This window comes from Triticum urartu, chromosome 1A (genome assembly GCF_056163025.1).
Source record: "Triticum urartu cultivar PI428250 chromosome 1A, HENAU_Tu73, whole genome shotgun sequence".
NCBI lineage: Eukaryota > Viridiplantae > Streptophyta > Magnoliopsida > Poales > Poaceae > Triticum > Triticum urartu.
In genome coordinates, this window is record NC_141873.1 from 465428159 (window position 1) to 465500247 (window position 72089).

The 72089-nt window shown below is 47.7% G+C and overlaps 2 protein-coding genes across 4 annotated transcripts; both read right to left on the reverse strand.

Moving 5' to 3' along the window:
* Nucleotides 1–34120: 34120 nt before the first annotated feature.
* Nucleotides 34121–42591, reverse strand: LOC125519135 (beta-galactosidase 7-like). Of its 2 annotated transcripts, none has more exons than XM_087525653.1 (19): nt 40515–40786; nt 39298–39393; nt 39074–39186; nt 38514–38580; nt 38253–38345; nt 38037–38180; nt 37856–37950; nt 37658–37766; nt 37495–37579; nt 37293–37411; nt 37051–37212; nt 36761–36945; nt 36567–36664; nt 36277–36389; nt 35888–35995; nt 35691–35798; nt 35453–35598; nt 35034–35343; nt 34121–34948 (listed from the first exon to the last, which is right to left on the reverse strand). In XM_087525653.1, the coding sequence occupies exons 1-19, from the start codon at nt 40692–40694 to the stop codon at nt 34838–34840; spliced, it is 2442 nt and encodes an 813-aa protein (XP_087381779.1). In that variant the 5' UTR covers nt 40695–40786; the 3' UTR covers nt 34121–34837. The 2 variants fall into 2 exon arrangements, with proteins under 2 accessions (XP_087381779.1, XP_048539974.2); XM_048684017.2 differs by lacking the exon at nt 40515–40786 and adding an exon at nt 42197–42591 and having other exon boundaries at nt 34122–34948.
* A 22324-nt stretch (nt 42592–64915) lies between these two features.
* On the reverse strand, nt 64916–67786 carry LOC125519144 (uncharacterized). Of its 2 annotated transcripts, XM_048684039.2 has the most exons (3): nt 67228–67776; nt 66100–66218; nt 64916–65335 (listed from the first exon to the last, which is right to left on the reverse strand). In XM_048684039.2, exons 1-3 carry the CDS (start codon nt 67645–67647, stop codon nt 65188–65190), a joined length of 687 nt encoding a protein of 228 aa, XP_048539996.1. In that variant the 5' UTR covers nt 67648–67776; the 3' UTR covers nt 64916–65187. The 2 variants fall into 2 exon arrangements, with proteins under 2 accessions (XP_048539996.1, XP_048539990.1); XM_048684033.2 differs by lacking the exon at nt 66100–66218 and having other exon boundaries at nt 67228–67786.
* Between the last annotated feature and the right edge of the window lie 4303 nt (nt 67787–72089).

Consider the following 72089-nt stretch of genomic DNA (forward strand, 5'->3'; position numbering starts at 1 on the left):
TGCGCCCCCGTAAAGGCAGGCGGCTTCAGATGCGCAGCAAAACCACTCGGAGTAAATTTCCTATAATCAGGTTTTTGGATTGTTGGAAAAATGAGAAAATTACTACGAGATTTAATCCGAATAAATAGGAAATAGATCATGATAGCAATAGCAGAGATTAAACTAATCATGCAAACTAGCATAGTAGATGAATGGATCACATCTAGGGCACATACTAGAAACATGAATTCTACCACGATCTCGAACAAGAAGGATAGAATAACATACGGTGTAGCGGGTGCAGCACCGCCGACGTTGACGTTGTCGCCCATGTCGTCGAGGATGAGGTTGCCGAGGTCGGGGAAGAAGTCGTCGCTGCCAGAAGTCGCGCGAGTGCGCTCCCCAAAAACCTGATCGCCCCTCTCCCGTACAGGATCACGAGAGGCGGGGTTCCGGAGGCCTGCTGTCCCTTCTCCCGGTGCACGCTGAAAGGAGGGATGGAGAAGACTTGCTTGGCGGCGCAATGATCTGGAACGGTGGTGAGAAACCATACGAGGCGGTGGCTAGGGTAGACGTCTGCCTGACTATATAGTGCGGGCCGGGTAGGTCGTGGGAGTAAACCCCACATCCGAGTCGCCACGATCCAAAAGAATCGAAAACGGTTCAGTAATTAACGCGTCCATTAATTATTAATTAATGACTCATTATTTTTTCCCGAGCAGCAAAAATATAGACAACGTGCATAGCTCTGTCCTCGGCTCGGCTCAAACCCCGCGGCGCGTCGTGGCGAGCGAGGAGGAGGAGCGCGTGTAGGTCTCCTCTTCTCATGCTCATACAAGTGGTAGAAGAGCTCACCTTATAAAAAGGTGCAATTCTCTCTCAACTTCCAGGGTGGGACTAAACTTTCACTCACTCCACTCACATGTGTGCATGAATGGGCCAAGAGAATTTCAGAATTTTAGTTGGGCTTTGGGCCAAAGGCCTACTAGCAAAATTCCAACAGATTATGTAATATTTTCTCTATTTGCATTTATGAACAAAATCATAGATAAGGGTTTGGTAGGCGAAGGAATTGGGAAGGGTGTTTGGTGTTTTTTTTTCTCCCGTCACGCACCTTTTGCATAAAAGTCCCTAGCTTTTAGCGCATCTAACCCGCAGTACACCGAGCAAAAAACGATTCTCTAATTTTCCCCTCTGCGCCGCCACGCGCCAGAGATGACCGCGCCCGACCACCCAATTCCGCGCCTCTTGCCGGGGACCGCCGCTGACGAGGCCCACGCAGGCGATCTCCCCTCAGCCCGCCTGCCTCCTCTTTCCTCTCTGTTCTCCTCTCTCCGCCCCCTGTTCAGCAGCGACCGCCCAAACTCGCCCCGATCCATGGCCATCTCCTTCCGCCCAGCTCTGGTCCGTCATCGGTCATCCGTGGCACGAGCGCTGCGCTTCCTCCTCAACCTCCTCATCCCGCTCCACTCCTCCTGGACTGCCCATGTGCGCCTCCCGAGCCCCCATGGACGCCTTCTGCGGAGCTGCGGTATCGATGGTTGACCGCCGCCATGATCGGCCTCGTGCGCAGCTCCTTGTTGCCATCCCCTACGCCTCCTCCCGCGTCTCCCCCCATCTCGCCTATGCAGCACCATGGCTGCATGCCGCCAGCGCCATCTGCTGCAGACCCGCTCTCAACCCCCTGCGGTATGGAATTTCTCTTGCTGGAGCATTTCAGTGAAAAGGAATTTGGTTCTGAAGCTTACGATCTGAAAAACATAGGAGAATTATTTTGCTCTATGCTGTGTTGTGGTTCCTGCTCAATAGGTGTTTATTTTTGTGCCTAAAAAGAAGTATGTGCTTTTCAGAATAAGGTCCATATATGTATATATACATTGCCTGTGCTTGCCACTAACTGAAACGAGCTTAGTCAGTTTCAACATTATTTATTCCGTGAAGAGTGTATAGTGTATTTCTTTCTTTCCTGCTCCGTCTTAGAGGAAGAAGAAAATATTTGAATTATGTGTTTGAGCTATGAGGAACGCATGTTATATCATTTATTCTCCTACATGACATCTTAGTAGATTTTCTTCTTGAAGTTATATTAGAAATAGGTAACTAGCTTCATTTCACGTAGGACATTCAAGAGTGAGTTGTTTTCTAAGGATGGAAGGGAAGGAAGCAATGAAAGTGAGACGCTTATATAATTCATTTGACCGCTCTTCTTTTCTTCAGGTTCTTATTGGTCTCTTCTTTGTATGAGCTTTCTGAACACAATCTGAAGCTTCCAAGAAACAAATTCCATACTCTACTACTGACATGCTTTCTGGTGTTCTAGTGAGAGAAAATTTAGAAGCCAAGTTGTGCTATAGGACATAGGTAAACCTGCTTATCTCATTTAACTTGTGTTCTTGGAAACTATCCTAATATCCTCCTGATGCTTCCTCTTATGTTTACATGTACCACTCTATGGCAACGTGAAGATATACTATGCCAAGGAGCTAAAAAAGGCGCTTGTTTTATGAGTGCTATTCCCATAGCCATGACAATGAATTCTAGAAGCTATGTATTTTAGGCAAGATCCGTCAACGGCGAGGTACCTGAGTCTGATGCAATTCAGGAGAAGCTGATGCCTGACAAGTACACCACAGCAAATGTCCAAGTGATTCTCCTGACCACGGCGGGGTACCCAGGTCCAATGTGATTAAGAGGTAGACACGGCAGTAGCAGAGTTGATCAGCTCCAAGCAGCTTTGCAATCATATACATATATTCTCACCACAATTAACTACACGTAGGCTCTGTCTCCCTCCTCTCCTGAGAATTTGACAAATGTTGTTATCAAGGCATTTTGTTCTTCTAATCGATTCTAGAATAGATAAACATGTACTATGTGTTTCATATATGAACTGTTAAGAACCCTAAACCCTAAACCTGACCACCATTTTCTTTTGGCATATCCTAGGTTTATGAAATACTGAATAATGTTGTTGATGAAGCTCAAGCAAGCTATGCTACTGATATTAATGCAGTCCTTCATGATGACAATTCCGTTAGTGTAACTGACAACTGTCGTGGGGTATGCAGTTCCTAAAACCTATGAAAGACTTGCTGAATGTTCAATGGTTCTATAAATATTGTGGAAAGAGTAACTGTTATGTGTTTAGTTTTGTGCTGTTGCACGGTGTTGAACACCCTGAACATGGCGATTTCGGGGCTTATAGGATGGTAGATGTCTGGGCCCATGGCTGTGAGCTCGGCCATATAGGCCCTTGAAAACTGACGGCGACACCTCTCTTCGGGCAGAATGTTATGCACGAGCACAATGCCGCGACAATTTTCAGAGTCATAGACCCGCTGGGATTAGTGTTTGCGTTTTTTGTTTTTATGACGTCTGAACTTTAGCGGACAATGTTCACTCACACATGGCACATGTGCTAAACCAGCCGGCTGTTCGTTGGAAAGTTATACGAAATCCGAAGGAATCCAGCCTTCAAGTGTATCACCCATTATATCTCTACTCTGTTCTTCTTTGGTCTGCTTTTCAGGAAGAAGGTGGATTGGTGACCATTTCCTATATGCAGAGGGGATGGCAACGACTGTTCCTTGGTTGAAGGATGCAATGCATCTCGCTGCATTTCAAGCTGTACGATTTTGGGTCTGCCTAGATACCTATGCAGGGGAGAAGAAATCTGCAAGTTGGGTAGAAAGCTAGGCATGATTCTCAGTAATACTCTTTACTTGGTACTTGATGATTACTCTTTACTTGGTACAAGGTACTTGATGATTCTAATATAGTCTGACCCTGCCGCAGATAGTAGTTTACATACATGCCTAAATGTGTTGGAGATGCATTGAACTGTGTTTCATAGGTGGCCGGTACCATGAAGGGTGACTAAAAGTAATCCATCATCACATCAAGTTTATGGAATTCATTGGATCAAAAACAGATCAAGATGCATCTGGTTAAATTTCAGGGATCGAAATCGATACAGATAAAAAATGGCTCAATGAAAGTTGTAGTATCTGCATACTCTTTGTTGGTATATAAATCCTGGCTCCCCTAATACTTTATTCCCATGTAAAATAGCTAATTCCTACATTACTTTGGAGTGCACACGTCAGTTAAGAAAGGAGACTGCAAGTTATATATAGTGATCTGTATTGCTTACATCTAATATACAATCTATACATGATGGTTTCGAATTATGTGCTCATGGTTGTACAATCGTATTTCAACTGAATTACAGCCAAAGTGTTCATCTTGCCTACTTCTGAACTTCTGCACAAATTAAATGGTGAAGTATGGCCACTACCAGCTACATGGTAAAATGCGGTAGCCTTAAATTGTCTTCGGTTTAGTCTCTTCTGTTTTCTTGTGTTCTACATAAGTCTATGAGCCTTGTGTCTCAATAAAATAAAATGTGCGAGAATAGGACTGAAAATCAAAGCTATTCATCATTTCGTGTGGGATGTGAGTCTGGTTGAAACTTGAGTATACCAACTGGAATTTTGTTGTTCGACAATTGGAAAAATAGCCTACTCGAGGGTGTTTGGCCTTTTGCGCATCACCAGCCAGCCGCGGCGCTAACACAAGCATCATATTTTGGTCTGGCATCAAAAGTCCAAGCATACAAGTGTTACAATTATTTATAGAAATATGAAATATACTTACCATTATATGCATAGATAATCACTCTTTTTTTATGTTACGCCCTCCGTTCCAAATTACTCGTCGTGGTTTTAGTTCAAATTTGAACTAAAACCACGACGAGTAATTTGGAATTTGAACTAAAACCACGACGAGTAATTTGGAAAGTATTAAACAAGAAATTCAGGCATTTGCCATTAAGCACAAATTAAGAAAAATGAATAAAGGTCTAATTTGCCTCCATTCACAGTTTTATCTGGTCCAGTTTGGCAATGTATTAGATATTGTTCTACTGGTCATGAAACAAACCATGTATAGAGGTAGGTCCAGACGAGGTGGAGGATTCATTAGTATAAGTCAGGAAATGCCCATCAAAGAAATGGAAGATGCTTGGCCAAAGAAGTTTCAGGGTGGTGCCTTGGAGCATCAAGCGGTGATAATGTCGTCACGTCTTAGAATTTCCAAATGGTCTTCTAAAAATTCTTATCTCATCCTGGACTATTTTCACAAATGAATCTCAAGCACGACCTCATCATCAATGCGGCAGGTATGTGGTTAAAAGAAAAAAACAGTAAAAGTGCCTTCCTTCAAGCCATGACCCCTGCATGTTGCATGTCCCTTATGTCTTTACCAATGGCCATGAGGGCCATTCAGTGCAGTACATAACATACAATAATCTTCCACATTAAGGGCGTGTTCGGGAGCCCTCCGGCTCCTCAACTCCACGACTCCAGGTTTGGAGCTGAGTCGAACGCTCCAAATCGTGGTTATGGAGTTGAGAAGCTGGCTATCACGGTAGTGTATTTTAGGTGGAGTTGAGGAGCGAGCAATTCCCAGCTCCCAGGATCTGAAGAAGCGAGAGTTGGCCTAAATTTACACCTTGTTGCCACCCCGAAGTGAGTGAGCGTACCGGTTCGAATAGGCATACAATCCCACTATCGAAAAACTCTGACCATTCCACGAGAGAACCACCAGGCCTATAGCCCATCCACAACTTTCCCATCGAATTGGGCTGTGAGCCTGCTACAACTTTCCAGCTGAATGGGCTACATTGGGCAATTTCACGGGCTTGAGGCTGGCTCCTCGTACGAGTGAGAAGTTGCGTCGCCGAACGCTTCGCTCGCTCCCGGATCGCTCGGAAGAAGCCGGCGAAAGGATCCTGGCAATGGAGTTGAGGAGTTGGAGGCCGTGGAGGGCTCCCGAACACGCCCTAAGTCTTACACATAAAAAAATCCGGGCAGCAGTTCATTATTTATATTGTGCTAGATTTTTTTTGTCGTTCTGATTCAATTTTGTGTTGAAAAAAGAAATAGTACTCATGGCAACATACTACATTTTGGCCGAAGAATATTTCAGAGTGTCCCTTAGGAAATCAAGAGGCGATAACGCCGTTAAATTTAGGTTTTCCAAATGGCTTTTTAAAAGTCCTTATCTCATTCTCACGTATGTTTGCATGATGGATCTCAAGCACAACTCATCGACGATTTTGCACATAAGCTTGGAACCAATTAAGAATTGCATCGCCTGGACGCACGAGGGATTCTGATGTTATGAGAGCACATGAAGACAAGGCAGCTAATGTTCCTGCTCAAGATGTCAATCACATCTTCATAGCCTGATTCTGGTGCCTTTCGTGTTGTGTTCTCCCGTTGCAACGCACGGGCCCTTTTGCTAGTTTTTCTTAAATCCCAAACATTTTTTAAGGCTTTGGATCAACATCCCACCTCATAAGCTATAAATCACTTGCGCTTCACCAAAGTTACACACCGTTCAGATATGCAATTTAATATTCAATAGGGTGCAATTTATGGTGACAGATACTAAAAACTTCATGTAACTTAGTGTTAGCAAAAGCAAGAAATACAAGTCATGCTAACAAGATCAAAGAGCGCAAATCTCCTCATGAGGTCACCCTTGGACGGCGAGGCAATCAACCTTGAGGGATTTCCTATGGAGAGCAGGAAGCCAAAACAAAAACTTACACTTCAGACCCACCCTAGCCTCCCAAACCTCCTTAGCAAAGAAGGGCAGCGTCAACCGCTCAAATTGTAGCCTATACATTGAGCCAGGCGAATAATGTCCATCACCAAAGGACGTCCAGCAGATGGAGTCCGTCGTGATTTGGGTCCAAATGCACGATAGGAGAGCACTCCAAATGGTGATAAAGTCATGAATCCGAGCAATGGAAGTGAAGTTACGAAAATATCCACCAAGTAGTTATTTGAAGCACATGAAGGAAGAAATACACTTGTGTATCATAAGTAAAAAACAATGAAGGGGCAATATCCTTTGGGGAGGAACCATCTAGACAACAGTTGTACCAGAAGCTGCCCAAACACCATAGCTAACCTCCACTTTGGTAGCCGTATGAAAAAACTCCATTGACCCTATCAGATGGGACCTACGAGCCATCAAATATCACCCCGGACCAGTCCATTGCAATCAAGGTTAAAGAAAGCAAAACACTCTCCAAAGCATTCTGAATCTAGCACGTTGAGACCTTCGAGCCCCCTTGGACGACATGTAGACAAGAGACAAACAATTTACAAGGGGACAACCGGCGGGTGCATTCTCGCCACAGTCACTACTCCATATGAGTGTGTGTTGCAACTTGTCAATCTTATTCCTCACGCGCTTAGGAAACTGGAAGATCGCCATGATCAACAAAAGAGTGTAGGTGTCCCTTTGCACAACTGTGTTGATGTCAAGAGAGAGAGAGAGAGAGACACACACACAGAGAGAGAGAGAGAGAAATCGGTGTTATTTTCATGCCATGGAGCGACAAACTATAAGTGTCTTGAGCATGACTATAGTATTTTTTTTCTAACAATCTTAGGGTTCATTGGTGGAAAGTTTTTATATACATGCCTATGTCAAATGAGTGCAAAACTCCAAAATTACTTTTTGGTCACTTTTTTATATATTTTCTTGTTGATAAGATATTTTTTCTTGATTGTATCGCCAACTGTAAGAACTAATCAGATTACCCCATGATTATTGAAAATCATTCCAACATTCATGTTATATCTGTCCATGGCTCTGCGCGGCTTTTTTTTAGAACATATGTAACTTCATTGATACTCATAATCATTACAGGTACAATGTTTTTGATCTGAAATCGGATAAACTACAGAGTAACTCTTACGATAAAGAATTACAATTAAATAACTTGGAGATATATTCTCCGTGGTACACATCTTTGTAATGTGAAATCATTTTACGACATCAACAAAGATACTGCAGTTGTACTTGAGAAACGAAACTGTCACTCGTTCACCCACATGAACTTCATTACCAATAATGGTTTCTAAAAGTCCGTTGAGTTACCCAAAAGATGGCAAGCTATGAAATATGAACGGACTAGGACCAGTGTTATTCCTTAGAAGTGCATGTCCTAGAACCACATACAATAGTGTAGATGAAAGATTCCAACTCCACAAAAAATCAAACCAACAAAGGCAACACGATGCGATATCAAAAAGTCATTAGATCTGAAAAAATAGATCTACAAGGACACAAAACTCTCTCGCCACATGGCATCGCCACGATAGAAAGAACAATTTTATTCATAAGAATACTACTGGAAAGACGACAATGGAGACCACAAAGGTCAAATATTCAAAATTCCGACTAAACCAGCCTAATCAGCCACTCAAACCCCTTAAACACACCCCAACCCCCCTCTAACCGCTGCCATGTCACAACCTCCACTCAGCAGCAACTGCAGGAAAAAAAGAAAGGAGCGTGAAGCAAGTTATTTGGTCTTCCACTTCAGAATGATGTCGGCTTTAACAGACAAACCATCATAAATTTTTTGCATGCTATCATTAGGGTGTCTACTTGGATCTGTATGTGGTCATTACTCAGCCATGCGAACCACATGGGGCTTATGGATATTGGGTGCAACCGCTCAAAGACAGTTGCACGGGATACTTAAAACTTGTTTGGATGGCGGTCCAACAATAGGAAATGTATCTAGTCATCTTACCCTATTTTTGTCGGTTTTGGCCAAAAAAAAGGTGTTTCATCGGATTGTTTGAGACCTTGTTTTCAACCCGGTACTTTATTCAATAAAATGGTTGTGTGCATCATACGATGCAGAGGCCAGGCCACGGGTCTTCCTGCTTTTCGAAAAAAAATTGGTTCTTCCTCCTTTGCCCGAGTGAGGGAGTCCTGGATTAGGGGGTGTTCGGATAGCCAGACTATACCTTCAGCCGGACTCTAGGACTATGAAGACACAAGATTGAAGACTGCGTCCCGTGTCCGGAGGGGACTTTCCTTGGCGTGGAAGGCAAGCTTGGCGATACGGATATTCAGATCTCCTACCATTGTAACCGACTCTATGTAACCCTAACCCTATCCGGTGTCTATATAAACCGGAGGGTTTTAGTCCGTAGGACAACATACACATCAACAATCATACCATAGGCTAGCTTCTAGGGTTTAGCCTCCTCGATCTCGTGGTAGATCTACTCTTGTACTACCCATATCATCAATATTAATCAAGCAGGACGTAGGGTTTTACCTCCATTGAGAGGGCCCAAACCTGGGTAAAACTTCGTGTCCCTTGCCTCCTATTACCATCCAGCCTAGACGCACAGTTCGGGACCCCCTACCCGAGATCCGCCGGTTTTGACACCGACATTGGTGCTTTCATTGAGAGTTCCTCTGTGTCGTCGCCATCAGGCTCGATGGCTCCGACGATCTTCAACAGCGATGCAGTCCAGGGTGAGACCTTCCTTCCCGGACAGATCTTCGTCTTCGGCGGCTTCGCACTGCGGGCCAATTCACTTGGCCGTCTGGAGCAGATCGAAAGCTACGCCCCTGGCCGTCAGGTCAGATTTGGAAATTTAAACTACACGGCTGACATCCGCGGAGACTTAATCTTCGACGGATTCGAACCACTGCCGAGCGCGCCGCACTGCCCCGACGAGCATGATTTAGCTCTGCCGCCGAACAGTGCCCTGGAGGCCGCACTCACGACGGCTCTGATCCCTAATTCGGAGCCAACGGCGCCGATCGAGGATGTGCGGTTGGACGCCGCCTCAGGGGCTGCGATCCCAACGGCGATTGAGCCGAACACCAGCCCCGCACTCCGCGAGACTCGTGACTCCAAGGAGCCGGACTCCTTTCCGAACTCCGAACCCTCCGCGCCCCGGCCAATCAAATCCGATTGGGCGCCGATCATGGAGTTTACTGCCGCGGACATCTTTCAGCACTCGCCTTTTGGCGATATTCTGAAGTCACTGAAGTCTCTCTCTTTATCAGGAGAGCCCTAGCCGGACCGCGGCCAGCAGGGTTGGGATTCAGACGATGAAGAAATTCAAAGCCCACCCACCACCCACTTGTAGCCACTGTCGACGACTTAATCGACATGCTCGACTTCGACTCCGAAGACATCGACGATACGGACGCCGATGAAGGAGATGATGAAGAACCAGCGCCTATTAGGCCCTGGAAAGCCACCTCGTCGTATGACATATACATGGTGGACACCCCAAAAGAGGGAGATGGCGACGAAACTGCGGAGGATGACCCCTCCAAGAAACAGCCTAAGCGCCGGCGGTAGCGGCGCCGCTCAAAATCCCGCCAAAACAAACACGGCGATTCCAGCACGGGAGATAATAATACTCCGGAAAGCGTCGAAGAAAACCCCCTCCAGCAAGATTTAGCACAGGAGGATGGAGAAACCAGCCCTCATGAGAGAGCGGCAGACAGAGAGGTCGAGGACGATAATTATATGCCTCCCTCCGAAGACGAGACAAGCCTCGACGACGACGAATTCGTCGTGCCAGAGGATCCTGTCGAGCAAAAACGTTTTCAACGCAAGCTTATGGCCACGGCAAGAAGCCTCAAGAAAAAATAGCAACAACTTAGAACTGATCAAGATTTGCTAGTCGACAGATGGACTGAAGTCCTTGCAGCCGAAAAGCATAAACTCGAATGCCCCTCCAAGACCTACCCAAAGCGCAGGTTGCTACCCCAATTAGAGGAGGAAGCACTTGATGCGGCCGACCGGCCACCTCGTGGCCGCGACAGAGAGGCCTCTCGGCCCTCCACTCAAGCCGCACCCCGTACCAAGGCACGGGAATATGCGCCGGACTTACGAGATATGTTGGAGGACAAGGCTAGACAAACAAGATCGATCTACGAATTGCGTGGGCGCCCCACGGCTCGAGACGGCATCCGTCACGCCGGCCACAAATTCGGCAGGGCCGAACATAGTAGACAAGGCTCACTGGAGCTACGTCATGATATAGCCCAGTACAGAGGCGCCGCACGCCCACTCTGCTTCACAGACGAAATAATGGATCATCAAATCCCCGAGGGTTTCAAACCCGTAAACATCGAATCATATGATAGCACAATAGATCCTGCGGTATGGATTGAGGATTATCTCCTTCATATCCACATGGCCCGCGGCGATGATTTCCACGCCATCAAATACCTCCCACTCAAGCTTAAAGGACCAGCTCGGCATTGGCTTAACAGCTTGCCAACAGGATCAATCAGTTGTTGGGAGGACCTGGAAGCCGCATTCCTCGACAATTTCCAGGGCACTTATGTGCGACCCCCAGACGCCGATGACCTAAGTCACGTAATTCAGCAGCCAGATGAATCGGCCAGGCAATTCTGGACACGGTTCCTAACAAGGAAAAATCAAATAGTCGACTGTCCGGACGCTGAGGCCCTAGCATCCTTCAAGCACAATATCCGTGACGAGTGGCTGGCCCGGCACCTTGGACAGGAAAAGCCGAAATCTATGACAGCACTCACGACACTCATGACCCGCTTTTGCGCGGGAGAAGACAGCTGGCTTGCTCGTAGCAACAATATAACCAAGAACCCTGGTAATTCGGACACCAGGGACAGTAGTGGCAGGTCGCGTCACAACAAACAGAAGCACCGCATTAACGGCGACAATGCAGATGATACGGCAGTTAATGCTGGATTCAGAGGCTCTAAATCCGGTCAGCGGAAAAATCCATTCAAAAGGAATCCTAGGGGCCCGTCCAATTTGGACCGAATACTCGACCGCTTATGCCAGATACATGGCACCCCCGAAAAGCCGGCCAATCACACCAATAGGGATTGTTGGGTGTTCAAGCAGGCAGGCAAGTTAAACGCCGAAAACGAAGACAAGGGGCTGCATAGCGATGACGACGAGGAGCCCCGGCCGCCGAACAACAGGGGACAGAAGGGTTTTCCCCACAAGTGTGGACAGTGAACATGATATACGCAACCCACATCCCCAAGAGGGAGCGGAAGCGCGCGTTAAGGGGCGTATACGCGATAGAGCCAGTCGCCCCAAAGTTCAACCCATGGTCCTCCTGCCCGATCACCTTTGATCGAAGGGACCACCCCACTAGCACCCATCACGGCGGCTTCGCCGCATTGGTTCTAGACCCAATTATTGACGGATTTCATCTCACTGGAGTCCTTATGGACGGCGGCAGCAGCCTGAACCTTCTTTACCAGGATACAGTGCGGAAAATGGGCATAGATCCCTCGAGGATTAAGCCCACCAAAACGACCGTTAAAGGTGTAATACCAGGTGTAGAGACCAACTGTACAGGCTCAGTCACACTTGAAGTGGTCTTCGGATCTCCGGATAATTTCCGAAGCGAGGAGTTAATCTTCGACATAGTCCCGTTTCGCAGTGGTTATCACGCACTGCTCGGGCGAACCGCATTCGCTAAGTTCAATGCAGTACTGCATTACGCATACCTTAAGCTCAAGATGTCAGGCCCTCGAGGAGTAATTATGGTCAATGGAAACACCGAACGCTCCCTTCGAACGGAGGAGCACACGGCGGCCCTTGCAGCGGAAGTACGAAGCAGCCTCTCCAGGCATTTCTCCAGTCCGGCCACTAAACGACCGGACACCGTCAAGCGCGCCCGGAGTAACCTACAACAAGACCGCCTGGCACGATCCGAGCAGGCGTAGCAATGCGGCCCCAACCCCAACCCTCGCAAAAAGGCGACGTCAGTACTTCGCGTACATAACTACGCTCTAGAGATACCATGGGCACAGGGGGAGGGGCACCATCACAGCACGCCCAAAACACGGCTTCAACCCTACCAGGGGCTGCCGATTTTTTAATTTCCTCTTACTTTCAGGAATCCACTCTTCGGAAGGCCTGTTCGGCAGTTCAATTGCCGCACAAACGATGCAAGAACCAGGGAAGCAGATAAGCCACGCCGCATTATGAAACTCCCAGGTGGTCTCTATCACGAGCAGTATACCTGTTTCGCATATTATTCCATAGCTTGCCTCTAGAGCGGACATGTTACATAGTCCAACCTTTTGCTTATCGCATTATTTGTATCGTTCTGCTTTGATCGCAGCTCTTTTTAATAAACAATGCATAGCTTTTGTCTATTTTTGCATTACTCTTTTTTTTATATATGTTCCTTAACGACATGTTGCACCCGTACACTTTGGTACAGCCAAAATACGCTAGGGGCTTCAGTACCCCTCAACATGGTGTGAGAAGTTCGAACACTTTAACAAGTGCGGCACCCCGAACTTATAACATTATATGCATCGGCTCCGAATCATGTCTTGGGTCAATCGTTGGGTTTGCCCGGCTTCTATGTTTTGGTGCCTTACATTCCGCTATATCGGCTAAGGTAGCACTAGGAGAACCACTGCGATTGTGTCCCGGTTGAGCTGGGTTGAGCACCTCAGTGGAGAAAGCTAAAACTGACCGTCATGATGAGGCGAGAGCTGGTCGCTGTTCGAGAGGTCTTTTCGAGTCCTCAAAGACTTATGCCGCTTAGGGCGAGGAGCCGGCTCTGTCCGGCCAAGGCGTGGATAGCGCCCCGAACTCGGTCTTCCGAATACCAGGGGCTTCGCCGAAATTTAAAATTATAGAATTCTATGGCTAAGTGAGAGTGTTCACGCATTATAGTCTGATTGCCTTGTTCATTGGGCTGAGCGCCTCCCTCGAAGGACCCAAACATGGGAAAAAGAGCCCTCAAGTTTATCCCCGAACACCCCAGCACTAGCGGCACGGGGGCAGAAGCCGACGACTCGCCATCTCTCAGAATTGATAAACAGCCGCACAGAAGGTAATATTTTAAATTCAAACAGCATTGCTTAAGCGCATATGAACAAGTTTTCAGCGCATAGGACAAAACAAGCGAGTTTTATTCAAAAATTACATCCATAGAACATTCATCCGCCACAAGGCGGGCACCCTTCAGAACATCCTTATAATAATTTTCAGGCTTGCGATGCTCTTTCCCCGGCGGTGGCCCGTCCTTCACAAGCTTCTCAGCATCCAGCTTGCCCCAGTGCACCTTCGCATGGGCAAGGGCCCTACGGGCACCTTCAATGCAAACGGAGCGCTTGATGACTTCGAGCCTTGGACAGGCCTCCACCAGCCGCCGCACCAGCCCGAAATAGCTCCCAGGCTGAGCCTCTCCAGGCCACAACCGAACTATGAGGCCCTTCATGGCCTGTTCGGCCGCCTTGTGGAGCTTGACCAATTGCTTCAACTGGTCGCTCAGGGGCACGGGGTGTCCAGCCTCAGCGTACTGAGACCAGAACACCTTCTCCATCGAGCTGCCCTCCTCAGCTCGATAGAATGCGGCGGCATCAGATATACTCCGGGGAAGATCTGCGAACGCGCTAGGAGAACTCCGGATTCAGGTAAGTAACAAGTAACTCACGCTTATGTGTTTACTTTGCATAAAGAATGCCTTACCCGCCGCTATCTTATTCACCTCATCCAACTCCTGGAGGGTCTTCGAGGATTCGGCCTTGGCAGACTTGGCACTTTCAGTAGCCGCTGCGAGCTCGGACGCTCGCGTCCTTGAGTCACGCTCCAAACTCTCATGTTTTTCCATGAGAGTCTGGAGCTCTTGCCGCACCTTGCCAACCTCGGCCTCATACTTTTCTCGCTCAGTGCGCTCCGCGACCGACCTCTTCTCGGCCTCGAGCAGCACTTGCTTCAGGGTCACCACCTCAGACATGGCCCCTACAATAGCCATGATACTCCTGTCATTTTTCGCAATTGCACCTTTTTATACACATTTATACAAGGTATTTCTTACCTTTACTGTCCTCGAGCTGCTTCTTGGCACGTCCGAGCTCTTGCTCGGACCGCTCAAGGTCCTGCTTTAGCACGTCCACTTCCGCAGTCAGTGCGGCGGACGCCAGCAGGGAAGCCTGCACACGCATATTGACTTCTTTTTGTTAGACTCCTGCGAATTTTATTTGATCCTCTATTCGGCTTTTCTTCCTGAATGCCAAACAGAGCATCAGGGGCTACTGTCTGTGCGGTAATGTTATTTACACATTCTTTACTTACCTCAAAGCCTGTTAAAAGGCTTGTACAAGCTTCAGTCAGTCCGCTCTTGGCGGACTGAACCTTCTGGACCACCGCACTCATAATAGTGCGGTGCCCCTCGTCGATGGAGGTGCCTTGGAGCGCCTCCAACAGATTGTCCGGCGCCTCCGGTTAGACGGAGGTCACCGGCACGGCGGGCTTGCTCCTCTTGGAAGGAGGTCCCTCGTCGGACTCTGGAACCTTTGAAGTTTCCAGAGCGGTGTCCGGCCTAGGGCCGGACTTGGAGCCCTGGGGGGTTTCATCCCCTTTACTCCTGGAGTCCGGGAGGTCGCCTTGCGGCGCCTCCAGGACCACCTCCTCCCGGATTGGAACTTGCTGGGACAACACTTCGGTGTCGTCCGTAGGGCGAGGGGAGGAAGCCGTCGGAAGCGAGTTCACGTCCGACGAGTCCAGTGAGCCGCTCGACGATGCGTCGAGCTGGTTTTTGGGGGGGCTGCATAAACACATTCAACATAAGGGAAAGCTGTACAATAAACGAATACTATGCGTTACTTTGGTATCCGGATACTTACGATTTCGCCAGGGGCTTGGCCCTGGGCGGCCACTCCCCTTCGCCGTCGTCGGCGTTGGTGGGACAGTCCGGAGGATGGGTTCTCCCCTTCTTGGACCCTTCGGCCTCACCAGTTGGGGCGGCCTTCCTTTTCTTCCCTTCCCCCGCTGGAGGGGGGGTCTCTTCTTCCTCCTCCTCATCTTCGTGGGAGGAGTGCGTCTTGGATTCGTCGGATGGTGAATCCGACACCTCCAGGCGCCGGGCACTCTTTCGAGTCCCCGCGGCCTTTTTTGCGGCCTTCTTCTCCGGCACCACATAAGGTGCCGGAACCAGCAGCTTTGTCAAGTAGGCATCGGCTGGGTCTTTGGGCAAAGGTGCCGGACAGTCAATCCGTCCGGACTTCGCCTGCCAATCTTGTCAAAGGTAAGGGAGCTTAGATCCCGCACAGAGTTAAACTATGAAAAAGTAGTACCCTGTAAAAAGTACAAAAAGCTTACCGCGCTAGCGTGACGCTGCGCGCTGAATCCGCGATCCATGGTAGCGGATGCGGGAGCCTTGGCGCCTTTGAAAAGCACCTTCCAGGCATCTTCGTACGTCGTGTCGAAGAGCCTGCTCAGAGTTTGGTGCCGCGCCGGATCGAACTCCCACAGGTTGAAAGCCCGTTGTTGACACAGGAGGACCAAGCGGATGAGCATAACCTGGACTACGTTGACAAGCCTGAGCTGCTTCTTCACCAGGGATTGGATGCATGTTTGAAGTTTGGTCACCTCCTTTTGGCTGCCCCACGACAGGCCCGTCTCTTTCCAAGACGTGAGCCGTGTTGGGGGTCCGGACCGGAACTCGGGGGCTGCGACCCACTTAGGGTCGCACGGCTCGGTGATGTAAAACCACCCCGATTGCCACCCCTTCAGGGTCTCCACAAAGGAGCCCTCGAGCCATAGGACGTTGGCCATCTTGCCCACCATGGCTCCTCCGCACTCCGCCTGGTTGCCGCGCACCACCTTCGGCTTGACGTTGAAAGTCTTGAGCCATAGGCCGAAATGGGGGCGGATGCGGAGGAAAGCCTCGCACACGACGATAAACGCCGAGATGTTGAGGACAAAATTCGGGGCCAAATCATGGAAATCAAGGCCGTAGTAGAACATGAGCCCCCGGACAAATGGGTGGAGAGGGAAACCCAGTCCGCGGAGGAAATGGGGGAGGAACACCGCCCTCTCATGGGGCCTTGGGATGGGGATGAGCTGCCCCTTTTTGGGGAGCCGGTGCGCGATGTCGTTAGACAGGTATCCGGCCTTCCTCAGCTTTTTGATGTGTCCCTCCGTGACGGAGGAGACCATCCACTTGCCTCCCACTCCAGACATGGCTGGAGAAGGTTGAGGTGAGGAGTGCGGACTTGGGCGCTGGAGCTCGAGTGCGCATGAATGGATAGGCGAAGGAGGAAGAAGGCGTAGGTGAAAAGGTGGATCATTATCCCCTTATATGGGTGGACGCAACTACATGTCCCCACCAGCCTGGTAAAACTCGCTTATCTCCCAAGCGCTGTAATCAAAGGCGCGGTTGGGTTACCCACGCCCGTATTGATGAGAATCCCGGAATAAGGGGACACGATCTCTGCTTTAACAAGACGTGCCAAGGAAGCCGCCTCGCATAACGTGCTGAGATGAGACAGTAAAACGGTTCGAATAAAAGCTTGGCCGTGGTGTGATGTCACACTACGGAGTGCGTCAGCAGATTAGATTTGTGTAAATATTATTCTCTCTATGGCAATATGTGGAAACTTATTTTGCAGAGCCGGACACTACCTTTGTGTTCAAAATCTTCTATGAAGTACTTGGAGGAGGAACCCGCCTTGCAATGTCGAAGACAATTTGCGCGCCAGACTCGTCGTCATTGAAGTCTGGTTCAGGGGCTACTGAGGGAGTCCTGGATTAGGGGGTGTTCGGATAGCCGGACTATACCTTCAGCCGGACTTCAGGACTATGAAGACACAAGATTGAAGACTTCGTCCCGTGTCCGGAGGGGACTTTCCTTGGCGTGGAAGGCAAGCTTGGCGATACGGATATTCAGATCTCCTACCATTGTAACCGACTCTATATGTAACCCTAACCCTATCCGGTGTCTATATAAACCGGAGGGTTTTAGTCCGTAGGACAACATACACATCAACAATCATACCATAGGCTAGCTTCTAGGGTTTAGCCTCCTCGATCTCGTGGTAGATCTACTCTTGTACTACCCATATCATCAATATTAATCAAGCAGGACGTAGGGTTTTACCTCCATCGAGAGGGCCCGAACCTGGGTAAAACTTCGCGTCCCTTGCCTCCTGTTACCATCCAGTCTAGACGCACAGTTCGGGACCCCCTACCCGAGATCCGCCGGTTTTGACACCGACACCGAGCTCTTCCACAATAAAAGCAACGCATGTGCTTTCAGGTGGCAGGGAGTTAGCAAAGTATCTCAACAACGACAAAGTTAGCTTCAATGAAAATGATAAGGACGACTTCGACATACTGCAGTGGTGGCATGACAACAAGGTTACATATCCGGGGCTTTTCATATTAGCATGGGATGTGTTGTCAGTAGCCGTCTCATCGACGTCATCGGAGTCTGTTTTTAGCCTAGCTGGAAGAATATTTGAGGAGAGAAGAACCAGTCTCACCCTGGATATCAAGAGAACACTAATGGTCGTGAAAGATAGGGAACTAGCCAAAAGGAGAACCCAACACATGGCAGACAACAAAGAGTTGAAAGCCGCATTTGAAAATCTTGTCATCGAAGAAAAGAGAATAATAGTTGTAGTTGTAGTCTTTGTAATTTTACTTTACCTTTTGTAATGTAGTGCGTGGTTTTTTACTCTTTTACTCCTTCCATCTCATAATATAAGAATGTTTTTCAAGCTAATATAAGAATGTTTTTCAAGCTAACATCAAACTATGTTAGCTTGAAAAACATTCTTATATTACGAGACGGAAAGAGTATTTCCTAGGTATGGCCGTGAAAGATAGGGATGGAAATTAAGTTTTAACGAGACGGAAAGAGTATTTCCTAGGTATGGCCGTGAAAGATAGGGATGGAAATTAAGTTTTAACGAGACAGCCACTAATAAAGGTCAAGATTTATCCCATGTGATGACACGTGGACTCATTTTCTTTTTTTGTAAAAAAAATTCTTTTTTCTTTTTGTTTGATTTTTTGGAACTATTTGGGCCAGCCATGCCTTGGTGGCCACGTGGGCCAACTGTGTGGGCCGTGCCGGCCCGATTAAAAATTGTCAGGTTTTTGCTAAAAGAAAGGATTGCCTACCTCTCTCATTTCCCACACTCAAACATGGACGATCTCAACCAGTTCCAACTCGACGCACGTGTTCGTCGTAAAAATTGTGCTGCGACTACTTCAATGAAGAAATATTGTGGAGGATGGTGTCAACGCTTAATGCTAGGTGCAAAAGATGCGGGAACTTGTATTTCACGAGAGGGCACGGAGGAACCGACTACCTGAATAGGCACAAATTGGTACACATCAAGAAGGACGGGGAGATTGCAGGGAGACAAGTCGTGTAGTTGTAGTCTTTGCAAAAAAAAAACTTTTGTAATCTAGAGCATGGCTTTGTGCTCTTTTACCTTTTTTTAGAAACTTTGTACTCTTTTACTTTTTTTTGAGCAAATGTACTCTTTTACTTCCTAGTCTTTTTTTGAGAGAGAGAAAAGCGAGAGTAATATGGGGGCCGTGCCTGGGCCAGGGAGCGCGGCACGCATGCCGGCCCGGTTCAGGCCGTGTCCTGGATGGGCCGTGTTGTGCCTGGCACATACAACCCAAGTCCGTCCGGCCCATCTAGCCAGGTTTGACTACTTGTCCATGCTTAAGCGGCCCAAGCCCATGACGAGGAGTTGCATTCTCTCTCTTTCCTCTGTTTCGTTAGGGGACAGGAGGCCTCACCGAAGAACTCGCCAGAGTAGCTCTAGGGTTTGGAGATCTCTGCAGGGAGGGCCTTCACCGGAGGATGAGCTGCAACGGAGATCGGAGCGGCCATCGTCGACCCGCCGTGGCCATAGTGGCAGGTGGCCGGGGCAACAGGCTACATCGCGAAGCCGGGCACGTTTCCTAATTTCCGAACGATATCTGTAAGTTCTCCTTACCGCGACGCCCTAGCATAAGTCTATAGTTCTGCATTTTGTTCCAATCAAGGTTTCGCCTAGATTGCCTTAGTGATGGAACGGTACAAAGCGAACATGAGAGACGCTCGAAATGCAAGGGATCCTGTATATTTTCCATCTCCCCTGGCGAGTGCCCTCGCTGCTACAGCACGAGCCACCCGCGCTCGGAGTGCCGGCGCGCCATTTGCTGCCGCCGCTGCCGCTTCCCCGGCCATGTTGCGCGGGAATGCACCGCTCCCCGCTCCCCGGCTTCCTCCGCCGAGCCACCCGTCAAGCGCCACCGGGAATCGCCACTGAACCCCGGTGCGACATCTCCCGCTCGCTCGGGCTCGAGTGTAGCCGGCCCAAGCCACCCCGTGTCCTCCGGGTGTGGGGGCCAGTCCTCGTCCCCGCCCCTGCCGCCCTCGCCCTCCGCCTCCTCCCGCGACGGCGCCTCCGCCTCCTCCCGCGACGGCGCCTCCGCCACGTCTAGCACGAACCGCTCGGGTATCCCGCGTGAGGAGGTGGCAGCCCTGCTGCGCACCAAGTGTGGTCTGACCGATGATGAGTTCTCCGTCATCTGCCATGGGCACGATGAGTTCCTCCTCAAGTTCTCCACCGCCGATGCGCGCGCCAGGGTGGGGCTGCGCCCGCCACGATCCCCGTGCTTTCGCCTCATCATCCACCCTTGGAGCCGCGCCGCCGGCTGCGAGCCCGTCCAGCTGCGCTTCGGCGTCGAGGTCGAAATCACTGGGATGCCTGCCCAAGCGTGGCACCGCTCCGCCGTGGAGACCTTGCTCGCCCCGTACCTCGACATTGAGCACCAGTCCCCCGCCACCCGCGATGGCTCGGACATGTCTAAGTTCATGTTCTCTGCTTGGACCGCCAACCCCGACGCCATCCCCCGCTCCGCCGACCTTCTCCTCCCAGAGCCCGACGCTGTTGAGGCGGATGCAGATCCTGACCGCGCGGAGCGGTTCGTCCTCCACACACTGCGCAAACCGGTTCAGATCTTTGTCATACTCTCCGAGGACTTCCGCCTCCCGGCTCCCGCGCCTGTGCACGGCCCGGCGCGCGCCCCGGACAGCTCTGGCGACGATGACGGGGTGGCCTCTCGCCAGCCCTCCCCCTCTCCCCCCTGCTTGGCCGCAGCGCCACTCCTTCCCGCGGCGCCCGGCGCCACCGACCCGCGGAGGCCCGGGTACGGCCGGGCACGCCGGCCGCCGCCGTCGCCACCGCCGAACGCGCCCTCCGTTTCGTGGCTGGCAGGGGATCCTTGGGGCCCACCCTCCCGCTGTTCCACCACTGCCTGCTGGGCCACCCATTGCCCAACGGGTCTCTGGGATGCATGCCCGGACCAGCCAAGCTGGGCCCTCGTCATCCCCGGGCCCCGCCTCACCTGCCCTGTTGACGCGGTCGCCGCACTAGGACAAATCTCCGCGGCGCCAAGACAGCGGCTCCCTTCCGTCTTCCCCGCACCCTGACTGCGGGAACCAATCACCGCTCGGCTCCCACCCCGGTCCGCGCCTCGGATCCCCTGCGGGCCCTGTCGCGGCCAATCCCGACACACCCGACCGCGCAGCTGTCACGGATGGGCCAGCTGAGCAGCGCTGCGCCAATTCCAGCCCGCCCGCCTGTGGCCGATCTGCCCCTGCGGGCCCGACGACTGCTCCCAACAATGTGATGGCCACGGAACCAATCAGCGTCCACGACGCGGATCCTGCCCCCCAATCATGTCGTGCCCTAATCATTGTCCCTCCCCCGCCGCTCGCTCCCTCATGCCCCCCTGCTCCGTGGCTGTGGGCCCTGGCCCTATCACTGCGCCATGCTCCACCAACGGTGGCGATCCCGATCGTGCGGCTGAGGAGGCCCTGGAACAGTTCGCCTCCTCCGTCCAGTGTGCGCCGACCCCTATCCTTCCGCTGCCAGCTCCTCGTCGCCGACGCCGTGAGGTTCCTCTGGATTTCACCCCACGCAGGAGCGACCGCATTGTTGGAAATATGCCCTAGAGGCAATAATAAAAGGATTATTATTATATTTCCTTGTTCATGATAATTGTGTTTTATTCATGCTATAATTGTGTTATCCGGAAATCGTAATACATGTGTGAATACATAGACACCAACATGTCCCTAGTAAGCCTCTAGTTGACTAGCTCGTTAATCAACAGATAGTCATGGTTTCCTGACTATGGACATTGGATGTCATTGATAACGAGATCACATCATTAGGAGAATGATGTGATGGACAAGACCCAATCCTAAACATAGCACAAGATCGTATAGTTCGTTTTCTAGAGTTTTTCCAATGTCAAGTATCTTTTCCTTAGACCATGAGATCGTGTAACTCTCGGATACCGTAGGAGTGCTTTGGGTGTACCAAACGTCACAACGTAACTGGGTGACTATAAAGGTATACTACGGGTATCTCCGAAAGTGTCTGTTGGGTTAACACGGATCAAGACTGGGATTTGTCACTCCGTATGACGGAGAGGTATCTCTGGGCCCACTCGGTAATGCATCATCACAATGAGCTCAAAGTGACCAAGTGTCTGGTCACGGGATCATGCATTACGGTACGAGTAAAGTGACTTGCTGGTAACGAGATTGAACGATGTATTGGGATACCGACGATCGAATCTCGGGCAAGTAACGTACCGATTGACAAAGGGAATTGTATACGGGGTTGCTTGAATCCTCGACATCATGGTTCATCCGATGAGATCATCGAGGAGCATGTGGGAGCCAACATGGGTATCCAGATCCCGTTGTTGGTTATTGACCGGAGAGCCATCTCGGTCATGTCTACATGTCTCCCGAACCCGTAGGGTCTACACACTTAAGGTTCGGTGACGCTAGGGTTGTAGAGATATGAATATGCAGTAACCCGAAAGTTGTTCGGAGTCCCAGATGAGATCCTGGACGTCATGAGGAGTTCCGGAATGGTCCGGAGGTGAAGAATTATATATAGGAAGTGAAGTTTCGGCCATCGGGAGAGTTTCGGGGGTCACCGGTATTGTACCGGGACCACCGGAAAGGTCCCGGGGGTCCACCGGGTGGGGCCACCCATCCCGGAGGGCCCCATGGGCCAAAGTGGGGAGGGGAACCAGCCCATAGTGGGCTGGTGCGCCCCCCTTGGCCCATCCCATGCGCCTAGGGTTGGGAACCCTAGGCTGGGGGGGCACCCCACCTGGCTTGGGGGGCACTCCACGCCTTGGCCGCCCCCCCCCCATAGGAGATCCCATCTCCTAGGGCCGGCGCACCCCCTAGGGGCCTATATAAAGGGGGAGGGAGGGGGCAGCCACACCTTTGAGTCTTGGCGCCTCCCTCTCCCCTGCAACACCTCTCCCTCTCGTAGTAGAACGGCGAAGCCCTGCTGCGGTGACCCCTGCATCCACCACCACGCCTCGTGCTGCTGGATCTTCATCAACCTCTCCTTCCCCCTTGCTGGATCAAGGAGGAGACGTCACGCTGACCGTATGTGTGTTGAACGCGGAGGTGCCGTCCGTTCGCCGCTAGGATCTCCGGTGATTTGGATCACGTCGAGTACGACTTCCTCATCCCCGTTCTTTGAACGCTTCCGTGCGTGATCTACAAAGGTATGTAGATGCAATCCGATCACTCGTTGCTAGATGAACTCTTAGATGAATCTTGGTGAAACCGTAGGAAAATTTTTATTTTCTGCAACGTTCCCCAACAGTGGCATCATGAGCTAGGTCTATGCGTAGTTCTCTTTGCACGAGTAGAACACAATTTGTTGTGGGCGTAGATGTTGTCAACTTTCTTGCCGCTACTAGTCTTATTTTGCTTCAGCGGTATTGTGGGATGAAGCGGCCCGGACCGACCTTACACGTACGCTTACGTGAGACTGGTTCCACCGACTGACATGCACTAGTTGCATAAGGTGGCTAGTGGGTGTCTGTCTCTCCCACTTTAGTTGGAGCGGATTCGATGAAAAGGGTCCTTATGAAGGGTAAAGAAGTTGACAAATCACATTGTGGCTTTTACGTAGGTAAGAAAACGTTCTTGTTAGAACCCTATTGCAGCCACGTAAAACTTGCAACAACAATTAGAGGACGTCTAACTTGTTTTTGCAGCAAGTGCTTTGTGATGTGATATGGCCAAAGTTGTGATGAATGATGAATGATATATATGTGATGTATGAGATCATGTTCTTGTAATAGGAATCACGACTTGCATGTCGATGAGTATGACAACCGACAGGAGCCATAGGAGTTGTCTTTATTTTTTGTATGACCTGCGTGTCATTGAGAAACGCCATGTAAATTACTTTACTTTATTACTAAACGTGTTAGCCATAGTAGTAGAAGTAATAGTTGGCGAGCAACTTCATGGAGACACGATGATGGAGATCATGGTGTCATGCCAGTGACAAGATGATCATGGATCCCCAAGATGGAGATCAAAGGAGCTATGTGATATTGGCCATATCATGTCACTATTATTATTTGATTGCATGTGATGTTTATCATATTTTTGCATCTTGTTTACTTAGAACGACGGTAGTAAATAAGATGATCCCTCATAATAATTTCAAGAAAGTGTTCCCCCTAACTGTGCACCGTTGCGACGGTTCGTTGTTTCGAAGCACCACGTGATGATCGGGTGTGATAGATTCCAACGTTCACATACAACGGATGTAAGACAGATTTACACATGCAAACACTTAGGTTGACTTGACGAGCCTAGCATGTACAGACATGGCCTCGGAACACAGAAGACCGAAAGGTCGAGCATGAGTCGTATAGAAGATACGATCAACATGAAGATGTTCACCGATGTTGACTAGTCCGTCTCACGTGATGATCGGACACGGCCTAGTTAACTCGGATCATGTTATACTTAGATGACTGGAGGGATGTCTATCTGAGTGGGAGTTCATTATATAATTTGATTAGATGAACTTAATTATCATGAACTTAGTCTAAAATCTTTACAATATGTCTTGTAGATCAAATGGCCCACGTTGTCCTCAACTTCAACGCGTTCCTAGAGAAAACCAAGCTGAAAGACGATGGCAGCAATTATACGGACTGGGTCCGGAACCTAAGGATCATCCTCATAGCTGCCAAGAAAGATTATGTCCTACAAGCACCGCTAGGTGACGCACCCGTCCCACAGAACCAAGACGTTACGAACGCTTGGCAGACACGTGCTGATGATTACTCCCTCGTTCAGTGCGGCATGCTTTACAGCTTAGAACCGGGGCTCCAAAAGCGTTTTGAGCGACACGGAGCATATGAGATGTTCGAAGAGCTGAAAATGGTTTTCCAAGCTCATGCCCGGGTCGAGAGATATGAAGTCTCCGACAAGTTCTTCAGCTGTAAAATGGAGGAAAATAGTTCTGTCAGTGAGCACATACTCACTATGTCTGGATTACATAACCGCTTAACTCAGCTGGGAGTTAATCTCCCGGATGACGCGGTCATTGACAGAATCCTTCAGTCGCTTCCACCGAGCTACAAGAGCTTTGTGATGAACTTCAATATGCAGGGGATGGAAAAGACCATTCCTGAAGTATTTGCAATGCTGAAATCAGCAGAGGTAGAAGTCAAAAAGGAACATCAAGTGTTGATGGTGAATAAAACCACTAAGTTCAAGAAAGGCAAGGGTAAGAAGAACTTCAAGAAGGACGGCAAGGGAGTTGCCGCGCCCGGTAAGCAAGCTGTCGGGAAGAAGCCAAAGAATGGACCCAAGCCCGAGACTGAGTGTTTTTATTGCAAGGGAAGTGGTCACTGGAAGAGGAACTGCCCCAAATACTTAGCGGACAAGAAGGCCGGCAAAACGAAAGGTATATGTGATATACATGTAATTGATGTGTACCTTACCAGTACTCGTAGTAGCTCCTGGGTATTTGATACCGGTGCACTTGCTCACATTTGTAAATCAAAGCAGGAGCTGCGGAATAAACGGAGACTGGCGAAGGACGAGGTGACGATGCGCGTCGGGAATGGTTCCAAGGTCGATTTGATCGCCGTCGGCACGCTACCTCTACATTTACCTACGGGATTAGTTTTGAACCTCAATAATTGTTATTTAGTGCCAAGTTTGAGCATGAACATTGTATCAGGATCTCATTTAATACGAGATGGCTACTCATTTAAATCCGAGAATAATGGTTGTTCTATTTATATGAGAGATATGTTTTATGGTCATGCTCCGATGGTGAATGGTTTATTCTTAATGAATCTCGAGCGCAATGCTACACATATTCATAGTGTGAATACCAAAAGATGTAAGGTTGATAACGATAGTCCCACATACTTGTGGCATTGCCGCCTTGGTCACATAGGTGTCAAACGCATGAAGAAGCTCCATGCAGATGGACTTTTAGAGTCTCTTGATTACGCATCATTTGACACGTGCGAACCATGCCTCATGGGTAAAATGACCAAGACTCCGTTCTCAGGAACAATGGAGCGAGCAACCAACTTATTGGAAATCATACATACTGATGTGTGCGGTCCAATGAGTGTTGAGGCTCGCGGTGGCTATCATTATGTTCTCACCCTCACTGATGACTTGAGTAGATATGGGTATGTCTACTTAATGAAACACAAGTCTGAGACCTTTGAAAGGTTCAAGGAATTTCAGAGTGAGGTTGAGAATCAACGTGACAGGAAAATCAAGTTCCTGCGATCAGATCGTGGAGGAGAATACTTGAGTCACGAATTTGGCACACACTTAAGAAAATGTGGAATAGTTTCACAACTCACGCCGCCTGGAACACCTCAGCGTAATGGTGTGTCCGAACGTCGTAATCGCACTCTATTAGATATGGTGCGATCTATGATGTCTCTTACCGATTTACCACTATCATTTTGGAGCTATGCTTTAGAGACTGCCGCATTCACTTTAAATAGGGCTCCGTCGAAATCCGTTGAGACGACACCGTATGAATTATGGTTTGGGAAGAAGCCTAAGCTGTCATTTCTAAAAGTTTGGGGATGCGATGCTTATGTCAAGAAACTTCAACCTGAAAAGCTCGAACCCAAGTCGGAAAAATGCGTCTTCATAGGATACCCTAAAGAAACTATTGGGTATACCTTCTACCTCAGATCCGAAGGCAAGATCTTTGTTGCCAAGAATGGATCCTTTCTAGAGAAAGAGTTTCTCTCGAAATAAGTAAGTGGGAGGAAAATAGAGCTTGATGAAGTACTGCCTCTTGAAGCAGAGAGTAGCGCAGCTCAGGAAAATGTTCCTGTGGTGCTTGCACCAATTAGAGAGGAAGTTAATGATGATGATCAAGATATTACTGATCAAGCTCCTACTGAACTTCGAAGGTCCACAAGGACACGTTCCGCACCAGAGTGGTACGGCAACCCTGTCTTGGAAATCATGTTGTTAGACAACGGTGAACCTTCGAACTATGAAGAAGCGATGGCGGACCCGGATTCCGACAAATGGCTGGAAGCCATGAAATCCGAGATAGGATCCATGTATGAAAACAAAGTATGGACTTTGACTGACTTGCCCGATGATCGGCGAGCCATAGAAAATAAATGGATCTTTAAGAAGAAGACAGACGCGGATGGTAATGTGACCATCTATAAAGCTAGGCTTGTCACTAAGGGTTATCGACAAGATCAAGGGGTTGACTACGATGAGACATTCTCTCCCGTGGCAAAGCTGAAGTCCGTCCGAATCATGTTAGCAATTGCCGCATACTATGATTATGAGATATGGCAAATGGACGTCAAAACGGCATTCCTTAACGGTTATCTTAAGGAAGAACTGTATATGATGCAGCCGGAAGGTTTTGTCGATCCTAAGAATGCTGACAAGGTGTGCAAGCTCCAACGCTCGATTTATGGGCTGGTGCAAGCATCTCGGAGTTGGAACATTCGCTTTGATGAGATGATCAAAGCGTTTGGGTTTATGCAGACTTATGGAGAAGCCTGCGTTTACAAGAAAGTGAGTGGGAGCTCTGTAGCATTTCTCATACTATATGTAGATGACATACTTTTGATGGGAAATGATACAGAGCTTTTGGACAGCATTAAGGCCTACTTGAATAAGAGTTTTTCAATGAAGGACCTTGGAGAAGCTGCTTATATATTAGGCATCAAGATCTATAGAGATAGATCAAGACGCCTCATAGGTCTTTCACAAAGCACATACCTTGATAAGATATTGCAGAAGTTCAATATGGGTCAGTCTAAGAAGGGGTTCTTGCCTGTGTTGCAAGGTGTGAAATTGAGCTCAGCTCAATGTCCGACCACGGCAGAAGATATAGAAGAGATGAGTGTCATTCCCTATGCCTCAGCCATAGGTTCTATTATGTATGCCATGTTGTGTACTAGACCTGATGTAAACCTTGCCGTAAGTTTGGTAGGTAGGTACCAAAGTAATCCCGGCAAGGAACACTGGACAGCTGTCAAGAATATCCTGAAGTACCTGAAAAGGACTAAGGAAATGTTTCTCGTTTATGGAGGTGACGAAGAGCTCGTCGTAAAGGGTTACGTCGACGCTAGCTTTAACACAGATCTGGATGACTCTAAGTCACAAACCGGATACGTGTATATTTTGAATGGTGGGGCAGTAAGCTGGTGCAGTTGCAAGCAAAGCTTTGTGGCGGGATCTACATGTGAAGCGGAGTACATGGTAGCCTTGGAGGCAGCACACGAAGCAGTCTGTGTGAAGGAGTTCATTACCGACCTAGGAGTCATACCCAATGCGTCGGGCCCGATGACTCTCTTCTGTGACAACACTGGAGCTATTGCCCTTGCCAAGGAGCCCAGGTTTCACAGGAAGACCAGGCATATCAAGCGTCGCTTCAACTCCATTCGTGAAAGTGTTCAAAATGGAGACATAGAGATTTGTAAAGTACATACGGACCTGAATGTAGCAGATCCGTTGACTAAACCTCTCCCTAGAGCAAAACATGATCAACACCAGAATTCCATGGGTGTTCGATTCATCACAATGTAACTAGATTATTGACTCTAGTGCAAGTGGGAGACTGTTGGAAATATGCCCTAGAGGCAATAATAAAAGGATTATTATTATATTTCCTTGTTCATGATAATTGTCTTTTATTCATGCTATAATTGTGTTATCCGGAAATCGTAATACATGTGTGAATACATAGACACCAACATGTCCCTAGTAAGCCTCTAGTTGACTAGCTCGTTGATCAACAGATAGTCATGGTTTCCTGACTATGGACATTGGATGTCATTGATAACGAGATCACATCATTAGGAGAATGATGTGATGGACAAGACCCAATCCTAAACATAGCACAAGATCGTATAGTTCGTTTGCTAGAGTTTTTCCAATGTCAAGTATCTTTTCCTTAGACCATGAGATCATGTAACTTCCGGATACCGTAGGAGTGCTTTGGGTGTACCAAACGTCACAACATAACTGGGTGACTATAAAGGTATACTACGGGTATCTCCGAAAGTGTCTGTTGGGTTGACACGGATCAAGACTGGGATTTGTCACTCCGTATGACGGAGAGGTATCTCTGGGCCCACTCGGTAATGCATCATCACAATGAGCTCAAAGTGACCAAGTGTCTGGTCACGGGATCATGCATTACGGTACGAGTAAAGTGACTTGCCGGTAACGAGATTGAACGAGGTATTGGGATACCGACGATCAAATCTCGGGCAAGTAACGTACCGATTGACAAAGGGAATTGTATACGGGGTTGCTTGAATCCTCGACATCGTGGTTCATCCGATGAGATCATCGAGGAGCATGTGGGAGCCAACATGGGTATCCATATCCTGCTGTTGGTTATTGACCGGAGATCCATCTCGGTCATGTCTACATGTCTCCCGAACCCGTAGGGTCTACACACTTAAGGTTCGGTGACGCTAGGGTTGTAGAGATATGAATATGCAGTAACCCGAAAGTTGTTCGGAGTCCCGGATGAGATCTTGGACGTCACGAGGAGTTCCGGAATGGTCCGGAGGTGAAGAATTATATATAGGAAGTGAAGTTTCGGCCATCGGGAGAGTTTCGGGGGTCACCGGTATTGTACCGGGACCACCGGAAGGGTCCCGGGGGTCCACCGGGTGGGGCCACCCATCCCAGAGGGCCCCATGGGCCAAAGTGGGGAGGGGAACCAGCCCATAGTGGGCTGGTGCGCCCCCCTTGGCCCACCCCATGCGCCTAGGGTTGGGAACCCTAGGGTGGGGGGGGTGCCCCACCTGGCTTGGGGGGCACTCCACCCCTTGGCCGCCGCCCCCCCCTAGGAGATCCCATCTCCTAGGGCCGGCGCACCCCCTAGGGGGCCTATATAAAGGGGGAGGGAGGGGCAACCACACCTTTGAGTCTTGGCGCCTCCCTCTCCCCTGCAACACCTCTCCCTCTCGTAGTAGAACGGCAAAGCCCTGCTGCGGTGACCCCTGCATCCACCACCACGCCGTCGTGCTGCTGGATCTTCATCAACCTCTCCTTCCCCCTTGCTGGATCAAGAAGAAGGAGACGTCACGCTGACCGTACGTGTGTTGAACGCCGAGGTGCCGTCCGTTCGGCGCTAGGATCTCCGGTGATTTGGATCACGTCGAGTACGACTTCCTCATCCCCGTTCTTTGAACGGTTCCGCGCATGATCTACAAAGGTATGTAGATGCAATCCGATCACTCGTTGCTAGATGAACTCTTAGATGGATCTTGGTGAAACCGTAGGAAAAATTTTGTTTTCTGCAACGTTCCCCAACACGCATCGCCAAGCCCGATCGCGGCTTCGATTCCGAAATGAAGGCCAAACGCGTCCTCCTGCGACGCCTTGGGCTACTGCACGACGACGAGCCCCTCTCCGACGCTGTTCTGGACAGATACGCGCGCATGTTTGACAAGCCCCTGGCCGCCGACACAATTCCCGCGCTTGCCGACTACCACGGTTAGAGGGTGCCGCCCAACCCCTCTTCGCCTCCGGCCACCACAGCGTTTTTTGATCGCCGAGGCTTAGCCGTGCCCCGCGCCGTTCCTCTCGTAGCCCCCAACCAGTTGCTGATGGATTACACCCAACGTGTTATTTTTTGGAACGTTAGGGGTCTGAAGTGCCCTGCTAAACGTTCGGCCGTGCACTCCGTTATTTCCTCGGCCACCCCCTCAATTGTATGCTTGCAAGAAATGAAGCTTTCTACCGTCTCGTCATCCATTGTCACCGAATCTTGTGGGCAGGCCTTCCGCAGCTTCCAGTTTCTCCTGTCCATGGAAACCCGAGGCGGCATCCTCCTCGCATGGCAGGACGACCTCATGTCCATCTCGCATCCCACGATTGGCACGCATTTCATCAACGCTCTCGTCTCCCCTCTAGATGGTAGCCCGCACTGGTGGATCACTGGCGTCTACGGACCTAACGACAAGGCCGCCAAAATCGAGTTCCTCGCCGATCTTCATGACACGCGCTCCACTTGCAATGGCCCGTGGCTCTTAGGGGGCGACTTCAACATGATCATATCCCCTGACGACAAGAACAACAGAAATCTACACCGTGCTTCCATGTGACGCTTCCGGCGCTTCATCGCCGACGAGGAGCTCCGTGACATCTATCTCCACGGCCGGAGATACACATGGTCAAACGAGCGTGACGCCCCGACGCTCGAGCGCATCGACAGGGTCCTTTGCACTGCGGGTTGGGAGGTCAACCACCCAAGCTGTATGTTGTGTTGCCTATCCTCCGCGGCGAGCGATCACGCACCCCTCATCCTCGATTCTTTGCCGCGCTCTGCCGGACACAGACGGTTCCACTTTGAGAGGTTCTGGCCTAAGCTTCAGGGCTACCATGATGCCGTCGCCGAGGCGTGGGCCTCCGCTACTGACGAGCCGGATCCTTTTCGCCGCATCTATGCTCGCCTGCGGGCCACCGCCAAGTGCCTCCAGCGTTGGAGCGCCAAGACTGTCGGCAACATTTCCCTCCAGCTCACCGTCGCCCGTGAGCTCATCGCCCGGTTCGACGCAGCACAAGACTTCCGGCAGCTCTCGGCGGCCGAGACGTGGCTTCGCCGCCAACTCAAGGCGTCCTACATCGGCCTCGCATCGCTCGATCGATCCATCGCCAGGCAACGCGCGCGGTTCAACTACCTCAAAGGCGGCGACACAAACCCGGCCTTCTTCCGTCTCCACGCAGCGCAGCACTCCAAGAAGAACACGATCCTGCAGCTCAAGGTGGGCGACGCCACCATCTCCGGGCAGGCTGCCATCGCGGAGGCCGCGCACGCACACTTTTCTGACATCCTCGGCTCCGCCCGGGAGAGGCTCTCCTCCATCGACCTGGACAGCCTCGACCCGCGCACGTTCGACTTGCAACAACTTGACGCCCCGTTCTCTGAGCACGAAATTTGGGAGGCCATCAAGTGCATGCCCATGGGGAGAGCGCCGGGACCGGACGGGTTCACCTCCGAGTTCCTTTGCGCGTCTTGGCCCACGATCAAGGCGGACTTCGTCGATGCGTTCAACAAGCTCTACAACCTCAACGGTCGTGGCTTCCAGCGGCTCAACGAGGCGCTTATCACCTTGCTGCCGAAGAAACCGGACGCCACCACGCTCGCGGATTTCCGTCCCATAAGCCTGATCCACCTGTTCGCCAAGCTCTTCGCCAAAGTGCTCTCTCTTCGTCTTGCACCCAGGCTCGGCGACATGGTCTCCGCCAACCAAAGTGCGTTCATCGCGGGCAGATGCATTCATGATAATTTCCTGCTCGTCCAGCAAACGGCGCGCCAACTCCACAACCTCAAACAGCCGCGCGTCATGCTCAAGCTCGACATTGCCCGCGCGTTCGACTCGTTCTCCTGGGCCTTCCTGCTGGACACCCTCCGCCACCTTGGCTTCGGTCGGCGATGGCGCGAATGGGTTTGCATCCTCCTCGGCACGGCGAGCACGCGCATCCTCATCAACGGCACCCCAGGGCTGCCAATCCTCCACATGTGTGGTTTTCAGCAGGGGGACCCCCTCTCCCCCATGCTATTCGTCTTGGTGATCGACACCCTCAACAACCTGCTCGGCCGCGCCGTCGCCGGCGGCGTGCTTCAACGCCTTACCTCCCGCCACATGGCCTCAAGCATCTCGCTCTATGCCGACGACGTGGTCGTCTTCTGCCGGCCTGACAAGCAGGACCTCTCGGCCGTCCGCCGGCTGCTCACCCTCTTCGGCAATGCGTCTGGGATGTGCACCAACTTCAACAAGTGTGTGGCCTCCCCGATTCGGTGCACGCCTGAGGAATGTCTCGCCATCGCATCCCACTTCGCATGCCCCATCAAAGAGTTCCCCACTACATACCTCGGCCTCCCGCTCTCCATCCGCAAGGTCAGCACCGCTGCGCTGCAACCAATCATCATCAAGCTCGAGCCAGGCTCTCCCCCTGGTGGGCATCTATGATGTCGCGTGGTGACCGCCTGCCGCTCTGTTGCCACGTGCTCGCGGCAATGCCGGTGCACACGCTGCTCGCCTTGTCCATCAACCCGACTGTCCTCAAGCAGATCAACCGCCTCCTCCGCTGCTTCCTTTGGCACGGACGCAAAGATGCTAGCAGTGGCCACTGCCTCGTCAATTGGCGCCGCGTCTGCCGTCCCGTCGCCCTGGGCGGCCTTGTCCTGCCGGACTTCCACCTTGCGGGCATCGCTCTGCGCACCCGATGGCTATGGCTACAGAAGACGGACCCATCGCGCCCATGGCAGCACCTACACATCCCCCACTCCTCCGAGGTTCACGCTATCTTCCGGGCCTCCACTTGCTGGCACATTGGCGATGGGCGCAGCTGCAAGTTCTGGGAGGATCACTGGCTCGATGGCCAGTGCATCTCCGACATCGCGCCATTGGTCCACGCCAAGGTCTCCAAGCGGCGCCGCAAGTCTCTTTCCGTGCGTGATGGGTTGCACGAGCGCGCCTGGATCGCGGACATCCATGGGGCGCTGGGCATCGAGATGGCCACATAGTACATCACCCTCTGGCGTCGCCTGCGCCTTGTGACACTCTCCGACGAGCCAGACAGGCTCTCCTGGCGCTGGACTAGCTCCGGCTCCTACTCCGCGAGTTCCTGCTACCAAGCCATGTTCTCTAGATCCATTCAAGACCCGCACTGGCGTCTCACCTGGCGTACCTGGGCTCCACTTCGCATCAAGCTATTCATGTGGCTTGCCCTGCTAGGCCGCTGCTGGACGGTTGATCGCCTCGCGCGCCACGGCCTGCCTCACGAGCCCCAATGCCTGCTCTGTGATCAAGAGCCCGAGACCATGCAACACTTGCTCGCAGGCTGCTCCTTCTCCCGCTAGGTTTGGCACGAGGTACTCTCCTGGTGTCGATCCACAGCCACGATCCCGAGCCGCGACGACGAGTTTGCCGATTGGCTCGCCGCTGCCATCGCCGACTCTCCGCGCTGTCTTCGACGCGGGCTCTGCTACCAAGCCATGTTCTCTAGATCCATTCAAGACCCGCACTGGCGTCTCACCTGGCGTACCTGGGCTCCACTTCGCATCAAGCTATTCATGTGGCTTGCCCTGCTAGGCCGCTGCTGGACGGTTGATCGCCTCGCGCGCCACGGCCTGCCTCACGAGCCCCAATGCCTGCTCTGTGATCAAGAGCCCGAGACCATGCAACACTTGCTCGCAGGCTGCTCCTTCTCCCGCTAGGTTTGGCACGAGGTACTCTCCTGGTGTCGATCCACAGCCACGATCCCGAGCCGCGACGACGAGTTTGCCGATTGGCTCGCCGCTGCCATCGCCGACTCTCCGCGCTGTCTTCGACGCGGGCTCGCCTCCATCTCCATCCTCACTGCCTGGTGGCTCTCGAAGCACCGCAACGGCTGCACCTTCGACGGTGATCGACCCTCAGTTTGCCGCGCCGTCAACGAGATCAGAGATGAGGCAAGGCTATGGGCACGTGCGGGCGCCAGCACTTGGCGCAGATCATCCCGGAGACATAGAATTCGGCTAGCGATGGTGGCCGTCGCACCACCTCTGCTTGCGTCCTGGGCTATCCTACCATGCCATTCCTGTGTACATGTTGGCTAGCCTCTCCCCTTGTAATCCTTGAGAAACCTTGTATGATCTCTCTCTACCTATCAATGCAATGATACGCAAGCCTTTTGCGTATTCGCGAAAAAAAATAATGTATCTGTTGGTTTGGGGTGAATTACATATACATCTATCGGATTGTTTGGATTAAAGCAATGGATCTGTATAACCTACCCTCAATCTGTCCAATTCTTGCTTTCTGCTGATTTAGCGGCCATTAACCTTACTTCCTTTAATGTGTGTATGTATGGTATCATCTGCAATTCGCAACAACTAGAAGGGATTTTTGGATCCCAGGGCACGGATCACCACCAAACCTGGCAGGAGATACCGGAATAGAGCAACCCCTTTTACCTATGCAAGCCTGAAAGAACAGAATAAATAGTTGGATGTTGTTAATAAGGGAGCAGATTGTAACATTAGTTCATCATATTGGTTATAGATATTACCTGTTTTACAACGGATTCAGACAGCGTGGCATGGCAACTTCCAGTTGAAAATGTTGTGCAGTCGCCTGCAGGATTCCCATAACTCGCAAACTCAATTGCTGAGATGTGTTTTCCCCTTTGGCACCGTAAATGTACTTCCGGACCCTTTCCTTGCGTATGGAGAGCCGGCGACGAAAGCTCATTCACATTGCCACACACTGTTGTGATGGACACTGTGTTCAACGTTATCTCCAGCGGATTGCCTCCGATTTCCTCAACAAGAACAAGGAGGTTGTCTATAGGTTTCAGGAAGTGCTGTGGAATGTGATACCTTCATAGTTCAGAAATGCAATGTCAGTGAGATATTGCGTGTATGGTTGGTCACAGGGGAGATGAGAGTTTGAGAAAGGAGGCTGAGAGTTGGAGCTAGCTAGGCTTACAGGGATTGAGAGGGCTGTCCACTTGGGGCCTTAAAGGAGACCCAGTACCGTCCAATGCTCTCCCCGTTGACCCATACTTCTCCCTTGCCCATACTAGTGAGGTTCAGTGCCACCACATCGTTGCCCACTGGTGCGGCGAATGTTGTCTGGGTCACACAACAAATGGTGCAATGTATAGTATACTGTTGTAAAGAGTGGGCATTTAGCACAAGATGATGAGCTAGTTGGTTTTATCTACCTTGTACCAAGTAAGTGGATGATATGTCAAATTGTTGATCTCTGTCCATTCAACACTGCTTGCTTCTTCTTGCGTGTAGATTCTTTTCCCTTCTCCATATAAGCCAACCTGCGATTAGTCTGTCAGATCAAATTCGAGAGTTGTATATTCATCTCTATCTCATGTTCCAAATTAGCAATTAGTTGACTTGGAATTACCTGGTACCCCCATAGTTCGTTGTTGAGGAGATATAGTGGTTGTTGTCCTTGCTGTATGCTCACTTTGCGAATTCCAAAGCTTCTTCTTTCCATGTGAGCACCAGAGTCCTTCCAATTAAAAGAGTGCAATTATGATAAAATGGCTAGTTGATACACTTCTAGAACTATGTATGCTTGAAATTTGTTGTACTCAAGCTCCAGTATAACTACGCTTAACACATTTGCTCCTTTTACGCAACCAAGAGAATAAGCATATTTCTGGTACATTGGCAGTTCGGGACCATATTGTGATAAAAGGACCCATTTTTAGGAAATCGTGGTTCCCCTCGATTACTTTCTTTTATTTATAAAAAAATTTATATTACCGGGGCAGCTCATAGGAACTATACCGGTGATCCAACCATTACACTTAGCAATGATATTGTGTTCTGCCCCTCCTTTAGAGAAATATTCGTGTTGAGAATTATGTTGCCAGGTCCATCATGACTCCCATGCACACTCCCTGATAGACATGAGTGAAGTGCGATTAGCAATAACATAACTCATCAGTTGTAGATTGATTTACAAGATAGCATAATCTGAACAGTGTATATGATGAATATTGTACATTTGTTGTTGCTTTCCACAAAATTATATATGAAGCTTGATAAAATCATAATTTATCTACTAGGATACTGACCTACGTATTCAGTGTTGACAAAGGCATGCAAAACATGTGCTCGTGACTCAACATTAAGAAGCACAAGCTGGCCATCATCGCTTGGTCTATATTCGTAGCTGCATTTAAGCAATACAGTTAGCATGGTGATTTAAAATAATTAAATAAGTAAATACAAATGATGAACAAAAACACCTTTGAGGAAATTTTCTTACCTGACAATGTACCAGAGATAATCTGTCTCATCTTTAGTCATTGAGAGATGTTCAAAGAGTTGGTTTCCAGTGTACGCAGCCTTGCTTATATCTTCAGGAATTGGTTCTTTAAATGCCTTCCATCTATGAATATCGTTAGTAGACTCTACTGCTTTGGCTGTTCTTGACCCATACTGAGCAGTTACCTGTGATAGAAATTAATAGTGAAATATCATAACAAGAGGTTATGGCATTTGCCTGTGATGAAAACACCTGGGTCCTGAAGGAATATATGTCAATGGGTCACATACCTTGGCTGTTTCAAATACCACTGTCCTGCACTCTGATAGAATACTGATGGATTTGGGTGCCAGTTGGAAAGACATATTACGGAATACTACTGTTGGTGACTGATGCTTATCAAAGTTGACCAAGAAAGCCACACACTTCAATTCTGTTTCGAAGATATGTGCCTGGAGTACGTCATAAATCATGCTTATGTTGCTAGAATATATTGAATAAACTGATATTGTTTTGCGCTGTGTTATTTTACCTCTTGTTCTTGACCTAATGAAAAACTGGAGTACGTTCCAAACAGTAATGGTTCTGAAGATAGATTTACTGCAGCATGCAGTTCCTTGAGATGGCCCCATGTAGGTCGCCATATTAGACCTGGATACAGCAAAACTAAGTCTGTTAGTTACTGTTATATTTAAATCCTTCTACTATGCCTTTACTCTCGTTGAAGTATTTACCGTATTCATCTAGAGGAGCTCCATCATAGTAACTTGTTGTTACATATGAAGAGGCAAACCTACCAAAGTTTGTTCCTCCATGGTACTGTGTCATAACCAACAAGAGAGAATTTAGAATTGATTATGCTGGGAAACTTTTGAAGTGTTTTTACGAAGTCTGTACCATGTAGTAGCTCACAAAGCTTCCTTTCTTTCTTGCTATGAAAAGTGCAACTGCAAAGGCAATATCTTCTGTAGATCTCAACTTTGTATCATTACCATATATAGGGTAGCTGAACACATTAAGAATTGACCATCAGACTTTTCTTTCCATCAGAATGAGAAGGTCCAAAACCAAGTGAGCTGTGAGATTGCAACATACCGAGTTGTCCAATTCTCTGTCCACAATGCAGGCTTGCTAGGTGAGTTTGGTCCTACAAATGTTTCTCCACAGATGAGCCCGTTGCAGGTATTAATCTAGTCATGAACTTACTGTCAAACTGATAGGAATTATTGGCTAATGAGGTGCAATCAGGTGAAACAATGTAATAATGGAAACTAACAATTGGGTCTGGGGCATCGTTTTGCTTGCACATCATCCATGGAACACCTGTCTGGAGACCTACAGCCATTTCAGCTGCCCAACGGACATAACGTGGGCCACCTGAGCCAAATGCAGGCTCAACCATCTGGTACTCATTCTCAATCTGTGTTTCAACTTATTTAGTTACATAATGAAGAACTTAACACAACCACTAATTCAAGTTAATTTTCCTAACCTGGGAAATGATGATTGGGCCTCCTTGTGGGTAATACAGCCCTTCCTTTTTCATCATGTTTACTATCTGTGTGACAAATCGTTGCATATGTTGCTGCGTGGACAAAAACATATAATTTACCATGTTAAAGATAACCAGACTGAAATCATGTTAGTAGTGCTTCTGTAGGATTCTGCAAAACAAAAACTCTGAAATCACCAGTCACAGTTCAGAGTTTTTCATGTTACAGATTCTTAGAATGCCATCTGAAAGATTATTTACCTTGAAGGGTTCATTGTCTGTTCGGAAGGTGATGTTTGGAACATCATGTAGCCAAAATGGAAACCCTCTGCATGAACACAAGACCCAGCATTTGTTCAGGTACTACTTCCTCCGTCCCATAATGTAAGATCTTTTTTAACACTAGTGTAGTGTCAAAAAACGTCCTACATTTTAGGACGGAGGGAGTACTTTTTATCCACTTAGGTATGTGCACTTGTATGAAACAGTTTAGTCGTAGAGTTGTATTCCGTACAACATTTCAAAAGGGAAGATGCTCATCTATGGTAGCAACTGCATGCATGCAATGCACATTTTTCTCTTCACAGAAAAAGGTATTAAGCATCTTTTTTGCAACTATGAGGCAACGATACTGAAACTTGGAGTAATAAAGGGGCAGTTAACATAGAAGTGATTAGGAGTGAGTCAGTTCTGCAAACAGCCATTGGATTCAGATTTATAAAATTGAATAAACATCTGCGGACAGTTCAGATGAAGGTATCCCAGCTTAACCCGTATCTCTATTAGTAGTAAAGATATAGATATAAAATATGTATCCATACCCGTATTTCCATTCTGCCTCTATAAAGGGTCCAATCCTGAGGCTTACATAGAGCCCTTGAGCTTGAATTTCTCTGATGAACTTCACGAGATCGTATCTTCCCTCAAAGTTATACTGGTGCGATGATATAAGTGAAACATATATCAGTAATAAACGACTCATTTACTAAATATTTTTCCCTTTGACAGACAATCTATCCATATTTTGAATTGAAAAGACACCTACCTGGCCCTGGACAGGCTCGTGAACATTCCAAAAGACATATGTTTGTATGACATCGAGGCCACCCTTCCTGGCGCTCGCTATGAGTTTTGGCCACATCTGTCAATTGAAATACGCACAAACTGATTTGGTGATGAATCAGAAGAAGTAGCTCATTAGAGAATTGCACCAAGCTAGGAAGCAGTATAGAAGTTCAGTTCAAACGTTGCCTAATATTTGACCCTTGTCTTATGTCTAGAAGAGGATCGACATTTTTTCTACTTGACAGTTACTTTGAAGAGTTGCCTCCCTCCCCTCTACTTGCGCAATTGTGCGGTCCATTTATTGCCTAGTACCCCTGGACTATGACGTATGCCTCAAATTTTTACCAGTGGCCTTTTAGCTGTGCAAGTTTGATATTGTTTTATCAAGGGGAATTATACTTGTATAAAGCGAGTAGTGTTTTGTTGAGGGTGTCAGAGGTAGATAAATGACAGCCGGGGTAGGTAAAACAAATATTGCAGTATGTCATAGTTGGATGGAATGTGGTACTTGGTAATTGTGGGTATCTCTATCTTGATTCTCTAGCTGCCAAAATATTGGTCCATTTTTAACCGAGAGTAGCTTCTTTCAGAAAAGTGCCATCGTCCTGAACTCCTGATGACGTGCGCGGGGCAGGAAGGCGGGCAAAGGTTTTTTTTTTGTGTGTGTGTGTGTGAGGACCGACAATGGGCAAAGATCCTCGTGGTTTTTATGCTGGGCCATGTAAGCCGTATTGGGCCGAGAAAGGCAAGCCTACGAGAACAAGAGCCCATGAAATGAAGTCCTAACTCTGAACCAAGTTGGGCTTTAGGCCCGTCGTACTTAGGCAACTGACCTGCGTGCAACGGAGGCAAATCCACCAGGAGTTCAAATTCAATTCTAAAAAAAAGGAGTTCAAATTCTTTTTTTTAACCCACCAGGGGTTCAAATTCTATAGGAGACAGATCCCAGGCGAGAGCTGATCCTCTCTGAACAAAACAAAAAAGAGATTTTCCCTAAAAAACTGAAAAGAGTTTCGCTATGCAATCCTCGTGACCTCCATATCGGTCAAATAAAAATTAGACAACCGAAGTACTGTAAAAAGAAACTAGACAATTGGACTCCCGTTATACCATTGAAAAACTACACCATGATCAAATCAGGAGGGTGAAAGCTTTTGCAAAAGGTACCCAACGACCAAAGCCCTGCTGGACAATTACCTCAGGGGTGCTTCTAGTGTAGTGCATCTCCCCGGAGAACAAAACCCTCCTTGTGCCATTCAGCACCAAAGCCCTGCCATCATACCTGACCTCCTTTCCCTCCCCTCCCCGCCAGCCTCCCACCACCGCGGTAGTAAACACGCACACTATCAGCATGGCGACCACCATTGCGAGGGCCATGACTCGCGATGTTGTCGATCGCTAGCTGATAGTTGGCGAATTTTCCTAAGTTTCCTTGAGGGTTCTCCTCAACTTGGTTACGATATATATTTATGGAGGCGACATGTGCATGCTTGGCAAGTATTTGCGCAGGTGGCTGAAAAAGGAAACGTGTGCTGGCCATGGGCTGCAATGCACGCCCGGTAGTAAAGTTTGTCTTGTCTTTTTGCTTGTTTATTTGGAGTATAGTAAATCGGTAATGAAGCCTTAATTGCTCTAGAAATACCCATGCACGAGTAAAATCTCTTCAATAGATTTCTCTCGTACTGAGTTAATGCATGCTCATAATTCTACTCCAAAGAAATGGATGCATGATCTGTATAGTTTCTGCGAAAATCCCACACGATCAGGATTAATTGAGGTGAAATATAAATTGCTTTATTCGGTCCTCTCGAATCTGTTGTTTTGGGCATGAGAATGATCTTCGAAACGTGATCTTGACAATTAATTTCTGTCACATTGGCGCATTATTTTTAAATGAAATAAAATCATATACTGAGAAAATACTTTTCAAGACAAGATCTTGCATGATTTTCAAGAATCCAATCCAAGTATTATTTTTTAATAAAGATATGGTTTTTGGCGATTTTTCCAATAATAAAGATATTGATGGTCAAATTTTCAGAACGACAGCTTCTACAAGATTGGAGAGGAAGAAACCAAGCTGTGTGGAATCACTCCACTCTGTAGAAACCTGACGTATTTAGGTGGGATGCGTCCGTAGTAAAGCTGTTTTGAGCAGCGAAGAGACGTCGTCGTCTACAACTCTACATGCTCCAATGCATCAGCCAAAACAATGAAATAAAAAGGACCCAACAGCGTGTCTGTGCATGGCGCGCATCAGCAATCACAAAACAGCGTGTGCTTTCCTGCGCGTTCAGTTCATTTAGATGGAATTATTTTTTCGAAACGGCCTAGATGGAATTATGGAAACCGCATGCGGCATCAGTTACGTATATGCGACGGCGACGCAGCTCCTGGGTGCATGTACCCCCGGAGCTGATGCATTGGAGCATGTAGGTGGCAAGCCATTCGTGTTGGAAATGAATAAGGTGGTGACCAAGGAGGGTGGAGCAGAGCAGAGCACCGCCGCACGAATTTACCACAACCGATATTCATTCATCAGTCTCCCACTTTGCGGTGGTCACCAATCAATGGCAGCCGCCGCCCGCCGGTAGCCGCTCTTCCTTGGCAGTTGCCGGAAGACGCTACGGAGTATACGCCGTCGTTTGGACAAGTGTTTTCACTGGTTACACCGTCCCATAGCCATAGGACATCATATGCCCGAGCATGGCATTAGTAGGCGTCGCATTGGCAGTTTAGCACAGGGTGGTGTGGTGGATCGATGGGCAAACCAGAACCGGTGATTGATTCTACGCTAAGTGGATTGCTAAAACTCAATCAAGAAGGTAAACAAAAACGCGGAGCAGAAACGGCATCAGAATGCAGAAGGAAGTGGTTACCTCGGGCGTGCTTCTGGTGTAGTGCATCTCCCCGGAGAAGAGCATCCTCCTCGTGCCGTCCACGACCAGGGCCCTGCCGTCGTAGGTGACCTCTCCTCGCGCCGCATCGCCTCCTCCCTCCTCCACCCGCCGCCCGTCTCCTGCCGCAGCCGACGCGCACGCCGCTGTCAGCACGATGAGCGCAACGGCGACCACCGCGCCAACTGCGTACATAACTCTGGCCTCGCAGTCGCAGCTCGCTTAGCCAGGCAAAACGCCTAGGACCCGAGAGAGTGTACTATATAGTGCATGCGATGGCAAGGAAGACAAGCTATCTCCTGCCGTTGCCTTGCTGGGGCTCTCTTTGCCTGTTTCTTGGGGCAAAACGTCATGGATTCATGGGTTGCTTGCCACATTTTGATGAGGAGCAGTGGTAGTAGGGCACTAGACGCATGCGGGAGGGTTTGGTGAACTGAAAAAGGCGTGATCACTTTCCACGGTTTTAGCGTTTCACATGGTCCAGGATCCCTGCAGGTACCGACCTTCACCCCATTGATCAGTGCTTTCCAGAAAAACCGGTGCCGTATGTTACAGTTCACAGCCCATTATTTGTAACGTGCATCCGGTAGTACAGCGTGCATTGCACGCATCGACCAGTGCACTGATAGACCAAAGTTTACCGTGAAAGTTTTTGCCAGCAAATGGGCAACCGACTTACCAGGACAGTAGGTCGCCACGCACGTTAATTCGACTTTCAGTTCGGACATGTGTCCACCTTGCCACAGCAAAGGAAAACCTTTTTACGGTGACCATCATTGATCAATGATGGTGGAGATGAGAGTTGTGCCGTGCCTTGCCCTTTCCGTTCAAGCAAGATCGACTTGGGGGTCCTCCAACGAGGCAGCGGCAGCGCAGAGAACGGTACGTGACAAGCTGCGTAATGTAGCTCGAAATGTGCACGCAAGGTGCTCATGCTTGTCATGGTTATCTTGCTTCTGTGATAGAAGTGGAACCGCAAGTTGGCAAGCCATTTAGTGGGTCGCACAAGCTAGCTGGAATATCTTAATTTTTTCACGAATACACAAAACTTTGCGTATCATTTCATTGATAGAAGAAGTTAAGAGTGAGAACAAGAAGTGATACAAAACGCATGCCACAAACGCAGAAGGTGTGAGTATGGTGCCAGTAGCAGAGGGACAAGTAATGCCCGGCCCAAAACAGAGAAAATAACATGGCAAAACTTGCCTCCTAGGGAAGCAGCCCGACCCAAAACAAACCATGACGACCAACTTCTCTAGATCCTGTTAGGATTTAATTAATCCTATTAATCCCTGCTTTTCCTAATCGAGGCGGTTGTCTCGTGTCCCTTCGGACGCACCCTTTCGGGGGCTATATATATGTGTAATCCCATCATCAATGAGAACAACGATTCACTTTTACTTCTCTGTCTCCCTCTCTCTCGTTTCTTTTCAACACGTTATCAGCACGCTCTCGGCGGAGCGGCTACCGGCCTCATGGGGCGACACAGAACGGGGAAGACCGAGGCCGGCGACGTCTCGAAGAGCAGCAGTGACGCTCCCCGGCAGACGACGCGGCCCTCGTCTTGCATCTGGCGCAGATCGGCAGGCCTCGGCCAGTCCTCCACAGCGATGCCCTTGGTCCCGTGATCCCGTCGCTACCCCCGGCGAGGCCCTTCCCATGTGCGGGGCCCGCCTTACTCGGGGGCGGCCACGGCCATGACCAATCCCGGTGCGGCGCGCAGCCCCGCATCAACGGCAGTGCCTGCGACCGGTCCTCCACCTCGACTCCATGCCACGACGCCCCCCAGCAACTCCAGCGATTTTCAACTCGAACGAGGAAAATCCAAAGGGGAAGAAGAACTGAATCGGAGTCAAGCACCACGCAAACATCAGCGTCTTCGTCTAATAAACAAGCTGCTACTTTACTAATTTCGTTCCTGGCTACAAAATAATTGCTTTCCCATGAACAGGAAGCCATCAAGCAAGGTGCTCGAGTCCACTGCCAACGGCAGCGGTCGGCGTCGCCTTGGCGCACGACGTCGGAGGCGGCTCACTGCGGGGCAGCGCCCTCCGGCGCGCGGCACCCAGCCTGGTGATGCATCTCGTCCCTCCAACGCTAGGCACGACGACGCTCCCATCGGCGCGGCTCCAATCGACGGAACCTGCGCATGGCGGTGCCCGCGACCACGGCTTATGGCACACGCCGCTGCACCCTCGATCTGTAGAGAGGCGCGGAGCAGTGGACCATGGCGCGGCTGTAGGGCTTCAACTCCCCGACGAGCGGCGCCCTCCGGCGTGGCTGCTCGGGGCCACGGCCCCTCCCGTGAAGGAGATGGGACGGCCAGATAGTGATGCCCTCAGGCGCGCGCGACGTGGCCTGGCCCTCCAGCGCGGTACCCTCTGCGGCGTCGACAGAGCGGTTCCGTATATACTGGCGATGCGGCGCTGCTAGCGCATGGCACGGCGGCGCACAGTGCGAGCGTCTCCCGGCGGTAGCGGTTATCAGGGACTGCACGAGAAAAAAAAAGAGAACCTTATCTCTTCGGCAGTTTTCACTTCAAACCTTGTGGTTTCCTATAATCACAAATGACTGCCTACAATTCTCTCACGCATGATAGCCTATTTTTCTGTTTGAGTTTTAACATTTCAGAAAATATATGGTTATTGTATGTGGCATGTTCAATGTGTTTGCTTTTTAGCAATTCCTATAACATGTTCCATTAGTACAATGACATTGTTTTGTGATTGAGATTAAGTTTTCTCGCACAACATTTGCGATTGAGAAATTTTCTTTTTCTCGCAAAAAAAAATCTCATTGCGGTCGAGATCAGTTTTCTCTCGAAAAATATTAATTCACTCTGCTGAATTATCTTGCGATTTGATATAAGATCTCATTTAATTTGATATCTATACAATTCAAGTTTTTCACTTGAGGATCAAGTTTGCAACATCATTATTATTCATTACGTTTAGTATTTTTCTGTTGAGTACCAAGATGTATTCCAGATCTTAAGTTGATGTAATACATTTCCACGTTTATCACGTGTTGAGATTAATTACATCCATTTGCAATAGAGATTTTTAATCTCTTGCAAAGATAAATTCAGTACCTCTGCAGTACTGTTTCTTCGTTGAGTACGAGGTATTCCGGAATATTTCTATGATGTATATATTTCCATGTTCGCCACATGTCGAGATTAATACGTCTATTTGCAATTGATATTTCAATTTCTTGCCAATATGGATGCAAAATTCAAAGTGATTACTTTAAATTGATGTATTGGGATCACAAGGTAGTGTGTAGATCTACTGCTTTGCAGATTATCACCACTACTCTTTAAGCCAATATTTTGTCATTTGACATTATGATTGCTTTACAAAGTGCTCTCCCATATATTTTTACTAAGTCGTGACATAAGGCATTAGGAGTGAGTATCTACTGATTTCATCAGATTATACTCTCTAATGCTGCGAGATCTACTCCAGTTTGGAGATTATCTTCAAGGTGTCATAATTAGCAATTTGAGATTCACACTAATGGTTTCAAGCCAACTTCTTGAAACTATATCAATTTTGCAAATTTCATTACAACATTAACCATGATGGTCTTTAATTTACTTGTTGTAAATTAATTATCTCTGGTAACCGATGACTAGAGATTTTGAGGCATTCGCCCTCAATGGCCACCACTGCCCTATCTAGGCCATGGACATCATGATCGCTCTTGTGTCTCGTGGGATAATGTGTGCAATCCTGGATTCACCTCTAGTCAGGATCACACCGCTGACAGAAAAATGTTGTCTTATACATTATAAGGCATTAGATTCAAATCTCACCATCTGGTTATTCTGTATCAGCAATTCTTGGGACACAATGAACTCAAGGGAAAAGGTTTGAAGATCATTTCAACCTTCAACCCGACATCACCAGTGATGACGGGATCCGATGGACACGGAGAATATGTGGTTGAATATGACTCAACTAACACGTTTGAAGACATTGTTTAGTCTCTCAATCTCACGAGTGCTCAACATAATTTATGTCCATTTACGATGTTCTAATAAGAACATAAGTATTGTTGTCATCATATATTGTATATCACAATATATTGTATCAGCACTTCGGTACAAGTACATTTGTATGTATTCTATATATCTGAGTGATTTTCATATTGAGAATCATCATGTCTATATATCGATTTCTACGGGGATCAATCTGATGAAAGATGATATGTGCCTTGTGGACATATGCAGCTGTTGGAAATATGCCCTAGAGGCAATAATAAATTAGTTATTATTATATTTCCTTGTTCATGATAATCGTTTATTATCCATGCTAGAATTGTATTGATAGGAAACTCAGATACATGTGTGGATACATAGACAACACCATGTCCCTAGTAAGCCTCCAGTTGACTAGCTCGTTGATCAATAGATGGTTACGGTTTCCTGACCATGGACATTGGATGTCATTGATAACGGGATCACATCATTAGGAGAATGATGTGATGGACAAAGACCCAATCCTAAGCCTAGCACAAGATCATGTAGTTCGTATGCTGAAGCTTTTCTAATGTCAAGTATCATTTCCTTAGACCATGAGATTGTGCAACTCCCGGATACCGTAGGAGTGCTTTGGGTGTGCCAAACGTCACAACGTAACTGGGTGGCTATAAAGGTACACTACAGGTATCTCCGAAAGTGTCTGTTGGGTTGGCACGAATCGAGACTGGGATTTGTCATTCCGTGTAAACGGAGAGGTATCTCTGGGCCCACTCGGTAGGACATCATCATAATGTGCACAATGAGATCAAGGAGTTGATCACGGGATGATGTGTTACGAAACGAGTAAAGAGACTTGCCGGTAACGAGATTGAACAAGGTATCGGGATACCGACGATCGAATCTCGGGCAAGTATCGTACCGCTAGACAAAGGGAATTGCATACGGGATTGATTAAGTCCTTGACATCGTGGTTTATCCGATGAGATCATCGTGAAACATGTGGGAGCCAACATGGGTATCCAGATCCCGCTGTTGGTTATTGACCGGAGAACGTCTCGGTCATGTCTGCATGGTTCCCGAACCCGTAGGGTCTACACACTTAAGGTTCGGTGACGCTAGGGTTGTAGGGATATGTATATGCAGTAACCCGAAAGTTTTTCGGAGTCCCGTATGAGATCCCGGACATCACGAGGAGTTCCGGAATGGTCTGGAGGTAAAGAATTATATATAGGAAGTGCTATTTCGGCCATCGGGACAAGTTTCGGGGTCACCGGTATTGTACCGGGACCACCGGAAGGGTCCCGGGGGTCCACCGGGTGGGACCACCTGCCCCGGGGGCCACATGGGCTGTAGGGGGTGCGCCTTGGCCTATATGGGCCAAGGGCACCAGCCCCAAGAGGCCCATGCGCCTAGAGATAGAAAAGGGGGAAGAGTCCTAAAGGGGGAAGGCACCCCTAGGTGCCTTGGGGAGGAGGGATTCCTCCCTTGGCCGCACCCCCCTAGGAGATTGGATCTCCTAGGGCCGGCGCCCCCCCCCCCTTGGACTCCCTATATATAGTGGGGAAAGGAGGGCCTCTCAACCCACGCCTTTGGTGCCTCCCTCTCCCTCTCCAACACATCCTCCTCCTCCATAGTGCTTGGCGAAGCCCTGCCGGAGTACTGCAGCTCCACCACCACCACGCCGTCGTGCTGCTGTTGGAGTCATCTTCCTCAACCTCTCCTTCCCCCTTGCTGGATCAAGAAGGAGGAGACGTCGCTGCTCCGTACGTGTGTTGAACGCGGAGGTGCCGTCCGTTCGGCGCTAGGATCATCGGTGATTTGGATCACGACGAGTACGACTCCATCAACCCCGTTCTCTTGAACGCTTCCGCGCGCGATCTACAAGGGTATGTAGATCCACTCCTACCTCGTTGCTAGATGACTCCATAGATAGATCTTGGTGACACGTAGGAAAATTTTGAATTTATGCTACGTTCCCCAACAGCAGCATGAACTCTATACTCAGGGAAGTGAAATTTTTTCCACTCTCGTTGAGAGATAGGAGATATTTTAAAATTGCTAGACGTGATGAGGTATTTACTGACTCAACTCGAGTCATATTTACTGTCCCTGTGGGTACTCGAGTAACGTTAGGATACTTTATTGCTTCCGGGTTTAGCTCGTACCCTACTAAACTATATAGGTATCCGTCAAAATAGTTTCCATAGCGAAACTTATGATGATAACAAAGAGAAATATCTTCTCTTTACCATATGTAACAGATGTGGCAAGCACATTCTCTATGTATCATTGGCATTGCACTACACATACTACAAAACCAGTAGCACATGTTGTGTACGAGATAGTTTTCCAGAGTGTCTTTTGCATGACAAACTTGGCATTCCTGCTTTGATCATCATTAACATTGGGTTGAAACTAAACTATCAGCAATTTCACTGGTTTATGATTATTATGATGCTAAATTCTAATAACATTTGGATTTTATGTGCACTACAAGTGACACAGGGAAGCTAATTTTAAGGCTCACACACCTTAAAGTCTACGCTGAACCACTCAGACTCCTTGAATGCATCAAGTCGAGGTAAGTGGCTCTTCCCAGCCATTGAGTAGACTATTCCGGTATTCCATGGTTCTAAAAGACATATCTACATGATGGTCTTAAGTGTGTACTTTATTCACACGAACCATTGGCCATTATCCTGACATCGATTTCAAGAAAATCGAATAGATAACATTGCAAAATTCTCCTTGAGGGCCTTCTCTATGGCTTTTGGATTGAAGTTTAGCAATTTGTCCTAATGTCTAGACACAAAATGGTTTGGTAGAATACTATCCAAAGAGTTAAGCTCATTGAATTATCTTTACTTTTGAATTGCAACTTACCAACTTTACGTTGGAGTCATGCAGTTTTACACACTCATGACAGAACTGCATAATATTATTCCCCTCTATCTTTGATATGTGGATATCTACCAAGTATTTCCTATTTGCGGTAATTCGGTTGCATACCAATATCACCACCCGGCATACATCATTGGCCCCTCATCATATAGTTGGGATCTATGTGAGGAATAATTGTATTTCCGTCAATACCTCAAGCCCCTCGCATGGGGATTTATTCAAGGCCAGTATGCTGATTCAATGAGGATCAATTTCCAGGCATTAGGGGGAGATTTCAAGTACCATAAAGAATGCCAGGAAATTAGTGGAATGTTCAACACATTTCTGCCTCAAATCCACGTACTCAAAGATCTGAACCATGCATTCAGAAGATTTGCAACACATTGCAAATAACCTGCCGGATTCATTTACTGACTATAAAGGTGTCACACAATCCTACAATCCTAGAAAAGTATGCCTGAAAGAGTGGAGGTACCAGCAAAATCCACTCCACTCCCCGTTCAACGCAACAGGGGGAGATGTATGACAGAAATACATCAGGATTCAGCTTCTCGCAAGTAAGGATATCAAGGCCTATGAATCAGTAAATGCAAGTCAACTTCACGTTGATAGACACCTAATGGGTAGTATACACCCAGTGAACGGGAAACCTCCACCAACCCAAGTCATAGTGCACACAATGACCGGGTCATCGGAATACCCGACTCAGACGCATTGGGAAATCGCAAGCAGTCACCGTGGGTAACGATATTTCCATCAACTCTATATTGATATATAGATTCTGGAGAAACATATAACCAAAAGTCTACAATTGTCGACATACATTTCTCAACTAGATTGCAAAACCTTTCGAATGATTCAGATCTAAAGACCATGGCCATGGCAAAGTGTGAACAACACTCAGACTGAACTCAAGCAAAGGTTATAATCTAGATAGAAATGATCTTGCTCAATAATGGGAAGGTATTCATAAGCAATACCTACACCAGTTTTCTTCTGGAAACAGAATTGAGAACAACGAGGTGGTGAAACAAAGAGCAAGTATTGTAGCACGAGGGTTCACGCAGATACCCAACTATTCTCCAGATGTGGAATCTCATTCCGATAACTTATATCATTGGCAGTACAAAATCATCTATCTCTGCAGTTGATAGATGTAGTGATTACATATCCATGTGGATCACTAGATTCAGACATATATGATTGATTCCCGATGGAACCTCAATTCTGAATCGAAATACAAAATGCAACATACATTGTGTAAAACTAGTAAGTCACCATACGACTTATTGTGGTCGGTACATATGGTACAACCGATGTAGTGAGTTCCTTATACAAAAGGATTACTCCTGCAAAGATGATTATCCATGTTTGTATGTCTGCAATGACGACACATGTAATCATCTAATGACGGAGTTTAAATGAAGGATTTGGGTAAACCAAAACACCGCTCGTTACGACAACTTGAGCACCTTCATTCATACATTATGGTATACTATGTTGTCTATATTCAAAATATATTGGAGAAATTCATTGTGGACAAATATTATTCATGTTGAAAATATGCCCTAGAGGCAATAATAAATTGGTTATTATTATATTTCCTTGTTCATGATAATCGTTTATTATCCATGCTATAATTGTATTGATAGGAAACTCAGATACATCTGTGGATACATAGACAACACCATGTCCCTAGTAAGCCTCTAGTTGACTAGCTCATTGAACAATAGATGGTTACGGTTTCCTGACCATGGACATTGGATGTCGTTGATAACGGGATCACATCATTAGGAGAATGATGTGATGGACAAGACCCAATCCTAAGCCTAGCACAAAGATCGTGTAGTTCGTATGCTAAAGCTTTTCTAATGTCAAGTATCATTTCCTTAGACCATGAGATTGTGCAACTCCCGAATACCGTAAGAATGCTTTGGGTGTGCCAAACATCACAACGTAACTAGGTGTCTATAAAGGTACACTACAGGTATCTCCAAAAGTGTCTGTTGGGTTGGCACGAATCGAGACTGGGATTTGTCACTCCGTGTAAACGGAGAGGTATCTCTGGGCCCACTCGGTAGGACATCATCATAATGTGCACAATGTGATCAAGGAGTTGATCACGGGATGATGTGTTACGGAACGAGTAAAGAGACTTGCCGGTAACGAGATTGAACAAGGTATCGGGATACCGACGATCGAATCTCGGGCAAGTATCGTACCGCTAGACAAAGGGAATTGAATACGGGATTGATCGAATCCTCGACATCGTGGTTCATCCGATGAGATCATCGTGGAACATGTGGGAACCAACATGGGTATCCAGATCCCGCTGTTGGTTATTGACCGGAGAACGTCTCGGTCATGTCTGCATGGTTCCCGAACCCGTAGGGTCTACACACTTAAGGTTCGATGACGCTAGGGTTATAAAGGAAGTTTGTATGTGGTTACCGAATGTTGTTTGGAGTCCCGGATGAGATCCCGGACGTCACGAGGAGTTCCGGAATGGTCCGGAGGTAAAGATTTATATATGGGAAGTCCTGTTTTGGTCACCGGAAAAGTTCCGGGTTTTATCGGTAACGTACCGGGACCACCGGGAGGGTCCCGGGGGTCCACCAAGTGGGGCCACCAGCCCCGGAGGCTTGCATGGGCCAAGAGTGGGAAGGTACCAGCCCCTGAGTGGGCTGGTGCGCCTCCCACAAGGCCCAAGGCGCAGCTAGGAGGAGAAGGGGGAAACCCTAGGCGCAGATGGGCCTAAGGCCCACCCTAGGGCGCGCCCCCCTTCTCCCCCTCTTGGCTGCCCCCCTCCATCCCATCTAGGGCTGCCGCCCCCCTAGGGGTGGGAACCGTAGAGGAAGCGCACCCTCCTCCCCTTCTCCTATAAATAGTGGGGGTTTTGGGCTGCCCAAGACAGACGATTTGATCTCTCCCTGGCGCAGCCCTACCTCTCTCCTCCTCGTCTCTTGCGGTGCTTGGCGAAGCCCTGCTGGAGTACCACGCTCCTCCACCACCACCACGCTGTTGTGCTGCTGCTGGATGGAGTCTTCCTCAACCTCTCCCTCTGTCCTTGCTGGATCAAGGCATGGGAGACGTCACCGGGCTCTACGTGTGTTGAACACGAAGGTGCCGTCCGTTCGGCACTAGGATCTCCGGTGATTTGGATCACGACGAGTACGACTCCTTCAACCCCGTTCTCTTGAACGCTTCCGCATAGCGATCTACAAGGGTATGCACTCTCCTTCCCCTCGTTGCTGGTTTCTCCATAGATAGATCTTGGTGACACGTAGGAAAATTTTGAATTTCTGCTATGTTCCCCAACAGTGGTATCAGAGCTAGGTCTATTGCGTAGATTCTATGCACGAGTAGAACACAAAGTAGTTGTGGGCGTTGATTTTGTTCAATATGCTTATCGTTACTAGTCCAATCTTGATTCGGCAGCATTGTGGGATGAAGCGGCCCGGACCGACCTTACACGTACTCTTACGTGAGACTGGTTCCACCGACTGACATGCACTAGTTGCATAAGGTGGCTAGCGGGTGTCTGTCTCTCCCACTTTAGTCGGATCGGATTCGATGAAAAGGGTCCTTATGAAGGGTAAATAGCAATTGGCATATCACGTTGTGGTTTTGCGTAGGTAAGAAACGTCCTTGCTAGAAACCCATAGCAGCCACCTAAAACATGCAAACAACAATTAGAGGACGTCTAACTTGTTTTTGCAGGGTATGCCATGTGATGTGATATGGCCAAAAGGATGTGATGAATGATATATGTGATGTATGAGATTGATCATGTTCTTGTAATAGGAATCACGACTTGCATGTCGATGAGTATGACAACCGGCAGGAGCCATAGGAGTTGTCTTTATTTATTGTATGACCTACGTGTCATTGAACAACGCCATGTAATTACTTTACTTTATTGCTAACCGGTAGCCATAGTAGTAGAAGTAATAAGTTGGCGAGACAACTTCATGGAGACACAATGATGGAGATCATGATGATGGAGATCATGGTGTCATGCCGGTGACAAGATGATCATGGAGCCCCAAGATGGAGATCAAAGGAGCTATATGATATTGGCCATATCATGTCACTATTATTTGATTGCATGTGATGTTTATCATGTTTATGCATCTTGTTTACTTAGAACGACGGTAGTAAATAAGATGATCCCTCATAATAATTTCAAGAAAGTGTTCCCCCTAACTATGCACCGTTGCGACAGTTCGTTGTTTCGAAGCACCACGTGATGATCGGGTGTGATAGATTCTAACGTTCACATACAACGGGTGTAAGACAGATTTACACACGCGAAACACTTAGGTTGACTTGACGAGCCTAGCATGTACAGACATGGCCTCGGAACACAAGAGACCGAAAGGTCGAGCATGAGTCGTATGGTAGATACGATCAACATGAAGATGTTCACCGATGATGACTAGTCCGTCTCACGTGATGATCGGACACGGCCTAGTTGACTCGGATCATGTAATCACTTAGATGACTAGAGGGATGTCTATCTGAGTGGGAGTTCATAAGATGAACTTAATTATCCTGAACGTAGTCAAAAGGTCTTCGCAAATTATGTCGTGGCTCGCGCTTTAGTTCTACTGTTTAGATATGTTCCTAGAGAAAATTTAGTTGAAAGTTGATAGTAGCAATTATGCGGACTAGATCCGTAAACTGAGGATTGTCCTCATTGCTTCATAGAAGGCTTATGTCCTTACTGCACCGCTCAGTGTGCTGAACCTCGAACGTCGTCTATGGATGTTGCGAACATCTGACATACACATTTTGATAACTATGTGATAGTTCAGTTAAACGGTTTAGAGTTGAGGCACCGAAGACGTTTTGAAATGTCGCGAAACATATGAGATGTTTCGAGGGCTGAAATTGGGATTTCAGGCTCGTGCCCACGTCAAGAGGTATAAGACCTCCGACGATTTTCTTAGCCTACAAACTAAGGAGAAAAGCTCAATTGTTGAGCTTGTGCTCAGATTGTCTGAGTACAACAATCATTTGAATCGAGTGGGAGTTGATCTTCCAGATAAGATATTGATGTTTCTCCGAAGTCATTACCACCAAGTTGCTAGAGCTTCGTGATGAACTATAATGTATCAGGGACATATATGATGATCCTTGAGATATTCGCGATGTTTGACACCACAAAAGTAGAAATCAAGAAGGAGCATCAATTGTTGATGGTTGGTGAAACCACTAGTTTCAAGAAGGGCAAGGGCAAAAAGGGATGCTTCATGAAACGGCAAATCAGCTGCTGCTCTAGTGAAGAAACCCAAGGTTGAACCCAAACCCGAGACTAAGTGCTTCTGTAATAAGGGGAACAGCCACTGGAGCAGAATTACCCTAGATACTTGGTAGATGAGAAGGCTGGCAAAGTCGATAGAAGTATATTGGATATACATTGTGTTAATGTGTACTTTACTAGTACTCCTAGTAGCACCAGGGTATTAGATAACGGTTCGGTTGCTAAGTGTTAGTAACTCGAAATAAAAGCTACGGAATAAACGGAGACTAGCTAAAGGTGAGATGACGATATGTGTTGGAAGTATTTCCAAGGTTGATCAAATATCGTACGCTCCCTCTACCATCGAGATTGGTGTTTGCGTTGAGCATAGACATGATTGGATTATGTCTATCGCAATACGGTTATTCCTTTAAGGAGAATAATGGTTACTCTGTTTATTTGAATAATACCTTCAATGGTCTTACACCTAAAATGAATGGTTTGTTGAATCTCGATCGTAGTGATACACATGTTCATGCCAAAAGATATAAGATAGTAATGATAGTACCACCTACTTGTGGCACTGCCACGTAAGTCATATCGGTATAAAACGCATGAAGAAGCTCCATGCTGATGGATCTTTGGGCTCACTCGTTTTGAAGAGTTTGAGACATGCGAACCATGTCTATTGGTGTATATGCATGAAGAAACTCCATGCAAATGGACCGTTTGGACTCACTTGTTTTTGAATCACTTGAGACATGCAAATCATACCACATGGGCAAGATGACTGAAAGCCTTGTTTTTAGTAAAATGGAACTAGAAAGCAACTTGTTGGAAGTAATACATTTTGATGTGTGCAGTCCAATGAGTGCTGAGGCGTGTAGTGGATATCGTTATGTTCTTACTTCACAGATGATTTGAGTAGATGTTGAGTATATTTACTTGATGAATCACGAGTCTGAATTATTGAAAGGTTCAAGTAATTTCAGGGTGAAGTTGAAAGATCGTCGTGACAAGAGGATAAAAGATCTATGATATGATCATAGAGATGAATATCTGAATTACGAGTTTGGCACAGAATTAAGACATTGTGGAAATTTTCACAACTAATACAGCCTGGAACACCATAGTGTGATGGTATGTCCGAACATCATAACTGCACCCTATTGGATATGATGCATACCATGATGTCTCTTATCGAATTACCACGATAGTTTATGGGTTAGGCATTAGAGACAACCACATTCACTTTAAATAGGGCACCACGTAATTCCGATGAGATGACACCGTATGAACTATGGTTTAGAGAAACCTAAGTTGTCATTTCTTAAAAGTTTGGGGCTGCGACGCTTATGTAAAAAAAGTTTCAGGCTGATAAGCTCGAACCCAAAGCGGATAAATGCATCTTCATAGGACACCCAAAACAGTTGGGTATACCTCCTGTCTCAGATCCGAAAGCAATAAGGGATTGTTTCTAGAATCGGGTCCTTTCTCGAGGAAAAGTTTCTCTCGAAAGAATTGAGTGGGAGGATGGTGGAGACTTGATGAGGTTATTGAACCGTCACTTCAACTAGTGTATAGCAGGGCACAAAGAGTTGTTCCTGTGGCACCTACACCAATTGAAGTGGAAGCTTATGATATTGATCATGAGACTTCGGATCAAGTCACTCCCAAACCTCGTGGGATGACAAGGATGCGTACTACTTCAGAGTGGTACGTAATCCTGTCTTGGAAGTCATGTTGCTAGAAAACAATGAACCTACGAGCCATGGAGAAGCGATGGTGGGCCCGGATTCTGATAAATGGCTCGAGGCCATAAAATCCGAGATAGGATCCATGTATGAAAACAAAGTGTAGACTTTGGAAGAACTACTTGATGGTCGTAAGGCTGTTAGGTACATATGGATTTTAAAAGGAAGACGGACAATGATGGTAAGTATCACCATTAAGAAAGCTCGACTTGTCGTTAAGATGTTTTCCGACAAGTTCAAGGAGTTGACTACGATGAGACTTTCTCACTCGTAGCGATGCTAAGAGTCTGTTGGAATTATATTGGCAATTACTGCATTATTTATGAAATCTTGCAGATAGGATGTCAAAACATTGTTTCCTCGACGATTTTCTTGAGGAAAGGTTGTATGTGATACAACTGGAAGGTTTTGTCAATCCTGAAAGATGCTAATAAGTATGCAAAGCTCCAGCCATCCTTCTAAGGACTGGAGTAAGCATCTCGGAGTTGGAATGTACGCTTTGATGAGATGATCAAAGATTTTGGGTTTATACAAAGTTTATGAGAAACTTGTATTTCCAAAGAAGTGAGTGGGAGCACTATAGAATTTCTGATGAGTATATGTTGTTGACATATTATGGATCAGAAATGATGTAGAATTTCTGGAAAGCATATAGGGTTATTTGGAAAGTGTTTTTCAATGGAAAGCCTGGATTAAGCTACTTGAACATTGAGCATCAAGATCTATAAGGATAGATCAAAACGCTTAATGGTACTTTCAAATGAGCACATACATTGACATGATCTTGAAGGTGTTCAAGATGGATCAGTCAAAGAAGGAGTACTTGCCTGAGTTGTAAGGTATGAAGTTAAGACTTAAAGCTCGACCACGGCAGAAGAAAGAGAAAGGACGAATGTCGTCCCCTATGCTTTTGTCATAGGCTCTATACGGTATGCCATGCTGAGTACCGCACCTGATGTGTGCCTTGCCACATGTCTGGCAAGAGGGTACAAAAGTGATCCAGGACTGGATCACTAGACAGCGGTCAAAATTGTCCTTGGAGGAATAAGGATATGTTTCTCGGTTATGGAGGTGATAAAGAGTTTGACGTAAAGAGTTACGTCGATGCAAGCTTAACACCTATCCGGATAGCTCTGAGTAGAGATACCGGATACGTATAATGGAGAAACAATTTAGAATAGCTCCAAGTAGAACATTTATTTGAAATGTCTCCAAATGTAGCATAGTAGTTGCATCTACAAGATGACATAGAAATTTGCGAAGTACATACGGATCTGAATGTTGCAGACCCGTTGACTGAAACCTCTCTCACAAGCATAACATGATCAAACCCAGAACTCTTTGGGTGTTGGTCACATGGGGATGTGACCTTGAGTGTTAATCACATATCGATGTGAACTGGATTATTGCCTCTAGTGCAAGTGGGAGACTGTTGGAAATATGCCCTAGAGGCAATAATAAATTGGTTATTATTATATTTCCTTGTTCATGATAATCGTTTATTATCCATGCTATAATTGTATTGATAGGAAACTCAGATACATCTGTGGATACATAGACAACACCATGTCCCTAGTAAGCCTCTAGTTGACTAGCTCGTTGATCAATAGATGGTTATGGTTTCCTGACCATGGACATTGGATGTCGTTGATAATGGGATCACATCATTAGGAGAATGATGTGATGGACAAGACCCAATCCTAAGCCTAGCACAAAGATCGTATAGTTCGTATGCTAAAGCTTTTCTAATGTCAAGTATCATTTCCTTAGACCATGTGATTGTGCAACTCCCGGATACCATAAGAATGCTTTGGGTGTGCCAAACGTCACAACGTAACTGGGTGGCTATAAAGGTACACTACAGGTATCTCCGAAAGTGTCTGTTGGGTTGGCACGAATCGAGACTGGGATTTGTCACTCCGTGTAAACGGAGAGGTATCTCTGGGCCCACTCGGTAGGACATCATCATAATGTGCACAGTGTGATCAAGGAGTTGATCACGGGATGATGTGTTACGGAACGAGTAAAGAGACTTGCCGGTAACGAGATTGAACAAGGTATCGGGATACCGACGATCGAACCTCGGGCAAGTATCGTACCGCTAGACAAAGGGAATTGAATACGGGATTGATCGAATCCTCGACATCGTGGTTCATCCGATGAGATCATCGTGGAACATGTGGGAACCAACATGGGTATCCAGATCCCGCTGTTGGTTATTGACCGGAGAACGTCTCGGTCATGTCTGCATGGTTCCCGAACCCGTAGGGTCTACACACTTAAGGTTCGATGACGCTAGGGTTATAAAGGAAGTTTGTATGTGGTTACCGAATGTTGTTCGGAGTCCCGGATGAGATCCCGGACATCACGAGGAGTTCCGGAATGGTCCGAAGGTAAAGATTTATATATGGGAAGTCCTGTTTTGGTCACCGGAAAAGTTTCGGGTTTTATCGGTAATGTACCGGGACCACCGGGAGGGTCCCGGGGGTCCACCAAGTGGGGCCACCAGCCCCGGAGGCTTGCATGGGCCAAGAGTGGGAAGGGACCAGCCCCTGAGTGGGCTGGTGCGCCTCCCACAAGGCCCAAGGCGCAGCTAGGAGGAGAAGGGGGAAACCCTAGGCGCAGATGGGCCTAAGGCCCACCCTAGGGCGCGCCCCCCTTCTCCCCCTCTTGGCCGCCCCCCTCCATCCCATCTAGGGCTGCCGCCCCCCTAGGGGTGGGAACCCTAGAGGGGGCGCACCCTCCTCCCCTTCTCCTATAAATAGTGGGGGTTTGGGGCTGCCCAAGACAGACGATTTGATCTCTCCCTGGCGCAGCCCTACCTCTCTCCTCCTCGTCTCTTGCGGTGCTTAGCGAAGCCCTGCTGGAGTACCACGCTCCTCCACCACCACCACGCCGTTGTGCTGCTGCTGGATGGAGTCTTCCTCAACCTCTCCCTCTCTCCTTGCTGGATCAAGGCATGGGAGACGTCACCGGGCTGTACGTGTGTTGAACGCGGAGGTGCCGTCCGTTCGGCACTAGGATCTCCGATGATTTGGATCACAACGAGTACGACTCCTTCAACCCCGTTCTCTTGAACGCTTCCGCATAGCGATCTACAAGGGTATGCACTCTCCTTCCCCTCGTTGCTGGTTTCTCCATAGATAGATCTTGGTGACACGTAGGAAAATTTTGAATTTCTGCTACGTTCCCCAATAATTCATCCATAACTCTCATGGTAGTTCATTCTCTAGATGTAGAGAAAGACCTATTTAGACCAAGAGACGATGGAAATAAGATATTGGGACTCAACGTTCCATATGCCATTGGATCGACCAAACACAATTGGCTGGTACTCAAGAATATCTTTCGATATGTCCAAGGCATGAAATATCTTGTCCTGGTTTTTTAGTTTTGGAGAAATCTAAACACCAATATCATTGGATAGATCGATCAGATCCCCACTATGTCAGATCATAGACAAACTTAGTGTTCCTACTAGGTGTGGTAGCATTCTCATGAAGAGTCTTCAAAACAGACCTCATGGCTACATTCACCAACCATTATCTCAACGATAATGTTTCTTGTGTTGCCCAGATGCAAACAGGTTACATAATAAGCAATATCACTATATTGCATATCTTGCAAGTCAAATCATGCGACTGATTTGTTCAGCGGGTCTCTACCAACTTCTATGTTTTGGTATGTGACGGCTTCGAATTTTGCAAGAATCAGGGGGGAGTATCTTCTTGAATTGTTCATGTTCAATGCATCATATTATACTCTTTTTTCCTTCATAAGTTTACTTTACAGGTTCTCATAAAGGTTTTTAATGAGGTAATATCAACATGAGATCATATGTCATACTTTCTGTTTTCCCCACCGGGGTTTTTGGAAAAGTATATATGACATATTTATTGTCCTCTAAACTCTATGAGTTTTCTCGTATTGAGTTAAAAGAGACAATGACCATTATATGTTGTACCGTTTTCTCCTTATTTTTCTCACTGGGTTTGAAGGAGTTTTAGCAACATATCAAACACCTATCTCCTCATATTTTTTCCCACAGGATTTTTGGAGGAGCTTTTTCAAGATGATGATACTTACACTAACAAGCATGGATTAGGGGGGTGTTAGGATTTAATTAATCCTATTAATCCCTGCTTTTCCTAATCGAGGCGGTTGTCTCGTGTCCCTTCGGACGCACCCTTTCGGGGGCTATATATATATGTGTAATCCCATCATCAATGAAAACAACGATTCACTTTTACTTCTCTGTCTCCCTCTCTCTCATTTCTTTTCAACAGATCCACCGTCGAGGACGCCGCGAGCAGACAAGACAGCACCTTCACGAAGGAGAGCGACGCTGAGACGCCGTCACCGCCCGATCGAAAAAAAACGAACCTAAGATTTTCCCTGATGCTCAAAAAGGGACACACAGTTAACAGCCATGGCAGTGCCTCCAAGAAGGGGACGGAACCCGCCGGTGTCGACGCTGCCAGCATCGATAGGTCGAGCAAGGATTTTGCCTTGGCCAAAGGCTGAGCAATCCCAAGCCGTCGGAGCCAGAGTTGGAGATGCGGAAGCTTGGTTGCAGGCCAGAACCACCACCGCATGAATGGGAGCTACGCCTGCCACTGAAGAGGCATCGAACACCGCTGGAGGTGGGAGCTACGGATTAGGCGGAAGGGCGCACGGGGCACCAAGGTGAGCATGCTTGAACGGCCAGGTGAGAAGCAAGAGGCTGCAAGAGGTGGTGCGGAGGTGGTCGGAAACTGGGACGAGCAAAGATCTGGAAAGGGTGCAGATTTGTGCCCCCTAGGAGCGATGCGGACGCCTTTTCAGGCGAACTCTCCTGATAATAGAGAAGGTTCGTATAAGTGGCCTGCCAGCTCTTATGAGGTGTATGTCGAGTGCGCCATTTATAGGCTAAAGGGTAGATTTTTTTCTGAGGGCAGGCTAATTTCTTTTGAGAGATCCCCACACTTTAATTAATTCGAAGTAAAATTCAAAGGGATACAAATGGCTGGCTAAATGGTAGATGGCGCACACCCTTAGCGTACGTAGGTTTTCTAAGTGGGCCGGCCCATCGCTTATACACCCTGGCTATGAAGATCGCTATGGCTTTGAAGCTCCTTTATCTATCATAGATAGAATGAAAGAGTTTTTTATCACCGCACTAATCCACCAAGGCTAGGGATATTCAATGGGATGGAGCTATTTCCCTTGGCACCTTATAGTCCTCATCGTATGTAGGTTTTTTATAAGTTTTGTTTCTTTCTATGTTTTTTTCTATGGGTTTTTCCACTGGTTTGTGTTTGGATTTTTATTTATTATATCTATTTTTTGGTTTCCTTTTTGTTTTTACCTTTTCTTCTCTTTTTATTTTCATTCTTTTAAGAAAATTCAAACTGTTGAACTTTCCAAAATTCGTGAACTTCTTCAAATCTGTGAAGTTTCTTGATGTTTGTGAACTTTTCAAATCCATGAACTTTTTCCCAAATTCGCGAAAAATCATGTACCTTTTTTCAAGTGCATAAACTTTTTTCAAATTCATGAATTCTTTTCAAATCCATGAACTTTTTAATATTCATGAAAATTATTTCAGATTCGTGCACTTTTTTCATGTTCGTAAACATATTTTTGAATTTATGAACCTATTTAAATGTGTGATTTTTGAAAAAAAGTTGTGAACATCTTTTTAATTAATAAACTTTTTTGTTAAAATCCATGAGCATTTCTTGAATCCGTAAAAAAATCAATTCGTGAATATTTTCAAATCTTTAGACAGTTTTCAAATTGATGAACTTTTTTCAAATTCACTAATTTTTTTGAGTCTTGAGCTTTTTTTCCAAATCCATGAACTTTTTTTGAATTAAAAAAATCAAACACATGTTACTCGTCTTTGTGAGAGGATAGGCACTTGCGCTTTTACGAGTGAGCTACTCGCTCGCGTTCCTGGGTTACCCACCCAAGGAGGCACGCGGGCATTGTCTTAGCTACCTGACGCAGAGATGACTGACTATGAGCTCTCACATAAGGCGTTGTATAGGAGCACCTCGTGAGCATGTCCGGAACACACATGATTCATAAGGGCATGGTCAATGCATAGCCCCAGGGTGATGCCCCGCATGCCATATAGGATGGGATGTCAGAAAAAGTAGGTCTGCATGGAGCACCGGGAGCAAGAGGCGGGTGCTTAGGGAAAAAAATGTGGTCCGGTGCATAAAGCTGAAAACGTTGATGTAAAGAGTAGAGAAGCATGTGTGGTGGGAGTCTTTATTTTCTATTCATTGATGTGGCCTACTAGTGGTAGCTTGTACTGGGAAGAAAAAATCAATGTAGATGTGGCCCACTAAGAGTTGACGGTCCACTTGTACATTCTTTTTCCTTTTTGAGAAAAATGGCCAAATATGAGAACAGGTTTTTTTAGAGATGTGAGAGCAACTAACTAAAGGGTAACCCTTGAGGGAGCCTCGCAAGGGTCATTTTAGTGGGCTAAAAGCCCATCAAAAGTATGCTCGGCCGCCGCCATGTGTCGTGTGCGGAGGCTCCTTATGGTTTTCGTTCTTTTTTCTATACATATGTTTTCGTTTTAGATAGGTTTTCTTGAGTTTTCAGATGTTCGGTTTACAACCGCCTTTCCTGGGTTTTGGAGAAAAAAATACAAAAACTTATTTTTTGCGTGAAAAAAGTTGTGCTTCCACAAGAAACATGGATTTGCTTCCGTGAGAAGCATTGTGCTTCTTGGAAAGGGAAAAGGTTGTGAATTTATTTTTTGCCACCACGAGAAGTACAAATTTGCTCCTCGTGGAGACACAGATTTTCTTCTGTGAATGCTTCTCGGAGAGGAAAGAAATCGTGATTTTTTTGCACAATTTAATATTAACTTTCACGAGGGGCGCATATTTGCTTCCACAAGAAGCACTCAAAAAAAAGGAAAAATCATGAATTATTGTTGCCAAATTCTTTTTACTTCCACGAGAAGAACATATTTGCTTCTCATGGAGACACAAATGTACTTCTCAAAAATGAAAAAAAAAATCTTGATTCTTTTGTGCTATTTTTTTTAACCAGAAGCATAATTGCTTCTCGTGTAGGCACGGATTTGCTTCCATGAGAAACGGAAAAGGAAAGAAAAACCATGAGTTTTGTTTTGCTTGATTTTTTTTCTTCCACGAGAAGCACAAATTTGCTTCTTGTGAAAACACGGATTTGTGCAAAAGATAAAACTTTGGACGCGCGGTTCAAAAGATAAAATATTTTGAGAAAATAATCTACTCCCTCCGTTCTTGAAAGAGTGTACTTCTAACTTTATTGGAGAATGCTTGTGAAACCAAATAGGTATATGACAAAAATTTATTTTTATCATAAATCTAATGCTATTAATTGGTTGGCATAAATATTGGTCTATTATTGTATAAATACGGTCAAACATATAAAAGTTTGAGTTTCCAACAGAGTTGGAAGTGCACTCTTTCAAAAACGGAGGAAGTAGAAAATAGACAAGTGATGCACAGACAGTGCACCACTTGTCAAAGCCGATTTTAGCCAATTGCACGTGTGTGTTTTTCTGAGTGGATGGGGCATTTGTACGTAGGTTGCCAAATCTGTTGCACCACGGCCTCGGTCCGCCTTGATGGGCCGGACGGCAATCTTTGGGGGATTCGCTCTTCACTCAGCGCCGAGTCGCCGTGGGCCAAGCCGATGCCGAGCACGCACGATGTGTTAGCTCGCCGCGCGTCGGATTAGCCGCCGGCGCCCGTAGTTCCACTTCCACCCGCCGAATCAACAGGTACTCCCCGGCCGTTCCGCTCACCGAATCAGCAGCGCTCGAGTTCGAATCGAACCAGATCATCGCGGAACATGATGAAACACACACGTGAGGAACGAACGAACAGCTCTCTCTCTCTCTCTCTCTCTCTCTCTCTCTCTCTCTCTCTGTCTCTCTCTACTCATCCACCATATTCGTGCTCGAAACAGAATATGAGGAGAGAGCACCAAGTACTAGTACCAACCAGACTGCCGGAAATCAGGCCGGATTGAATGGCTCCACAGCGGGGAGGTTGTTGAGCTTGAGCTAGCTAGCCCTTGAAGACGAATCATGGCACCACGGTTCATGATGGGCCTGCATGCGCCCGTGGGGGCAAAAGCCTGGCCCCCGCCCGTGTGCTGCTAGGAGGAGGATAGGGTAGGATAGGATAGCCATCCCCTGCTAGCAGGGTTACACGTCATGATAGCACCGGGCGGGCAGGCAGGCAAAAACTGTGCGGAGCACCGCAGTGATTCTGACGAACCGCGCCGGCTTCGCGTCTCTGCGTTGGGTCCGGGCGAAGAAGTTTCAGGGGGGCCATGGCCGATGGAGCTGTCGCCTTGTGTCGATTCCCGCTCGTTCATGGGACGATCCTTGGGGGCTTGGGGCCCTAGAACGGGGGACACCGTACTGGCATCCGGGGGACACCGTGCCGCGTGCGTGGCAACCTGAAGTTCCTGAACCGATGCATGGTCTTGCACGCGTGAACTTTGATCCATGTAATGTGGGACATGGTTCGCGCGAGATCGACCCATTGGCTGTGTGTATGTATGTATGTATGTCTCTACTGAAGGTTCTGTCTTGCAGGCGTCTTCATCCTCCAGTTTGGCTGTAGGAACGAGGTCGAACAAAGTTTGAATCCTTCTCTCTACGAGACATAAGTTTGAATCCTTCTCTCTACGAGACATGTTATTAAGAACGGACGGGCGAGCGAGAGGAGTCAGTTTGCCGTCAAACACTTCAGATGATAGTTCAAATGGTGGTTCATGCACTGTGTGTCGTGCTCAAGCTCAACAAACAAACATACACGCAGGGCACAGATATGATACATGAAGCGGCTCAGCTTTTGGCTTTACATCAGCATAGTGAGGGAGGGTTATTGCTAATCAACCAAGGAATGACAACACACACGCACAACAAGCATGCACACAGAGAAAGAGAGAAAAAACACACGCACAGATTCAAACATACAAGGAGAGAGTACCGGAGGGTCATTGTTGCAGTGATCATCACTTATTAGCCTCTCGATCGGCGGTAAAATCATCCAGGGAGGCTCTTGGTGCGAGTGAAGGAGCGTCAAGCGAGGAGCCAGAAGTTCTTCTGCCACCGGGTGCTGACGAGGTAGCCGCCGACGCCCTTGCTCTGCCGCCGCACCGCCAGCGTCAGGCACTCCGCCCTGCTGATGCACTCCTCCACCAGCACCTCGCCGCGGCTCCGCATGAAGCTGCATCATTTTGCGACCACAACCACATCATCACACAAGAGAAAACATCTCTAACAAGCGGATTAGGATAATGCTAGCAGCTCGACATGGCAGTTGAATCAGCATGGTGAAAAGGTAACTTTTCTTCTTCGTGGGGGTTAAAAACCGCCACATGACTACATGAGTGAGTCGTACAGCACCAGCAGCAGGTCAGCAATGCTGCAGTGGTCAGTGCACAGTACTCCTCCCATCATGGTTTCTCGCTCGTACTCGATTCATCTAGAGTTTAAGCTGGAAGGACAGGGAAAGGCGTCCCTGATTTATGGCTGGCACATGTCTCTACTATCTCTTGTGTAATACTACAGTAAAAGGCAGAGGCCCCGTTCCTGCTCTACTCTCTGAACTCTGAATACCTTTCTAGGTTTTCTTCAAAAAATATACAGCTTATTCCCTGACAAAAAGTTCACTTAAGCTGAGCCTAAAAATCCCTTCCAAAACTTATCACACACGGGCAGCTTTCAACTTTCTCCGCTTGTAAGGTGAAAGCCTCAAAGCTCTTATAAAGATCTTTGCATGGTGAAAGCTCCCAAGATCTATGTTTGCAAAGGGCAATGGGCTTTACAGCGTGATGGGCCAAGCCAGCGATGTATTAGATTCTTCCCTTTTATACTTTCTATACAGGACGACTCCGTCCGTGACAAAGGGATACAGGTGTGTGCACGCATACGCATCTTGTGCTGTAGCGGTGGTACGTACGAGAGGCGCATGGATGGATGCATGCTTACCAGCAGAAAGGGGAGGGCTTGCTTTGGCTGAGCACGAGCACGGACGCCTCCAGCTTCTTCACCTGGCTCAGGACGGTGGCCAGCATGGGCCCCTGGATCACAAGCGCCTCCACCTCCACCTAACCACATTCACCCAAACCAAATATTACAACACCCAGCATGGGGCACTGTGAATGCATCCACTGCTAACAATCACAAGTACACTCCGAAGCATGCTACTAGTCTTTTATTTACTTTTTAAACAGTCACAAAAATTCTACTGTATATCATTTTTTAACAGTTACTACTGTACTCCCTCCGTTCGGAAACACTTGTCTTAGAAATGGTTGTAGAACACTTGTCTTAGAAATGGTTGTAGATTCTAAGACAAGTGTTCTACAACCATTTCTAAGACAAGTGTTTACGAAGGGAGGGAGTACAAGACTAGGCTGCAAATTTTGAGAGATTTATGAGCATATGATTCTGGGCATCTAGGCGGGAACACCACAATTTTTCCCCCTTTCCAACCTCGATTTGATGAAGTTGAGGTGGCCTTTCTAGCTTTAGGCCTGCCATGATCCATGAATAAAAAGTTGGCTATGATGATTCCCTTGCTTTTCCTTTTCATGAATGTTTCTGATCTGATCTACATCTCTACCTAGCGTAACTCTTGCCTCCAAGTGGGCCAAGACACCCAAAAACACTTGATCTGAGAAAAGCCACGGCACCGACTAGCCTAGCACAGGTTTCTCTGTTGAGAAATGTCAGTGAAGCGCAGTGTCCGTTTATGCTTGAAGAGGCCCAAAAATACAGAGTTACCACAACTAGCATCTTCCCCCTTCGTTCGGTCCGAAACAAATTTTAGTTAAGCAGGCAGCGTTTTTGGTACCACATCCGGTGCTTAAGGTCATTTTTTAATGAAGCTTCAGGCCATAATGCAGACTGTAAAACAAACTAGTCTACAACAAATCACACTTGTCGGTGCCACCTGATGTCCCAAAGAGTAATGAGATGCCATCGTCAAGCGTAATGAGATGCAAAGCATCCTAGTTAATTTACTGCGAAGTGCTACTACCAAGTGACCAGTTCATCTTCTTGTTGGATGAAGAACGGGTAAAGGTTGCGGGACGACAGAGGACGGGCACGCACCTCGGGCTTGCAGGCCTTGCAGAGGGAGCCGAGGGAGTTGGCGAGCGCGGCGGCGTCCTCGCCGCGGGTGCCGCCGCCGCGCGGCAGGACGTGGAGCAGCGTGAGGAAGTCCCCCCGGTTGGCGACGTGGGTGAGCGCCCACATCATGGCGTGCTTGGCCCCGGAGCTCTGGTCCACCACCACCATCACCCGCTTCCTCCCCGCCGCCGCGGCCTCCTCCGGCGCCCCGCAGAACCCTCCGCCGCCGCGCCGGTGGCCCCTCGCCCGCGCCTTCTTCCTCGACCACCTCCTCGACCCGCGCCTGCCGGTGCCGCACTCCCATTCCCCCGGCTGGCGCGGCGCCGGCGCCGGCGCGCTGCCGCCGTCGCTGGAGCTCAGCTGGCGCAGGAAGTAGTCGCTGCTGCCCCCGCTGCTCCCCATCGATCCCCTCCCCTCTCCTCCCCCCTTGCAGCGCGCGGCGGTCGGCTCGGTGCGAGTGCGCGGCGCGGTGCGGTGCGCTGGGCTTCGGCGCGGTGGTGTGCAACGTTTGTTTCTTGCTTTAAAGCGGCCGGGGACAGGCGCTGGCTGGCGGGAGTAATAAGGTGAGGGTGGACTCGGAAAAGGACAGAAGCCGCACACACGGGTGAATACAGGAATTACCAGCCAAAACATTGGTAACTTTTCGAGGTTGGGAAGTCCTAGCCGTTGGTAGGCCACTCTGCTGGCATTAGCATTAGCAGTCCGAAAAAGGATTTGGCCGACTCCACCGCGCGATCCCAAACGGACGTCTATTTTGTCCGGATTCTGTTCGTTTGGGTAGCGATTTGGGGTCGTGTCTGGACGTGTTCTGGGTTGCGATGACCGTGCGCTCAGTGCGCGGCCGCATCCATTTGCCCCGTCAGGACCAAAAATACTCATATTCTCATCAAAACTAGTTTGCACGTCCAAATATTTGTGTGAAAATAAAAATAGTTTTACAACCTAATTGAAATTGTCCTTAATAAAAAAGCTTTACAATCAAATCAAAATTGTCTTGACTGAACATAAAATGAACCAATACGTCTACTGGTTGCCAATGTGATCCCACACGTGCTCAACCAAGTCATTTTGAAGATTCAAATGACTGTGCCAATCACGCATCTCACGGTGGAATTCCATAAATTGTTCAAATGTGGCCGGGTCTTGGTGTAGGGGCTCAATATTTTCACCTTGATAATCAAATCCTTGGTCGAAGATACTCTCATCACGCTCGTCCTCGACGATCATGTCCCCTCTGCCACCGGCAAAGACGGCGATGGCCAAACCTCCTCCGATCGACGGCCAAAACTACAGCGAAGACGTGGTTTGCTACCTCTTGAGCACTGCGTTGGTTTCCCCGAAGAGAAAGGGATGATGCAGCAAAGTAGCGTAAGTATTTCCCTCAGTTTTTGAGAACCAGGGTATCAATCCAGTAGGAGGCTACGCGCGAGCCCCTCGTACCTGCACAAAATAAATAAATCCTCGCAACCAACACAAATAGGGGTTGCCAATCCCTATAAGGCCACTTACGAGAGTAAGATCTGATAGATATGATAAGATAATGTTTTTGATATTTTAATGATAAAGATGCAAATTAAATTAAAGGCAAAATAAATAGCAAAGGAAATAACTAGGTAGTAGGAGATTAATATGATAAAGATAGACCCGGGGGCCATCGGTTTCACTAGTGGCTTCTCTCAAGAGCATAAGTATTCTATGGTGGGTGAACGAATTGCTGTTGAGCAATTGTCAGAGTTGAGCATAGTTATGAGAATATCTAGGTATGATCATGTATATAGGCATCACGTCCGAGACAAGTAGACCGACTCCTGCCTGCATCTACTACTATTACTCCACTCATCGACCGCTATCCAGCATGCATCTAGAGTATTAAGTTAAAAACAGAGTAACGCCTTAAGCAAGATGACATGATGTAGAGGGATAGACTCATGTAATATGAAGAAAACCCCATCTTGTTATCCTCGATTGCAACAATAAGATACATGCCTTGCTGCCCTTACTGTCACCGGAAAAGGACACCGCAAGATTGAACCAAAAGCTAAGCACTTCTTCCATTGCAAGAAAGATCAATCTAGTAGGCCAAACCAAACTGATAATTCGAAGAGACTTGCAAAGATAACCAATCATACATAAAAGAATTCAGAGATGATTCAAATATTATTCATAGATAGACTTGATCATAAGCCCACAATTCATCGGTCTCAACAAACACACCGCAAAAAAAGATTACATCGAATAGATCTCCACAAGAGAGGGGGAGAATATTGTATTGAGATCCAAAAAGAAGGAAGAAGCCATCCACCTACTAACTATGTGTTGGGGAACGTAGTAATTTCAAAAAAAAATCCTACGCACACGCAAGATTATGGTGATGCATAGCAACGAGAGGGGAGAGTGTTGTCTACGTACCCTCGTAGACCGTTCGCGGAAGCGTTATATCAACGCGGTTGATGTAGTCGTATGTCTTCACGTCCGACCGATCCAAGTACCGAAAGCACGGCACCTCCGAGTTCTGCACACGTTCGGCTCGGTGACGTCCTCGCCTTCTCGATCCAGCAAGAGGGGCGAAGTAGTAGATGATTTCTGGCAGCACGACGGCGTGGTGACGGTGTTGGTGAAGAACAATCTCCGCAGGGCTTCGCCTAAGCACTACGAAAACTATGACGGAGGATAAACTAGAGGGGACGGGGTTGCCGGCACACGGCTTGGTGTTTCTCGATGTGTCTTTGGTGCTAGCCCTACCCCTCTATTTATATCTTGAGCCCTGGGGTCGAAACTTGGAGTAAAAGCCTCCTCAAAGTCGGTTTCACCCGAAAGGCAAGAGTCCTTCTCGGACTCCAGGGCTAGACGCCAGGGTTCCCGGCGTCTATACCCTAGACGCCAGGGTTCCTAGCGTCTAGCCTCTGGTCTCCGCAAAACTTCCTTTTGCACTTTCCAAAAGCCTCGTGGGCTTTCCCCTTTGGCCTAGATAAAGTGTTCTCGTGGCCAAACATTTCGGGAAACATTCGGAACCCCTTCCGGTGAATTCCGGAACCCTTCTGGAGATCAAATACTACTATCCACATATCAATCTTTACTTCCAGACCATTCCGGAGTTCCTCGTCATATCTGTGATCTCATCCAAAACTCCGAACAACATTCGGTCACCAACATACATAACTCATAGTACTATATCGTCAACGAACGTTAAGCGTGCGGACCCTACGGGTTCGAGAACTATGTAGACATGACCGAGACACCTCTCTTGTCAGTAACCAATAGCGGGACCTGGATGCCCATATTGGCTCCTACATACTCTACGAAGATCTTTATCGGTCAGACCGCATAACAACATACGTTGTTTCCTTTGTCATCGGTATGTTACTTGCCCGAGATTCGATCGTCGGTATCTCAATACCTAGTTCAATCTCGTTACCGGCAAGTCTCTTTACTTGTTCCGTAATACATCATCCCGCAACTAACTCATTAGTTGCAATGCTTGCAAGGCTTATAATGATGTGCATTACCGAGCGGGCCCAGAGATACCTCTCCGACAATCGGAGTGACAAATCCTAATCTCGAAATACGCCAACCCAACAAGTACCTTTGGAGACACCTGTAGAGAACCTTTATAATCACCCAGTTACGTTGTGACGTTTGGTGGCACACAAAGTGTTCCTCCGGTAAACGGGAGTTGCATAATCTCATAGTCATAGGAACATGTATAAGTCATGAAGAAAGCAATAGCGACAAACTAAATGATCAAGTGCTAAGCTAACAGAATGGGTCATGTCAATCACATCATTCTCCTAATGATGTGACCCCGTTAATCAAATGATAACTCATGTCTATGGTTAGGAAACATAACCATCTTTGATCAACGAGCTAGTCAAGTAGAGGCATACTAGTGACACTCTGTTTGTCTATGTATTCACACATGTATTGTGTTTCCGGTTAATACAATTCTAGCATGTATAATAAACATTTATAATTAAATAAGGAAATAAATAATAACTTTATTATTGCCTCTAGGGCATATTTCCTTCACTATGGACTCGCAGGTCTGAGGTGAACTACTCACACTTCATCGGAGAGGCTATGGTGTTGATGTAGAAGCCCTCCGTGATCGATGCCCCCTCCGGCGGAGCTCCGGAACAGGCCCTAAGATGGGATCTCGTGGATACAGAAAGGTACGGCAGTGGAATTAGGGTTTTGGCTCCGAATCTGATCATTTGGGGGTACGTGGATATATAGGAGGAAGGAGTACGTCGGTGGAGCAACATGGGGCCCACGAGGGTAGAGGGCGCGCCTGGTGGGGGTGGGCGCGCCCCCCTACCTCGTGGCCTCCTGTTTTATTTCTTGACGTAGGGTCCAAGTCTCTCTGGTTTCATTCCGTTTGGACTCCGTTTGATATTCCTTTTCTTCGAAACACTAAAACAGACAAAAAACAGCAATTCTGGGCTGGGACCTCCGGTTAATAGGTTAGTCCCAAAAATAATATAAAAGTGGATAATAAAGCCCAATAATGTCCAAAACAGTAGATAATATAGCATGGAGCAATCAAAAATTATAGATGCGTTGGAGACGTATCAAGCATCCCCAAGCTTAATTCCTGCTCCTCCTTGAGTAGGTAAATGATAAAAACAGAATTTTTGATGCGGAGTGCTACTTGGCATAATTTTAATGTAATTCTTATTAATGGTGGTATGAATATTCAGATCCGAAAGATTCAAGACAAAAGTACATATTGACATAAAATAACAATATTTCAAGCATACTAACTAAACAATTATTCTTTATTTATATTGGTGTTATACTTACTGTATTCCAACATAGAAATTCTCGTGAGCTCCGTTAGCGAAAGA

Excerpts from the sequence above, each read along its gene's own strand:
- LOC125519144 (XM_048684033.2), bottom strand. The coding sequence starts at position 67,647 with ATGGGGAGCAGCGGGGGCAGCAGCGACTACTTCCTGCGCCAGCTGAGC. Across the intron at positions 65,336-67,227 it reads GCAAGGCCTGCAAGCCCGAG|CTTCATGCGGAGCCGCGGCG; the intron begins GTGCGTGCCCGT and ends AAAATGATGCAG.
- LOC125519135 (XM_048684017.2), bottom strand. The coding sequence starts at position 42,409 with ATGTACGCAGTTGGCGCGGTGGTCGCCGTTGCGCTCATCGTGCTGACA. Across the intron at positions 37,951-38,036 it reads ACGATGCCCCAGACCCAATT|ATTAATACCTGCAACGGGCT; the intron begins GTTAGTTTCCAT and ends GTTCATGACTAG. Across the intron at positions 35,344-35,452 it reads GGACAGCCCTCTCAATCCCT|GTATCACATTCCACAGCACT; the intron begins GTAAGCCTAGCT and ends TGAACTATGAAG.